We start from the raw sequence: 72089 nt of genomic DNA, 5'->3' as shown, positions 1-72089 counted from the left end.
TAGCTCTAAAATAAAAATCTATCACCACATTTTTGTCTTTTAATTACCCCAAAATGACCATCTTTTTCCTCCCCTATAGCCTCTGCACTACATATTTCATCTGACTGAATTTTCTTTCCTAGGAATTCCATGGTTCATTGTTACACGAGTAGCACACTGTTTCAATTACTGTAGCTTTGTCATGCATTTTGAAGTGAGAAAGTGTGAGTCCTCATATTTTTTTTCTCTTTGCAAAACTTGCTTTGGCTGTTTGGATTCCCTTGCAATTTCATATAAACTTGTGAACTACATTTGCCATTTCTGCAAAAAGAGGCTATTGGAATTTTGATAGGGATTGCATTCAATCTATAGATAAATTTTGGTAACTCTGATATCTTGAAGAAGAATGGCATTGCATTCGTTGTCAAGGAGAACATTTGAAGATCTATCCTGAAGTACAGTGCTGTCAGTGATAGGGTAATATCTATACGCCCACAAGGAAAACCGTTAATACTTCTTCCAAGACAGATTTGTTCGTTCTTTTGGCAGTCCATGGTATATTCAATATTCTTTGAGAACACCACAATTCAAAGGCGTCAACTCTTCTTTGGTCTTCCTTATTCATTGTCCAGCTTTTACATGCATATGATCTGATTGAAAATATTATGGCTTAGGTCAGGCGCACCTTAGTCTTCAGGGTGACATCTTTGCCCTTCAACACTTTGAAGAGGTCCTTTGCAGCAGATTTACCCAATGCAATGCGTCTTTTGATTTCTTGACTGTTGCTTCCTTGGCTGTTGATTGTGGATCTAAGTAAAACGAAATCTTGACAACTTCAATCTTTTCTCCGTTCATCATGATGTTGCTCATTGGTCCAGTTGTGAGGATTTTTGTTTTCTTTATGTTGAGGTGCAATCCATACTGAAGGCTGTGGTCTTTGATCTTCATTAGTAAGTGGTTCAAGTCCTCTTCACTTTCAGCAAGCAAGGTTGTGTCATCTGCATAACACAGGTTGTTAATGAGTCTTCCTCCAATGCTGATGCCCCGTTCTTCTTCATATAGTCCAGCTTCTCGTGTTATTTGTTCAGCATACAGATCAAATAGGTATGGTGAAAGAATACAACCCTGACGCACACCTTTCCTGACTTTCAGCCAATCAGTATCCCCTTCTTCTGTCAGAACAACTGCCTCTTGATCTATTAAAGGTTCCTCATGAGCATAATTAAGTGTTCTGGAATTCCCATTCTTTGCAAAATTATCTACAGTTTGTTATGATCCACACAGTCAAATGCCTTTCCATAGTCAATAAAACACTGGTAAACATCCTTCTGGTATTCTCTGCTTTCAGCCAGGATCCATCTGACATCAGCAATGATATCCCTGGTTCCACGTCCTCTTCTGAAACCGGCCTGAATTTCTGGCAGTTCCCTGTCGATATACTCCTGCAGCCGTTTTTGAATGATCTGCAGCAAAATTTTGCTCGAGTATGATATTAATGGTATTGTTCTATGATTTCCACATTTAGTTGGATCACCTTTCTTAGGAATAGGCATAAATATGGATCTCTTCCAGTCAGTTGGCCAGGAAGCTGTCTTCTATATTTCTGGGCGTAGATGAGTGATCACCTCCAGCGCCGCATCCATTTGTTGAAACATCTCAATTGATATTCCATCAATTCCTGGAGCCTTGTTTTTCACCAATGCCTTCAGAGCAGCTTGGACTTCTTCTTTCAGTACCATCGGTTCCTGATCATATGCCACCTCTTGAAATGGTTGAACATCGACTAATTCTTTTTGGTATAATGACTCTGTGTATTCCTTCCATCTTCTTTTGATGCTTCCTGCATCGTTTAATATTTTCCCCATAGATTCCTTCACTATTGCAACTCGAGGCTTGAATTTTTTCTTCAGTTCTTTCAGCTTGAGAAACACTGAGCGTGTTCTTCCCTTTTAGTTTTCCATCTCCAGCTCTTTGCACATGTCATTATAATACTTTACTTAGTCTTCTCAAGACACCCTTTGAAATCTTCTGTTCATTTTTTTTACTTCATCAATTCTTCCTTTTGCTTTAGCTGCTCGACGCTCAAGAGCAAGTTTCAGAGTCTCCTCTGACATCCATCGTGGTCTTTTATTTCTTTCCTGTCTTTTCAGTGACCTCTTGATTTCTTCATATATGATGTCCTTGATGTCATTTCACAACTCATCTGGTCTTTGATCACTAGTGTTCAATGCATCAAATCAATTCTTCATAAAAAAATTCTTCACATGGTCTCTAAATTCAGGTGGGATATGCTAAAGGTCATATTTTGGCTCTCATGGACTTCCTCTGATTTTCTTCAGTTTCAGCTTGAACTTCCATAAGAGCAATTGATGGCCTGTTCCACAGTTGGCCCCTGGCCTTGTTCTGACTGATGATATTGAGCATTTCCGTCGTCCCTTTCCACAGATGTAGTCAATTTGATTTCTGTGTGTTCCATCTGGTAAGGTCCATGTGTATAGTCGCTGTTTATGTTGGTGAAAGAAGGTATTTGCAGTGAAGAAGTTGTTGGTCTTACAAAATTCTATCATTTGATCTCCGGCGTTGTTTCTGTCACCAAGGCCATATTTTCCAACTACTGATCCTTCTTCTTTGTTTCCAACTTTCACATTCCAATCACCAGTAATTATCAATGCATCTTGATTGTGTGTTCAATCAAATTCAGGCTGCAGCAGCTGATAAAAATCTTCTATTTCTTCATCTTTGGCCCTAGTGGTTGGCGCGTAAATTTGAATAATAGCTGTATTAACTGGTCTTCCTTGTAGGCATATGGATATTATCCTATCACTGACAGCGTTGTACTTCAGGATAGATCTTGAAATGTTCTTCTTGACAATGAATGCAACACCATTCCTCTTCGAGTTGTCGTTCCCAGCGTAGTAGACTATATGATTGTCCGATTCAAAATGGCCAATACCAGTCCATTTCAGCTCACTAATGCCTAGGATATCAATGTTTATGCGTTCCATTTCATTTTTGATGATTTCCAATTTTCCTAGATTCATACTTTGTACATTCCAGGTTCCGATTATTAATGGATGTTTGCAGCTGTTTCTTCACATTTTGAGTTGTGCCATATCAGCAAACGAAGGTCCCAAAAGCTTTATTCCATTCACGTCACTAAGGTCAACTCTACTTTGAGGAGGCAGCTCTTCCCCAGTCATCTTTTGAGTGCCTTCCAACCTGGGGGGCTCATATTTCAGCACTATATCAGACAGTGTTCTGCTGCTATTCGTAAGGTTTTCACTGGCTAATGCTTTTCAGGTGTAGACTGCCGGGTCCTTCTTCCTAGCTTGTCTTAGTCTGGAAGCTTAGCCAAAACCTGTCCTCCATGGGTGACCCTGCTGGTATCTGAATACCGGTGGCATAGCTTCCAGCATCACAGCAACATGCAAGCCCCCACAGTACAACAAACAGCAGCAACAACAACAAAATGCTATGTGCAAGGACATGGATAAAATATGACGGATATTATGTTGACTAGATAAAGTCAGACACAGTATAGTTCATACAGTATTATTCCAGATATATGATGTCCAAGAATGGGCAAACCTTATCTCTGGCAATAACAGAACACTGGTTTTTCCTAGGGCAACTGTCAGCTGGGAAAAAGGTGGGAGAGAATCTTCTTGTGTACAGGAAGTTTTCCCTAAATTGATCTCAGAGGAGGTTATATGAGTGTATATCCAGATGTAAAAATTCAGCAGATTGTACAGTTAAGAGTAGGACACATTTTGGAGGCAGGGCCAAGATGGCTGAATAGCCAAAAGTTCCTGGGAACCGTCTTACGACAAAGACCTGAAAAAACAAGTGAAAGGATTGTATTTATGACAAGCTAGGAGCCCTGAACAGCAAAGGCAAAGTTGGAAGCAGACTGAGTGGCAGGGGGAGGAAGAGACGGTTCAGAAGCGGGGAGGAGTTACCGGACCTGAATCGTTGGGAGCCTCAGGCACCATTCCCAGGAGCGGCTGCGGTGGCCTGGTACTAGCATTTGGCTGCAGTTTCCTCAGGGAGAAGCAGCCAGCCACACAGCCTATTCACGCCTCCGGAACCAGAAAAGAATGAGTCAGCAAAAGCTAAGTACTTGAGGATACTTTACTGCACCCCTTGCCCCCAAGTTGGCTTCAGTGCTGTTGATTTCCCTGGGCTTAACATAGGCCCTGTTCAGTGCCAAGAGCCATCCTTCTGGCCTTGGGGGAGGAATAAATTTGCAGTTGGTGGAAAAGATAATTTGTCAGCTCCACTAACCTGGGGAGCTCAGGACAGAAGCAGCTCCTGTCCAGACATAAATAGTCCATGGACTTTCAGTACCTTTCCCCGCTTCATGGACCTGTGTGGGCCTATTTGAGGAGAATAGGCCCTTGTTGGCAGACTACAACTCTTTCAGCTGTGCGGTGGAGAGGTGGGTGTTTGACGTTTGACACTGCTTTGCCTATTAAACAGGGTCCTCACCTACCCTCACCAGGGGCCTAAGGACTGGTGGCTCCACTCAGGTCACCCAGTCACCTGTGACAGGGGTCCAAGGATAACTGGTACCTCCCAGTTCGTACAACCAAAAACTTTTGGTGCCCATGGTCTGTCTGCAGAAACCACCCATCTGTGCACTCTAGGGAAGAGGGATGTGCTTCCCTCAGAGACACTTGGGGGATGATTCTCAGCCCCCTGCCTTGTTCAGAGTGTGACCCCCTGATGCAACCAGATACCAGTGCCTACACTAATCACCCCTGCCCTTCTAAGACTGTAAGACAGAGCCTGTACCACACACTTGTTGAGCAGCTACCTGGACACCTGGGCAGAATTCATACAAGAAAAGTGAATGGACCCCTGCATTGATATACCTGATAACAGCTCCAGCCATCTGGGGGCTGGACGTCAGAGCTCCAAAGATGAAAATAATGAAGATAGCTCACTCAAGCAACCCATTTGGGTGTATCAAAACAAAACAAAGAAAGAAGCTAGGATACAGTAAGCAAACATAAATTAATACAAAATCTTATAGATGGCCTGGAGACAACAGTCAATATCAAATCACATAAAGAAGCAGACCATGATCACCTCAACAAGCTCTCAAAAAAAGAACCCAGGGATCTTCTAGAAGAAAGTGCCTTCCTGGAATTAACAGATACAGAACACAAAAGATTAATATACAGAACCCTTCAAGACATCAGGAAGAAAATCGGGCAATACGTAGAACAAGCCAAGGAACACACAGATAAAGCAGCTGAAGAAATTAAAAAGGTTATTCAGGAACATAATGAAAAATTTAATAAGCTGGAAAAATCCGTAGTCAACAAGTAGAAATTCAGAATCTTAACAATAAAATTACAGAACTAAACAACTCAATAGAAAGTCAGAAGAGCAGAATTGAGCAAGTGAAAGGCAGAATTTCTGAACTTGAAGATAAGGCATGTGGCACCAATATATTTAAGAAAAATCAGATAAAAGAATTTTTAAAAATGAAAAAACCTTAAGAATCATGTGGGACTCTATCAAGAGAAATAACCTATGAGTTATTGGAGTACCAGAACAGGAAGGGATAACAGAAAATACAGAGAGAATTCTTGAAGATTTCTTGGCAGAAAACTTTGCTGATATTGTGAAAATTGTGAAGCTATCTATGCAACATGCTCATCGAACTACACATAAGGTAGATTTTAAAAGAAAGTCGATGAGACATATTATAACCAAACTTGACAAAACCAAAGATAAAGAGAGAATTTTAAGAACAGCTAGGGATAAACGAAAAGTCACCTACAAAGGAAAGTCAATAAGAATAAACTCAGACTACTCAGAAGAAACCATGCAGGCAAGAAGGCAATGGAATGACTTACATTAAGAATTAAAGGTAGAAAACCTTAAGGAATCCTCCAGAAAACTACTGAAACTAATAGAAGAGTTCAGCAGAGTCTCAGGTTACAAGATAAACATACAAAAATCACTTGGATTCCTCTACATCAACAAAAAGAACATCGAAGAGGAAATCACCAAATCAATACCATTCACAGTAGCCCCCAAGAAGATAAAATGCTTAGGAATAAATCTTACCAAAAATGTAAAAGACCTATACAAAGAAAACTACAAAGTGCTAGTGTAAGAAACTAAAAGGGACCCACATAAGTGGAAAAACATATCTTGCTCATGAATAGGAAGACTTAACATAGTAAAAATGTCTCTTCTACCAAAAGCCATCTATACATACGATGCCCTTCCGATCCAAATTCCAATGTCATTTTTTAATGTGATGGAGAAACAAATCACCAACTTCATATGGAAGGGAAAGAAGCCCCGGATAAGTAAAGCATTCTTGAAAAAGAAGAAGAAAGTGGGAGGCCTCATTCCACCTGATTTTAGAACATATTATACAGCCACAGTAGTCAAAACAGCCTGGTACTGGCACAACAACAGGCACATAGACCAATGGAACAGAATTGAGAACCCAGATATAAATCCATCCACATATAAGCAGCTGATATTTGACAAAGGCCCAATGTCAGTTAATTGGGGAAAAGATAGTCTTTTTAACAAATGGTGCTGGCATAACTGGATATCCATTTGCAAAAAAATGAAACAGGACCCATACCTCACACCATGGACAAAAACTAACTCCAAGTGGATCAAAAACCTAAACATAAAGACTAAAACGATAAAGATCATGGAAGAAAAAATAGGGACAACATTAGGAGCCCTAATACAAGGCATAAACAGAACACAAAACATTACTAAAAATGACAAAGAGAAACCAGATAACTGGGAGCTCCTAAAAATCAAACACCTATGCTCATCTAAAGACTTCACCAAAAGAGTAAAAAGACCACCTACAGATTGGGAAAAAATTTCCAGCTATGACATCTCCGACCAGCGCCTGATCTCTAAAATCTATATGATGCTGTTAAAACTCAACCACAAGAAAACAAACAACCCAATCAAGAAGTGGGCAAAGGATATGAACACGCACTTCACTAAAGAAGATATTCAGGCAGCTAACAGATACATGAGAAAATGCTCTCGATCATTAGCCATTAGAGAACTGCAAATTAAAACTACGATGAGATTCCATCTCACTCCAACAAGGCAGGCATTAATCCAAAAAACACAAAATAATAAATGTTGGAGAGGCTGTGGAGAGATTGGAACACTTCTACACTGCTGGTGGGAATGTAAAATGGTACAACCACTTTGGAAATCTATCTGGCGTTTTCTTAAAAAGTTAGAAATAGAACTACCATACAACCCAGAAATCCCACTCCTCGGAATATACCCTTGAGAAATAAGATCCTTTACACAAACAGATATATGCACACCCATGTTTATTGCAGCACTGTTTACAATAGCAAAAAGCTGGAAACAACCAAGGTGTCCATCAACAGATGAATGGTTAAATAAATTCTGGTATATTCACACAATGGAATACTATGCATCGATAAAGAACAGTGACGAATCTCTGAAACATTTCATAACATGGAGGAACCTGGAAGGCATTATGCTGAGCAAAATTAGTCAGATGCAAAAGGACAAATACTGCATAAGACCACTATTATAAGATCTTGAGAAATAGTATAAACTGAGAGGAACACATTTTTTTGTGGTTATGAGAGGGGGGAGGGAGGGAGGGTGGGGAGGGTTATTTACTGGTTAGATAGTAGATAAGAACTACTTTAGGTGAAGGGAAGGACAATACTCAGTACAGGGAAGATCAGCTCATCTGGACTGGACCAAAACCAAAGAAGTTTCAGGGATAAACTGAATGCTTCGAAGGTCAGTGGAGCAAGGGTGGGGGTTTGGGGACTATGGCTTAAAGGGACTTCTAAGTCAATTGGCAAAATAAATTCTATTAAGAAAACATTCTGCATCCCAATTTGAAGTGTGGCGTTTGGGGTCTTAAATGCTAAAAGCAGCCATCTAAGATGCATCAATTGCTCTCAATCCACGCGAATCAAAGGAGAATGAAGAACACCAAGGTCACACGATAACTATGAGCCCAAGAGACAGAAAGGGCCACATGAACTAGAGACTTTCATCATCCTGGGACCAGAAGAACTAGATGGTGCCCGGCCACAACTGATGACTGCCCTGACAGGGAGCACAATAGAGACCCCCTGAGGGAGCAGGAGAACAGTGAGATGCAGACCCCAAATTCTCATAAAAAGACCAGACTTAATGGTCTGTCTGAGACTAGAACAATCCCAGCAGTCATGGTCCCCAAACCTTCTGTTGGCCCAGGACAGGAACCATTCCCAAAGACAACTCATCAGACATGGATTGGACTGGACAATGGGTTGGAGAGAGATGCTGATGAAGAGTGAGCTACTTGTATCAGGTGGACACTTGAGACTGTGTTGGCATCTCCTGTCTGGAGGGGAGATGGGAGGGTAGAGAGGGTTAGAAACTGGCAAAACGGTCACGAAAGGAGAGACTGGAAGGAGGGAGCGGGCTGACTCATTAGGGGGAGAGTAAATGGGAATATGTAGTAAGGTGTATATAAGTTTATATGTGACAGACTGACTTGATTTGTAAACTTTCACTTAAAGCACAATAAAAATTATTAAAAAAAAAAAAGAATTGACGGAAAAAAATTGCCAGCCAAGAGTCATATATCCAGCAAAATTGTCTCTCAGATGTGAAGGTGAAATTAGGACATTTGCAGATAAACAGAAGTTCAGGGAATTTGTAAAAATGCAAACCAAAACTACAAGAAATACTAAAGGGAGTTCTTTGTTTACAAAATCAATAATATCAGATATCAACCCAAGACTAGAACAATGGACAGAGCAATCAGATATCAACCCAGACAGGGAAATCACAAAGATAAATCAAGATAAAAAAAAATGCTCAAAACAGGGAAACAGCGATATTGTGTAAAAAAAGGTAACATTAAAACAATAAAGAAGGACCAAGAAATGTAGTCATAGATCTTTTATATGGAGAGGAAGACAAGGCGATAAAAAGAAACAAAAGTTAGGTTTAAATTTAAAGGAAAAATAGGGGTAAATATTAAGGTAACCACAAAGGAGACAAACTATCCTACACATCAGAATAAAATACAACAACAACCACAACAACAAAAATAGAGACTCAGCAGAAACAAAATTAACAACGAATAAGAGGAAAAGACAATATATAAAGATGAAACACTCAGCACGAAAAAATTAAGTGGGAAAAAGAAACTGTCAACAACAGAAAAAAAGACATCAAATGACAGCATTAAATTTATACCTATCCATAATTACGGTGAATGTAAATGGACTAAATGCAACAATAAAGAGACTGAGTGGCAGAACGGATAAAAAAACATGATCCGTCTATATGCTGCCTACAAGAGACAAACCTTAGACTTCTTAGAGACACAAACAAACTAAAACTCAAATGATGGAAGAAATATATCAAGCAAATGACAATCAAAAAAGAGCAAGAGTGGCAATACTAATTTCTGACAATATACACTTTAAAGTTAAATCCACCTCAAAGAATAAGGAAGGAAGCTGTATAATGATTAAAGGGACAATATACTATGAAGATATATGCATATTAAATATGCACCCAATTAAAGGGCTGGAAGATATATAAAACAAACTCTAACACCATTGAAAAGTGAGATAGACAGCTCCACAATAATAGTAGGAGACTTCAACACACCACTTTTGGTGAAGGACAGGACATCCAGAAAGAAGCTGCATAAAGACACGGAAGATCTAACTGCCACAGTCAACCAACTTGACCTTATAGACATATACAGAACACTCCACCCAACAGCAGTCAAGCATACTTTCTTTTCTAGTGCACATGGTGCATTCTCTAGACCACATATTAGGCCATAACGGAAGCCTTAGCAGAATCCAAAACATCGAAATATTACAAAGCATCTTCTCTGGCCATAAGGCCATAAAAGTAGAAATCAGTAACAGAAAAAGCAGGCAAAAGAAATCAAACACTTGAAAACTGAACAATACCCTGCTCAAAAAAGAATGGGTTATAAAAAACATTAAGGATAGAATAAAGAAATTCATAGAATCCAATGAGAATGAAAACACTTCCTATCAGAACCTCTGGGGCACAGCGAAAACAGTGCTCAGAGGTCAGTTTATATCAGTAAATGCATGCATACAAAAAGGAGGGCCAAAATCAAAGAATTACTCCTATAACTTGAACAAATAGAGAGCAACAACAGAAACCCTCAGACACCGGAAGAAAGCAAATAATAAAAATTAGAAACAGAATTAAATGAAATAGAAAACAGAAAAACAATTGCAACAACTAACAAGACCAAAAGCTTATTCTTTGAAAAAATTTTAAAAATTGATAAACCATTGATCAAATTGACAAGAGAAAAACTGGAGAGGAAGCAAATAGCCCAAATAAGAAATGAGATGGGTGATATTACAACAGACCCAGCTGAAATTAAAAGAATCATATCAGATTTCTATGAAAAATTATACTCTAACAAATTTGAAATCTTAGAAGAAATGGATGAGTTCCTGGAAACACACTACGTACCTAAGCTGACGCAGAGGTAGAACAACTAAACAGACCCATAACAAAAAAAGAGATTGAAAAGGTAATCAAAAAACTCCCAACAAAAAAAAGCCCTGGCCCGGTCAGCTTCACTGCAGAGTTCTACCAAACTTTCAGAGAATTATTAACACCACTACTCCAAAAGGTGTTTCAGAGCATAGAAAAGGACAGAAAAGTTCCAAGCTCATTGTATGAAGCCAGCATTTCACTGATACTAAAACCAGGTAAAGATACCACAAATAAGAAAATCACAGACCTATATCCCTCATGAACTTAGATGCTAAAATCCTCAACAAAATTCTAGCCAATAGAATTCAACAACATATCAAAAAATAATTCACCATGACCAAGTGGGATTCATCCCAGGTATGCAGGGATGGTTCAACATTAGAAAAATAATTAATGTAATCTATCATATAAAAAAGAAAAGACAAGAATGATTTTATCAATTGTCAAATTTCAACACCCATACATGGTAAAAACTCTCAATAAAATAGACAGCTCCACAATTACAGTAGGAGAATTCTACACGGCACTTTCAGTGAAGGACAGGACACCCAGAAAGAAGCTCTATAAAGGCAGGGAAGATCTAAATGCCATGAAGAACCAACTTTACCTCGTAGATGTATACAGAACACTCCACCCAACAACAGTCAAGTAAGGAAAATTCCTCAGCATAATAAAGGGCACTTATACAAAGCCAATAGTCAACATCATCCTAAATGGATAGAGTCTGAAAGCAATCCTCTTGAGATCAGGAACCAGACAAGGATGCCCTTTATCACCACTCTTATTCAACATTGTTGTGGAGGTCTAGCCAGAGCAAGGATAAAGGCTAGATAAAGAAACAAAGGTCATCCAGATTGGCAAGGAAGAAGTAAAAGTGCCTCTGTTTGCAGATGACATGATCTTATGCCCAGAAAACCCTAAGGAATCCTCAAGAAAACTACTGAAACTAATAGAAGAGTTCAGCAGAGTATTAGGATACAAGATAAACATAGAGTAATCAGTTGGATTCCTCTAAACCCAAAAACCACCAACAAAAAGAACAATGAAGAGGAAATCACCAAATCAATACTATTTACATTAGCCCCCAAGAAGATAAAATACTTAGGAATAAATCTTACCAGAGATGTAAAAGTCTTATACAAAGAAAACTACAAAACACTACTGCAAGAAACCAAAATAGACCTACATAAGTAGAAAAAACATACCTTGCTCATGGACACGAAGACTTAACATTTTAAAAATGTCTACTCTACCAAAAGTGAACTATAGATACAATGCAATTCTGATCCAAATTCCAATGGCATTTTTTAATGAGATGGAGGAACAAATCACCAACTTCATACGGAAGGGAAAGAGGCCCCAGAAAAGCAAAGCATTACTGAAAAAGAAAAAAGTGGGAGGCCTCACTCTACCTGATTTTAGAACTTATTTTACCGCCACAGTAGTCAAAACAGCCTGGTACTGGTACAACAACAGATACGTGGACCAATGGAACAGAATTGAGAATCCAGACATAAATCCATCCACATATGAGCAGTTGATATTTGACAAAGGCCCCAAAACACCTGAATGGGGAAAAGACAGTCTTTTTAACAAATGGTGCTGGCATAACTGGATATCTATCTGCAGGAAAATTAAACAAGAGCCATACCTCACACCATGCACAGAAACCAACTCAAAATGTATCAAAGACCTAAACATAAAATCTAAAACAATAAAGATCATGGAAGAAAAATTAGGGACAATGTTAGGAGCCCTAAGACATGGCATAAACAGTATACAAAACATTAGTAACAATGTAGAGAAAAAACTAGATAACTGGGAGCTCCTAAAAATCAAACACCTATGCTCGTCCAAAGACATCACCAAAAGAGCAAAAAGATTATCTACAGATTGGGAAAAATTTTAGCTCTGACATTTCCGATCAGTGTCTTATCTCTAAAATCTACATAATAATGCAAAAACTCAACTACAAAAAGAAAAATAACCCAATTAAACAATGGGCAAGAGATTTGAACAGTCACTTCACTAAAGAATACATTCAGGTAGCTAACAGATACATGAGGAAATGCTCACGATCATTACCCATTAGAGAAATGCAAACCAAAACTACAATGAGATTCCATCTCACTCTAATAAGTCTGGCATTAATCCAAAAAACACAAAATCATAAATGTTGGAGAGGTTGTGGAGAGACTGGAACACTTCTACACTGCTAGTGGGAATGTAAAATGGTACAATCACTTTGGAAATCGATTTGGCACTTCCTTAAAAAGCTACAACTAGAGCTACCGTATGATCCAGCAATCCCACTCCTTGGAATATACCCTAGCGAAATAAGAGCCTCTATACGAACAGATGTATGCACACCCATGTTCATTGAAGCACTGTTTACAATAGGAAAAACATGGAAGCAACCAAGGTGCCCATCAGCAGATGATTGGATAAATAAATATGGTATATTCACATAATGGAAACTACACATAGATAAAGAACAGTGATGAATCTGTGAAACATTTCATCACATGGAGGAATTTGGAAGGCATTATGCTGAGTGAAATTAGTCAGTTGCAAAAGGACAAATATTGTATCAGACCACTATTATAAGAAGTCGGGAAATAGTTTAAACTGAGAAAATATTCTTTTTTTTTAATAATTTTTATTGTGTTATAAGTGATAGTTGACAAATCAAGTCACTCACACACGAACCCATAACACCTTGCTACACACTCGCAATTACTCTCCCCCTAATGAGACAGCCAACTCTCTCCCTCCTCTCTCTCTTTTTGTGTCCATTTCACCAGCTTCTAACCCCCTCCACCCTCTCATCTCCCCTCCAGGCAGGAGATGCCAACATAGTCTCAAGTGTCCACCTGATCCAAGAAGCTAACTCCTCACCAGCATCCCTCTCCAACCCATTGTCCAGTCCAATCCCTGTCTGAAGAGTTGGCTTCTGGAATGGTTCCTGTCCTGGGACAACAGAATGTCTTGGGGCCATGTCCACCAGGGTCCTTCTAGTCTCAGTCAGACCATTAAGTCTGGTCTTATGAGAATTTGGGGTCTGCATCCCACTGCTCTCCTGCTCCCTCAGGAGTTCTCTGTTGTGTTCCCTGTCAGGGCAGTCATTAGTTGTAGCCGGGCACCATCTAGTTCTTCTGGTCTCAGGCTAATGTCTCTGGTTCATGTGACACTTTCTGTCTTTGGGGCTCGTAATTGCCTTGTGTTCTTGGTGTTCGAGAAGAAAATATTCTTGATGGGGATGAGAGGGGGCAGGGAGGGAGGGAGAGGGGTATTCACTAATTAGATGTAGATAAGCACTATTTTAGGTGGAGGGAAAGACAACACACAATACAGGAGAGGTCAGCACAACTGGACTAAACCAAAAGCAGTTTCCTGAATAAACTGAACGCTTTGAAGGCCAGCATAGCAGGGGCAGGGGTTTGGGGACCATGGTTTCAGGGGACATCTAAGTCAACTGGCATAATAAAATCTATTAAGAAAACATTCTGCATCCCACTTTGGAGAGTGGTGTCTGGGGTCTTAAATGCTAGCAAGCAGCCATCTAAGATGCATCAATTGGTCTCAACCCAACTGGATCAAAGGAGAATGAAGAACACCAAAGACACAAGGCAATTATGAGCCCAAGAGGCAGAAAAGGTCACATAAACCAGAAAGTACATCATCCTGAGACAAGAAGATCTAGATGGTGCCCGTCTACAACCAATGACTACCCTGACAGGGGAACACAACAGAGAATCCCCGAGGCAACAGGAGAGCGGTGGTATGCAGACCCCAAATTCTCATAAAAAGACCAGACTTAATGGTCTGACTGAGACTGGAAGCACTCCGGTGGCCATGGTTCCCAGACCTTCTGTTAGCCCAAGACAGGAACCATTCCCAAAGCCAACTCTTCAGACAGGGTTTGGACCAGACAGTGGGATAGAAAATGATACCGGTGAAGAATGAGCTTCTTGGGTCAAGTAGACACATGAGAGTAGGTTGGCATCTCCTGTCTGGAGGGGAGATGTGACGGCAGAGGGGGTCAGAAGCTGGCCGAATGGGCACAAAAATAGAAAGTGGAGGGAAGGAGTGTGCTGTCTCATTAGGGGGACAGCAATTAGGAGTATATAGCAAAGTGCATATAAATTTTTGAATGAAAGACTGACTTGATTTGTAAACTTTCACTTAATGCACAACAAAAAAAAAATACTTTATGTTACAAGGATGTGAAAGTTCCCCATACATTGTGTGAATGAGAAAACAATGTACAGTTTCTCTCATCCAAATAGATGAAGTCAACACAGTTTTACATGTCCTCAAAGAAGACTGTTTTACAAGGATGCGAAAATTCCCAATACAGTGTGTGAATGAGAAAATAGTAGTTTCCCTCACTCAAGTAGATGAAGTCAACAGTTTTACCTGTTATCAAAAACACTGTTACAAACATAAGAAACTTCCCAATACATCCTGTGAGTGAGGAAAAAAATGTACAGTTTCATTTGAGCATAGGAAGGCAACAAAGTTTTCCTTGTTTTCCAAGAAAACTTTGTGTTACAACGACAGGAAAGTTCCCCATACATTGTGTGAATGAGAAATCAGTATACACTTTCTCTCATTCCAGTGAATTTTATTGGAAATGTTTCAGGTATGGTTTTTAGGAGGTCTTGACCTACATTTCTGGCCTTTTTGTTTAGTGTGTAAGGAAGGATCCTGTAGGTCTCTTACTGGGTCAATAAAATCAGCTTTTGCCATTTAGGATTTCTCATTGGGGATTCTGACCAACAATTGTACTAGTTGATACAATTCAGGCAACCATGGGTCATATTCACCCAAAGGAATTCTAAATTCTTGCATGAATGTTTGTTGCTCCCATTGAGGTTTGTTGTTGTGTGCCACGGAGTCAGTTCTGACTCATAATAACTGTATATGAAAGAGTAGAACTGTCCTGTAGGGTTTTCTAGGCTGTAATCTTTACAGAAACAAATTCCCAATTATTTTCTCCCATGGAGCGTCTGGTGGGTTTGAACCACTGATCTTTCTGTTAGCAGCCAAGCACTTAACCATTATGCTACCAGGAATCCTTTGTTTAGGTTTAGGGAAATATTTAATTATATCTCTTAACTGAGCTTGAGTTCAAGGTGTAAATTCTACAATTGCCTGCACACCTGGCTCATAAGAGGGATGGATCTTTAGAGCCAGTTCGGCATTTTGGGGTTTTAGGAGAGTTGTTAGGAAAAGGTAGGGGTGGTCTGGACAAGTGGAAGACTAGGGTGGAGTTGATGGAGATGTAGAAGCAGAGAGATTGGAAGGATAAGGGGGAAGAGGGAGAGCTGGACATAGGGAAGCAGCTGGATGACAAGGAGGGGGAAAATTTACTAGGGAAATGAGTTTGTTGGTTATTGCTTAAACTTGTCAAATTTCTGATCAACTTTGCCAAAGAATCTTCTAGTAAAACAGTTTTCAATTCAGAATTTCATTTGGATGCCTCTGCTTACCAATCAAGAAATGCTGCCCATTGGGCCTAAGAGATCTTACTCCCTTTCTTCTCCATGGTGCCTCTGAAATGAACAAATTTGTTTGAGTCAGCTGTTTCCCAGAGTGGCCATTGAAGGCCCAAATCATCCCTGATGCAGTTATGCCATTTAGAAAGATAAGCAAAAGAATTAGGATTGTAATGAGAGTACAAATAAGAAGCTGAGTAGGAGAGGGTGTAGACTTAGAGGAGAGTTAGCAATAGTTGGTAGAAATTTAATATTTGTACAACTCAAGTCTCAGGGCCAACAACCAGATGGTTGGCTGCTTCTAAACACAGACCTGATAATCTGCGCTCCCCCAGCAGGTGGGAAACCAGAAAGAATGTTTGTTGGACAGAGCCAATCTCTCAGAACAAAAAAATTAAGATGGAAGAACCTCATCTGATTTTATAGGTAACCCACAGCAAAGCTTGTTCAAGTAGACGCCAATCCAGTCCAGTAATAACTGCAATCTCACAGGTCTTTGAGGCCAGCTTGAACAAACAGGTTTATAGGGTCTATGCCTCTCTTCTACCCTATGATTCTCCTTCTTATCACAAATAACACTTTTAGACAACACAAACAGTAACACAAAAGACAGCAAACAAGTATGAAAAGGAATGGCTTGATTCCACTGAAGATGCCAAACAAATGGGAACCAACAACAAAACCTCGGTACCCAAATGAGAATAAACAGCTAAGGAACCCAGCACAAAGCAGAGTTCAGACCCAGTGCTGACTTACCACATTGACATGAATTCAACAAATCACAAGCAGCAAGCCACAAAGGGCCTCTCTGGGTACTGCACTGGGTCAAAGGCTTAGGTCTGCAGCAACAGGCAGTGCAAACGTGGCTTGATGAGGCCTCCAAAATGATTATGAAGATAATTGACAAAAAACACCCAAATAAGAGCAAACAAATGCCATTTATTCACCAATTGTTATACCAAGGGAAGCAGCCACCACTGCTTGCCTTTGGCAGAGACTTAGTGGCAGACAGGAGAATGGGAAGGCTTTATAGTGGAAAGAAGAGAAGCCTTCAAGTATGCCCAGATCAGAGGCTGTAGGCATGGGGAAGCTGGAGGTGAGCTAAATGTAAGCAGAGCATCTTACGTGATTGGTTAGGGAATATTTTTTACTTCCTCCGGTTGGTCTTAAGTTATAAGCAGGTACAAAAATTAAGGAAGCTATAAGTTGTTCATCAAGTCCTGGCTATTTGGGGCTCATTGTTACAGGAATTGTTTGGCTTCCTGGACACTGGGTTTTTTTTTTTTGGACTGGTTGCAGCAACCAGATAGTAGGTCAGAGTTACACACATGTGGAGTTTCTTTTATATATATATATATGAGTTTCATATATATGTATGTACATATACATAATATATATGTAGGAGTTTCATATATACATACACATATATACATATATATATACATTATATATACACACACACAAACACACACGGCCTGGCAATTGTCCATTTGTTCATTCAATCTCTCAGTCTCTTACTCATTCTCTTGCTTGTAACAGGTAGACCAATTTAGGGAATACTGGAGATTCAGATTCCAGAACACTTAATTGTGCTCATAAGGAACCTGTACATAGATAAAGAGGCAGTTGTTTGGACAGAACAAGGGGATACTGCATGGTTCGAAGTCAGGAAAGGTGTGCATCAGGGTTGTATCCTTTCATCATACCTATTCAATCCGTATGCTGACCAAATAATCTGAGAAGCTGGACTATATGAAGAAGAATAGGGTATCAGGATTGGAGGAAGACTCATTAACAACCTGCGTTATGCAGATGTTACAACCTTGCTTACTGAAAGTGATGAGGACCTGAAGCACTTACTAATGAAGATCAAAGACCACAGCCTTCAGCATGGATTACACCTCAAAATAAAGAAAAAAATCCTCACAACTGGACCAATAAGCAACGTCATGATAAATGGAGAAAAGATTGAAGTTGTGAAGAATTTCATTTTACTTGGATCCATAATCAACACCCATGGAAGCAGTAGTCAAGAAATCAAAAGTTGCGTTGCATTTGGCAAATCTGCTGCAAAAGACCTCTTTAAAGTGTTGAAAAGCAAAGATGTCACCTTGAAGACTAAGATGCACTTGACCCAAGCCATGGTATTTTCAGTCAATCATATGCATGCGAAAGCTGGACAATGAATTAGGAAGACTGAAGAAGAATTGATGGCTTTGAATTGTGGTGTTGGCAAAGAATATTGAATATATCATGGGCTGCCAAAAGAACGAACAAATCTGTCTTGGAGGAAGTACAACCAGAATGCTCCTTAGAAGGAAGGATGGCAAGACTGCATCTTACATATTTTGGACGTGTTGTCAGGAAGGATCAGTCCCTGAAGAAGGACATCATGCTTGGTAAAGTAGAGGGTCAGCAGAAAAGAGGAAGACCCTCAACAAGATGGACTGACACAGTGGCTGCAACAATGGGCTCAAGCATAACGATGATTGTGAGGATGGCGAAGGACCGGGCAGTGATTCGTTCTGTGGTATATAGGGTCACTATGAGTCAGAACCAACTCGACGGCACCTAACAACAACAACAACAGAGATCCCAATCTTCACCACTTGGAGATTGTTTAGTCATCTTGATAGCATTACAAGAACTTCTTGACGTTTTTGTTCTTCTATCATCTTGGCAGCCATCTGATGGGAGAGAGGCTGCACAAAAGTATTTAAGACTCTGGATATAACTCAGTGAGTGGACTAGCATCATGGCCACTATGACAAAAACAAGAAAAAATAATGTCCCTGTAAAATGCTTTGCAACCAGAAACCCCAATTGCCCAACCCAGGCCAAGAGAACAGATCCCACAGTCCATGAGGATCAACCTTGTTGTTGTTGTTAGGTGCTGTCGAGTCGGCTCTGACTCATAGGGACCGTGTGCACAACAGAACAAAATACTGTGCTTTCGGGACCTTCATTTGCTGATGTGGCATGACTCAAAATGAGAAGAAACAGCTGCAAACATCCATTAATCATCGGAACCTGGAATGTACGAAGTATGAATCTAGGAAAATTAGAAATCGTCAAAAATGAAATGGAACCCATAAACATCGATATCCTAGGATCAACCTTAGAGAGCCAGATAGCTTTTCCTTAAGGCAATGTATATTCTGTTCTACCTTGCCTGTTTTATTGATGATTCCCACCATTGGAAATACTGCTCTGACACTTAAACAATGAGTCAGTAATTCCCTCAGGTTGTATGCCTGAATAATCAAGAGTGGCTTTATTTTGAAACTCACGTTTGGATTGGTGATTTATAGAATTAGAGTCTTTGTGTACAAACAAGATACCATTCTTAAAATGCATGAGATCTTCTGAGGCAAAAAGGAAGAGACATCCTTACCACAAAGGAAGTAATATCCAGTAGCGGCACATGAAATTCCAGGAAAGAATGAATTGTTCACAATATGAGGTTAGAACCAATGCATTTGTTTGGTATTCTAGCATCAGAACTCATCTAAATTCCTGGGGGATAAGAATTAGGATCAGCACCAAGCTGATTCTTATGAGATGGAGGTCAGACATACCTCCACTCCCAGCTTCTTCACCACTTTTGATGCCAGCTCTTCCCCCCACAGCACTCTCTACTTTTCTGCTGGGCGTGATAATTCATCTCCATGACCACAGAGAACTCACAGACCATACTCACAGTTATGTGGTTTATTAGGGAAGTAACAGGCTACTACTTGCAATCAGGAACAACTTGGAAGTAACAGGGACCGCTCAGGATCAGGAAGCACGTAGCCGAGGTCTGGAAGGCTCACACCTCTCTACTTCAGTGCTTCAACCAGGACTTCAACCAGGACAGTGCTCTCTGCTGCTCTGTGCCGTGGTAGCAGCAGTCTTGCCTTTGGCTACCACCATGCTGCCTCAGGGGCCTGAATGGCTTTGGAGGCTTCTGCTCTGTGGCTGGGCTTTAGTGGGCCTTGGTGCCATCTCATGCCTTAGTCGGTATTACAGATCTCGACCTGTATTATAGCTCTTTTAGGTGGTTCCCTCCACCTTTCTCTCTCTTCTTGCTTCTAAAAACCTTTGTGGGGTTGGCTGATTATATAAGCAAACGCCGTGTCGATCAAGATACGGCCATCCTAGCAGGACCACAAACTGACCAATCACTACAAGTCACTCAATCCTATTGGGTGGATTTTCAAGCCACTATTTGTATAGCAAATCGACCAATCCCTGCATTAAGGTGCATAAAACAGATCAATCACAGGACAGGGCAGACTTCGCCCAACCAACCATTTTTTGGCAAAACTACAATCCCAGGGCCAGAGAGGCCATACATAAGAGAACTCCGTTGCACTGTGGCCTTACTTTATCTGGGTTACATATTTGGATCTGTACTATTCTAGGTCATAAGTATCTGGCCCATTGCTCTATGAAGGTTGTTAAATTCAAATTTAGAATTACCTAGTGTATAATCAATAATCAATAGATTGTAATAATTGGTTCTTTTTCTGGGAAAGAGGGACACTAGCAAGGTAACAGGTTGATTTGTTTAAGGTGAATTATCTATGGAAATGCCAATGGCTATATTTCCTTAAGGTCACATTGGATAAGACGGGGATTGCCCAGAGGTTTTTATTATTTGGATTCTGGTGATAGATGGCATTTCCAGCAGTCAATAAGACTTAGTGGCTGTTGTTTGAGATAATCTAAGAATAGCATCAGAATGAGTATGTTTAAATGAGTGTATTCTGACCTAACAATCATAATAAGGAGGAAAGTAATGAGAAACGGGACCATTAAAGGTGCATGACAATAAGGGGTCTATAGTAAGTGATCAGAAGAATGATTATAAGCAAACAGATAAAAAACGAAGAGGAATTAAATAGGGGTCTTGGTCCTGCCTCTTGAGCAGATCAGTGGTTGGAAGAAGTGAGGGAAGGAGGAGAGGTTGACTACTGTCTTAGTTATCTAGTGCTGCTATAACAGAAATACCACAAGGAGACCGCTTTAACCAAGAGAAGTTTATTCTCTCTCAATCCAGTAAAGTAGAAGTCCGAATTCAGTCGATTCTGACTAATGGCATCCCTATAGGACAGAATAGAACTGCCTTTTGGTTAGCAGCTGTAGCTCTTAACCACTTCACCACCAGGGCTCCACACATATACTACAGTTCAACAAATACATCGGAAAATTGTTGATAATGGCAGCCAGGCTTCTCACCCTTAGAAAAAGAGATTAGCAAGAGAAGAAAATTAGACTAAAGATTACCAGAAATAATGAGGAACATTACATAATGATAAAAGGATGAATTCAACAAAAAGACATAACCCAAAATGTGTATACTCTTAACAACAGAGCTTCAATATATACGAAAGAAAAATGGATAGACCGGAAAGATGAAATACAAAAAAAAAATCACAAGAATGTGGAACTCAACAAACATATAGAAGACCTGAACAATACCATCAGCCAGTTTGACTTAATTGACTTTCACTGAACACTCCACCCAACAGCAGATGACACATTATTTCCAAGTGTTCCTTAAACATTCAGCTATCTACCTATCATATATATATATAATTGTACATATTCATAATGGTTTACAATACCAAAAACCAAAACCTGTTGCTGTAGAGTCAATTCCAACTCATAGCAACCCTATAAGACAGAGTAGAACTGCCCCCAAGGGTTTCCAGGGAGCAGCTGGTGGATTTGAACTGCCAAGCTTTTGGTTAGCAGCCAAGCCCTTAACCACAGTGCCACCAGGGCTCCATAGTTTACAAGCTTTAAAAACAGATAGTTTTTTAAATATAGTGTGTATTCGTACAATCCAATACTACAAAGCAGCAAACGAAGAACAAGTTAATGTTATATGTAACAACATAGATAAAATCTCACAGATATTTTATTGAGTAGATGAAGTCGGACGCCACAGATTTCATGCAATATGACTCCAATTATTAGAAGACCAAGAATATGCATAACCTGTCTCTGAGAATAACAGAACAGTGGTTACTTGCAACGACAGTATCACTTAGGGGTTCTCAGGGGTGATTTTAGGAGTGTATGTATTGTTGTTCGGTGCTGTCGAATCGGTTCCAACTCAGTGACCCTATGCACAACAGAACGAAACACTGCCCAGTCCTGCACCATCTTCACAATTATTTCTAAGCTTGAGCCCATTGTTGCAGTCATTGTGTTGGTCCATCTCATTGAGGGTCTTCCTCTTTTTCACTGACCCTCTACTTTACCAAGCATGATGTCCTTCTGATAACACGTTCAAAGTGTATGAAACGTAGTCTCGCCATCCTTGCTTCTAAAGAGCGTTCTAGTTGTACTACTTCTAGGACAGATTTGTTCATTCTTTTGGCAGTCCATCATACGTCCAATATTCTTTTCACCAACATCACAATTTAAAGACATCAATTCTTCTTCGGTCTTTCTTATATGTTGTCCAGTCTTCCCTTACACTTGAGGCGATTGAAAACGCCATGACTTGGATCGGGTGCACCTTAGTCCTCAAGGTGACATCTTTGCTTTTCAACACTTTAAAGAGGTCTTTTGCAGCAGATTTGCCAAATGCAATATATCTTTTGATTTCTTGACTGCTGGTTCCATGGGTGTTGATTGTGGATCCAAGTGAAATGAAATCCTTAACAACCTCAATCTTTTCTCTGTTTTTCATGATGTCGCTTACTGGCCCAGTTGTGCGGATATTTGTTTTCTTTATGTTCAGGTGTAATCCATACAAAAGGCTGTGGTCTTTGAGCTTCATCAGTAAGTGCTTCAAGTCTTCTTCACTTTCAGCAACCAAGGTTGTGTCATCCATATATTGCAGGTTGTTAATGAGTCTTCCTCCAATCCTGATGTCCATTCTTTTTCATATAGTCCAGCTTCTCGGATTATTTGCTCAGCATACAGACTGAATAGGTATGGTGAAAGGATACAACCCTGACACACACTTTTCCTGACTTTAAACCGTGCAGTATCCCCTTGTTCTGTTTGAATGACTGCCTCTTGATCCAGGTATAGATTCCTCATGAGCACAGTTAAGTGTTGGAATTCCCATGGTCCACAATATTATCCATAATTTGTTAGGCTCCACAAAGTCGAATGCCTTAGCATAGTCAATAAAACACAGGTAAACATCTTTCTGGTATTCTCTGCTTTCAGCCAAGATCCGTCTGACCTCAGCAACGATATCCGTGGTTCCACGTCCTCTTCTGAATCCGGCTTGAATTTTGGGCCGTTCTCTGTCGATACACTGTTGCAGCTGCTTTTGAATGATCTTCAGCAAAATTTTCCTTGCATGTGATATGAATGATATTATTCAATAATTTCCACATTTGGTTGGATCACCTTCCTTGGAAATAGGCATAATTATGGATCTTTTCCAGTGGGTTGGCCAGGTAGCTGTCTTCCAAATTTCTTGGCATAGATGCGTGAGCACTTCCAGTGCTGTATTCAATTTGTTGAAACATGTTAACGGGTATTCTGTCAGCTTCCCAAGCCTTGTTTTTTGCCAGTGCCTTTTCAGTGCAGCTTGGACTTCTTCATTCAGTACCGTTGGTTCCTGATCATATGTTGCCTCCTGAAATGGTTGAGTATCAACCAATTCGTTTTGGTATAGTGACTCTGTGTATTCCTTCCATCTTCTTTTGATGCTTCCTGCATTGTTTAATATTTTTTCCATAGAATTCTTCAATATGGCAACTCGAGGTTTGAATTTTTTTCTTCAGTTCTTTCAGCTTGAGAAATGCAGAGGGTGTTCTTCCCTTTTGGGTTTCTATTTCCAGGTCTTTGAACATGTCATCACAATACTTTCCTTTGTATATACATATGTAAAAATTCATCACATTGTACACTTGAGATTAACTCGCTTTATGCAATTTACTATCTGTGTTATGGCTGATTAAAAGAAAAAAAGTAAAAGGAGTTTAGAATTGTCATTTTTAAAAGTACTTCACCGTTTACATACTGTTGCTTACAAGGACTGGTATCTGCCTGCCTTTTGCCCTGAAACACTTCTCTGTCCAAGTTCCTCAGCTCTTGGAGAGATTAGACGAGGTTTGCACAGTCGGTGCCCTGCTCCTGGTTAAAGATCTGTGATATGCTAGAGAAGGCAAACTATCAACACTTCAGACTTCCAGGATTCTAAAGATGGGCAAATATGTATGCGAAGCAAACAAGTTACTTCTGTAAAGAACGCGGGTCGCTATGAGCCGCAACCGACCCTACAGCAATGAGTTCGGGTTTTTTGTTTTTTTTTTTTTGGTTTAAAGAACACGGTAAAATTTTTTCAATGGCTAAATATGCAAATACCAATTTTCTCTGCTCCCCAAGTGTATCAGAAATCTTTATCCACTGAAATTGGCCTTTAAGCTTACAAACGCATTTCAGAAAACCTAAGCTTTTGCCTACAGAGGAAATGAAGACAGCAGTGAAGAGATCCCAAAGCCAAGGGGAAGCCACTCAACCCCGCGGTCACTAGGCGGGGCCTTCTGGGTGGTGCACGGAACCCCCCATTTTTGGCACCTAGCATCCCAGAACCCGGAAGCGGAAGTGCACGTCATCTGTCGACAGCGACGTTTCGAAGCGCTACCGCTCTCGTGTGGGGTGCGTGTTGTGTCTGTCGGCGTCCTCGTCCAGTACTGCTGTTACGCGGTCTAAGGGCGCTGCTTGCGGTCTCCTGCGCAGTACTGGCCCCTCCGCCCTGCCTGGGCTCCTTCAGAGCCGCGCGACTTCCTGTGGCCGCGCTGTGTCCGGGGCCCGCCGCTGCTTTCCTGCCGCCGCCGCCGGGTCGGGGCACCGGGCCCGCCCTGCCCGCGCTCTCCTGGACCCCAGCTGATTTCTGCAGGGCCTGGGCCGTACCTTGTGTCTCGGTGCATTAACAGGTAAAGTCGTGTAAGTCCTCCTTAAGTTGAACTGTGGTTCCCAGACCAGCAGTGTCAGCTTCACTGGGCGTTTGTGAGAAATACGGAGTCACGGGCCTCCTAGGGGCCCAGGGTGGTTGGTTTGAGTCTACACGCCCAGCTCCCCTCTTCAGCCGGCCACTCACCATGCTCTCGTTTGTTCTCTGTGCTTCATTAAAGCAGGACTTTTGTTAAGTATTGCTGGTCAGACAAAAAGTGAGTTTATGAAGAGGAATATCTCCACACTCCCCCCCCCTTTTTTTTTTTAACGGTTTGTAGGTGTTTAAGGTAGATGAAAAACTAAGAACCATGAGTTGGAACTAGTATGTGCATTTAGGAGCATATTTACCTCAGTTTAAGGAAGAAAATATTTAGTAAGAGGCATATCAAAGAGCATAATTTCTTTGGCTGTAAAGCAGAAATTTTTGCAGTGAGTGTGTGAGAAAAAATATGACCAAACCTAGTTGGTCTGCTGTAAAATGTGATGTGGCTGAACAAGCTTAATACATGTGGTGACCAAGATCACACACCCGCTGTTTGTCCAAGACCTTAAGGCTTGACTGAGGCAGGATCTGTGCAGGATTGAATGCTGGTGAGTCGGCCACAATTTTTGCTACTACTAAAGAGCCACACTTCTTAATAGGTTGAAAACTTCTTGGAATGAAAGCTGTGCATATTCTAAATGTTAGGAATGGGGGTGTGCGGTAGCCAATGCGTTCTGTTGCTCTTGGATGAATACGTTTGAAATTGTAGAACAAGATGTCCATGAAATTAGACAGCAGGCTGTGTGTGTGTACTCTTCCTCCTTCACAAACCCCAGATTTATTTGAATGGCTACCCCAAGGAATAGGATCTTGGGTTTGCTTGCTCCTGCAAGGCATTTTGATGATAATAATATTACTTGGCTCAATCTATATTTTGTTCAGATGTGCAGTCGCTGGAATTAATAGACGCCAGCACCCTAGAACAGGTGCAAGTCCTAAAGCATTAATCTATATTGACTCTGCCCAGTTCTGCAATATGATTTACGGAGCTATAATCCTCACCTAATGACCCTGGAGAACAACCAGATGTGAATTTAAAGTGCCTGCCATGGCCACCATCTAGGAGCCCAGCAAAGTCCAGGCATCATTTTGTGATCATCGATGTACTTACAGTAATCACCAATCAGAAGCAAAGACTTATAAAGGATTAACCTAACCACAGGAGGCCAGAACCACAAAAGGCCAACTTGTTTGTCAGAAGCTGAAAAGCTTAGAACAATAGGAAAAAGCTACATCAAAAAAGTAGAATAGAGGGCTCTAACCGGTTCAGTGGATGTGCGTACCAAAAACTAAGCAGTTTTTCCCAGGAAGTCAGTTAAAAATCTACCCAATATCATACGTAGCCCCCGTAACAAATAATAAACAACTGTCACATGACAGACCCAAGTCCGCTGAGCCAAAAGACCAAATTGTCAGGAAAGAAAACCAAGAAAAGGTCACCCAATCATGATCTTAGTTCTTTGTCTTTTCCTTAACCAATCATAGTCTGTAAGTCCTTTACTCATAATGAATTAGCATTTGTCAAAATTGCATTAAAAAAAACTTACAGATTGTACTTTTTTGGATCTTGGTCTGTTTATAGCTTGAGTGCTTACAGCCAGTTTCCCATTTTGTTTTCTGGTGTGTCACAGTAAAAATTTCTTTGCTGCCTAAGGCTTTGTTGAAAGTTTTTTCTCTACAACAAGGGTAAAATGGGAGGCCTGTGTAATGCAACTAATTGGAATCCTTAAACAGATCCTGCAGGGTCAGCCACACTGCAGTGTTGCCAGAAGTACTTCATCCTTTGTAACAATTATTTTACAAAGTATTCTTGTTTAAATAAATGTGAAAAGTACTATTAGAAAGTCACGATTTATAGTAATTTTGAAAATGAAGCAGTGAAGCTGAAGTTGATGAGTAGATAATGTACGTGGCATCTGTAATAGGACTAAAGAATGTTTCTTTTTAAACCAAATGGAATAATGTGGAATGAAGATAGTATGTGTATATCAAACCTGTTGCATGTTAGAGCAACAAAAGGATATCATTTTACAGAGAACAAAGGAGGAAAAAATATATAGACACTGAAGAGTCAAGCAGCAGCTGCATATATCATTTCAAAACTTTAAAGTGTCTAAGTGTCCTGTTTGAAAAATCATTGCTGACTCCAATGTCATTAATAAATCTCTTTATTTTTACTATTTAGAATTATAATTCACTGGAATTTTTGTCATGCAAGTAGTCCAATTTTTTTTTTTTTTCCATATTAATGACAGAGTGATCCAGACCCAGTTACTTTAAACAGTCTGTTCTTTTCACACTGCAGTTGCTCAAATGTGATTTTCTTTCTCTAGGTTATCATGGCCTCAGGTTCACTGTGAGTCAGAATCGGTTCCATGGCACACAACAGTGACAGCAACAGGTTGGCATTAAATTTCAGAAATACCCACTTATTTCGTTATATCCCAATAATATCTACATTTCTGTCCTTTTACCTACACACTCAGACCAAGAAACTTTCTTTTTTTTTTTTATGAGGTCATTTCATGTGATCTGTTTTATGTGTGCAGTAAAATATATACAGCAAAACATTTGCTATTTCAACCGCTTTTAAAAGTAAGATTCAGTAACATTAATTCCTTTCACCGTGTGTGCAACCATCACTACTATCAGTTTCCAGGTTTTTCTATCACCCTAAGCTGAAACTCAGTGCCTCTTAACCATTAACTATACCACTTCCCTCCCAGCCACCCCTGGTAACCAACCACTTGGTCCCTATAGTTTACCTGTTCTAGATATTTAAATGAGATCATACTGTATTTGTCCTTTTGTATCTGATTTATTTTACTTAGCATAGTGTTTTCAGGTTTCATCTATGTCATAGCGTTTATAAGAACATCATTTCTTTATTACTGAAAAATATTCCATTGTGTGGATATACCACATTTTGTTTATCCATGCATCTGTCCATGGCCATTTGGGTTGTTTCTACTTTTTGGCTGTTATCAATAGTGCTGAAGTGAACATTGGTGTGGAAGTACCTGTTTAAACCCTGCTTTCACGCCTTTTGGGTATATACTTAGGAATAAAAAATTTGTGGGTCATATGGTAATTTTACGTTCAACCTTTGAGGAACCGCTGAACTCTTTTCCAGGGGTTGCACCATTTTAAAATCCCACCAACAGTTTCTCCACTCTCCCCAGCTGTTGTTGTTTTCTGTTTTTCTGTAGTAGCTCTCCTAGTAGGGATGAGGTGGTCTTTCATTGTGGTTTTGATTTCCATTTTTCTAATGACTGATGGCATTAGGAAATCCTGGTGGCTTAATGGTTAAGAGTTACGGCTGCTAACCAAAAGGTTGGTAGTTTGAATCCACCAGGCGCTCCTTGGAAACCCTATGAGGCAGTTCTACTCTGTCCTATATGGTCAATATGAGTCAGAATTGACTGGACAGCAGCAGGTTAATGACTAATGCCATAGAGCATCTTTCCATGTGTTCATTGGCCATTTGTATGTCTTCTTTGGTGAAATGTCTATTTAAGTTTTTTGCCCATTTTTAAAATAGTTTATCTTTTTGTTGTTGGGTGGTAGAAGTTCTATATATATAAAAAAAAATTATTAAACCCTTATCAGATATACGGTACCCAAATGATCTCCCATCCTGTAGGTTGTCTCTTCACTTTGTTGATAAAATCTTTCATGCCCAATTTTTTATTTTGATGAAGTCTAATTTATCTGTTTTGTCTTTTCTTGTTTGTGCTTTTGGCATCGTATCTAAGGATCCATTGTGGAAAACTTGTGTGTGTGGAAAATACATGTTCATAGATTTTAAAATTGTGAAAACATTGCATGTTTCAAAAATTTAAAAAATGCGTAGAGGAAAAATGATCATTAATCACCACTTGAAATGCCAACATCTGTAGAAAAATGTGTTTTTTTTTTCTCTTTCCATGCTTAGAGATTGATATTCTAGAAGTACTTCCTATTTGGACTGCAGTTTCCCTTGGAGACGTGATTGGTAGTGTGGTCACTTCATGTCAAATTCAAACCTTCATTCAAAATTACTGTATTTTCCTAGTTCAGGATCAAAGAGTTGCCTCCAAGGTAACACCACAATATCGACTTCTGTTTCCTAAAGGCCTAATACATGTCAGAACTGTGCTCTTCCTTTGCCTCAGCTTGAAGCTTCAGAAGTGGGAATGGAGCTTGTTTCAGAGGTCACATGTTGATTCTTTGTTTCAAGGAGGAGGCAACCTACAGGTTGAGATATGAGCTTTTGGGTGCCAGTGAACTCAGACACCAAACCCTTCCCACAGTCCACCAGGGGCTCTAAGGGCTGAATGGCTCTGAAATCTAATATGTCCAAAACAGAGCTCCCCAATCTCACCCAGCAAACCTGCTTCTCACCAATCTTTCCCATATCAGTAAATGGCATTAGCACCCATTCACTATATCGAGAGATATGTTCAGTCCATCTCCATCTTTTTCTCTCATCTTTACCTTCAGGAAAGCACCAAATTCTGTTGGTTTAGAACCAAAGTACAACTGCCATCCTTAAGGCTGCAACCCTAGTACAAGCTACTCTGAGAGATGTCCCTTAAGAAAACAGCCTCTGAACTTTCTCCTACTTTCTTGTCACAAGAAGGCATAGTCTTCACCCAGCAGCAAGAGACATATTTAAAAAATGTAAACCAAGTAAGATGTCAATCACATATGGAATAAAAGCCATATATTTTACATTGCCCAATAAGAACCTGCATGTTCAGGCTTATGTATAGCTCTCTAACTTAAATTTATAACACTCATCCTCATGTTAAGTAAGCTCTTGACACACTTAAAAATTTTTTTTACAAAGATACCAAGATTCGTCATGCCTTTCATCCTCTGCACCAGATGTTTCCTCTGATTAGAGGAAAACTTTTTACCATAGGAATCCCACTATTCTCCTAATTCAGGTCTAACTGCAAATGTCACCTCCTCAGAGAGTTCCCCCTTTGGCCCTCAGGTATTCCCACTCATTTCTGTGGTTTAATATCACTGCAGTTTTCAGAATGTGGTAAATCCAATTTAGGTTGACAGTAACCTTAATCACGTAAGTACAACCAAATTGTATTGAATGTTACCTTTGCTTTTATCTAGTCTGTTTCCCTGTGTGACAGGCCTCCAGCAAACAAAAAGCTGTGACGCTCTGCATTATTGTGACAGCAGCTTTCTCACCCTCTCTGCTGTGTGAGTGCACTAGAGCTGTGATGTTCACTAGCCAGATGAGGCTATTCACAGTTAAAATTAATTAAAACTGAAAGAAAAAATTAGGTTCCTTCATTGTAGTAATCTCGTGTTAAGCGGTAAATATCCACATGTGGCTAGTGGCTTCCATATTGGTCTATGCAGAAACAAAACATGCCTGTCTTTAAAGAAGGTTCCACTGGATAGTGCTGCACAAGAGTATAGACAATGGGTGATAATCCATGTGTGTGATTATTCTGTGTGTGACCCCAATTATCAATGTCATAGGCCAGAAGGAACAAGGAGACAAAATACAGAATGTCTGCCCATAATTTGTAGTCTAGCACGTTGTTATTGTTGTTGTTAGGTGCCTTCAAGTTGGCCCCAACCCGTAGCGACCCTATGTACAACAGAACAAAACACTCCCTGGTTCTGCACCATCCCAGTCGTTGCTATGCTTGAGCTCATTGTTGCAGCCACTGTGTCAGTCTGTCTCTTTGAGGCGCTTCCTCTTTTTCAGTGACTCTACTTTACCAAGCGTGATTTCCTTCTCCAGGGATTGATCCCTCCTGATAACATGTTCAAAGTATGTGAGGTGCAGTCTCACCATCCTTGCTTCCAAGGAGCATTCTGGTTGTACATCTTCCAAGACAGATTTGTTCATTCTTTTGGCAGTCCCTGGTATATTCAATAGTCTTTGCCAACACTACAATTCAAAAGTATCCGTCCTTCTTTGGTCTTCCTTATTCATTGTCCCGCTTTCACGTGCATATGAGACGATCAAAAACACTATGACATATATCAGGTGCACCCTCATCCTCAAGGTGACATCTTTGCTTTTTAACACTTTAAAGAGGTCTTTCGCAGCGGTTTTGCCCAATGCAATGTGTCCTTTAATTTCTGGACTGCTCCTTGCATGGTTGTTGATTGTGGATTCAAGTAAAATGAAATCCTTGACAACCTTAGTCTTTTCTCTGTTTATCGTGATGTTGCTTATTGGTTCAGTTGTGAGGATTTTTGTTTTCTTTATGTTGAGGCGTAATCCATACAAAAGGCTGTGGTCTTTCATCTTTATCAGTAAGTGCTTCAAGTCTTCTTTACTTTCAGCAAGCCAGGTCGTGTCATCTGCATAACGCAGGTTGTTAATGGAGTTTTCCTCCAATCCTGATGCCCCGTTCTTCTTCGTATTGTCCAGCTGCTCAGATTATTTGCTTAGTATACAGACTGAATAGGAATGGAAAAAGGATACAACCCTGACACACACCTTTCCTGACTTTAAACCACACAGTATCATCCTTGTTCTGTAGGAACGACTGCCTCTTGATCCATGTATAGATTCCTCATGAACACATTTAAGTGTTCTGGAATTCCCATTCTCCGCAATGTTATCCATAATTTGTTATGATCCACACAGTCAAATGCCTTTTCATAGTCAGTAGAACACAGGTAAACATCTTCCTGGTATTCTCTGCTTTCAGCCAGGGTCCATCTGACATCAGCAATGATCTCCCTGGTTCCACGTCCTCTTCTAAATTCTGCTTAAATTTCTGGCAGTTCTCGGTCAATATACTGCTGCAGCCGCCTTTGAATGATCTTCAGCAAAATTTTGCTTGCATGTGATATGAATGATATTGTTCAATAATTTCAGCATTTAATTGGATCACTTTCTTGTTATTAGGCATAAATATGGATCTCTTCCAGTTGTTTGGCCAGGTAGCTGTCTTCCAAATTTCTTGGCATAGACAAGTGAGCGCTTCTAATGCTGCATCCATTTGTTGAAACATGTCAGTTCATATTCTGTCAATGCCCAGAGCCTTGTTTTTTCCCAATGCCTTCAGTGCAACTTGGACTTCTTCCTTCAATACCATTGGTTCCTGATCATATGTTACCTCCTGAAATGGTTGAATGTCGACCAGTTCTTTTTGGTATAGTAAATCTGTGTATTCCATCTGTCTTCTTTTGATGCTTCCTGAGTCGTTTAATATTTTCCCGGTAGAATTCTTCAGTATTGCAACTCAAGTCTTGAATGTTTTCTTCAGTTCTTTCAGCTTGAGAGATGCTGAGCGTGTTCTTCCCTTTTGGTTTTCTACCTCCAGGTCTTTGCACATGTCATCATAATACTTAACTTTGTCTTCTCGAGCTGCCCTTTGAAATCTTGTGTTCAGTTCTTTTACTTCATCGTTTCTTCCTTTTGCTTCAGCTACTCGACGTTCAAGAGCAAGTTTCGGAGTCATCTGACATTCATTTAAGTCTTTTCTTTCTCTTCTGTCATTTTAATGATGTCGTTCCCCAATTTACCTGGTCTTTGGTCATTCTAGCATGGGAGACAGTTTTACATAAATAATAAAAAAGCAGGGAACATATGATACCTGTAATAAAAGGACCTAACCCGAGAGTTAGGTTAGACTTCTTATAAGGGAAAATCATGTAAGTGAAGATTCATAAAATTAGTAGGATTTAGCTGCATACATGGTTCGCTCTATCCGTGAGCAGGATTGATAGCATGTGTGATGAGTGCGCGTGAAAAGAGTATTGGGAAAAGTGAGTGTGTAAATCCTGGCTGAAAGCAGAGAATATCAGAAAGATCTTTAACTGTGTTTCATTGACGGTGCAAAGGCATTCGACTGTATGGATCATAACAAATTATGCATAACATTGCAGACATTTAATTCCAGAACACTTAATTGTGCTCATGAGGAACCTGTATATAGACCAAGAGGTAGTCGTTTGAACAGAACAAGGGGATACAACATGGTTTAGAGTCAGGAAAGGTGTGCGTCAAGGTCATATCCTTTCACCACAATTATTCAGTCTGTGTGCTGAGCAAATAATCTGAGAAACTGGAAGAGCAGGGCATCAGGATTGACGGAAGACTCATTAACAACCTGCATTATGCAGATGACACAGTCTTTCTTGCTGAAAGTGAAGAGGACTTGAAGCACTTACTGAGGAAGATCAAAAACTACAGCCTTCAGTATGGATTACACCGCAACATAAAGGAAACAAAAATCCTCACAACCAGACCAATAAGCAACATTGTGATGAACAGAGGAAAGATGGAAGTTTTCAAGGATTTCATTTTACTTGGATCCACAATCAATGGCCACGAAAGCAGCAGTCAGAAAATGAAAGGATGCATTGCATTGGGAAAATCTGCTACAAAAGACCTCTTTAAAGAGTTAAAAGGCAAAGATATCACTTTAAGGACTAAGGTGTGCCTGACTCAAGCCATGGTGTTTTCAGTCGCCTCATATGCATGCAAAAGCTGGAAAATGAATAAGGAAGACCAAAGAAGAAACTGACGCCTTTGAATTAATGGTGTTGGCGAAGTATGTTGAATATACCATGGGCTGCCAAAAGAATGAACAGATCTGTCTTGGAGGAAGTACAGGCAGAGTGCTCCTTAGAGGCAAAGATGGCGAGACTTCTTACATGCTTTGGACATGTTGTCAGGAGGGCTCGGTCCCTGGAGGAGGACATTACAGTTGGTAAAGCAGAGGGTCAGCACAAGAGAGAAAGACCCTCCACGAGATGGATTGACACAGTGGTTGCAACCCGGGGGTCAAGCATAACAACAATTGTGAGGATGGCGCAGCACTGGACAGTGTTTCATTTTTTTGTACATAGGGTTGCTATAAATGGGAGCCGACTTGTAGGCACCTAACAATAACAAGTCCCAGAGGCAGCAAAGAATGCATTATTTTTCATTCCTCAAGAAAAAGCAGAGAAAACTAAGCATGGGCTGGAGGTTGTGGGTGTTGTGTGAGTCAGAGTGGAGGAAGTAATTGGAACACGTCCTTTAAAACCAGACTGACTACTCAGGGCTTTTTGAAGGTCACTGGAGAGCTGCTGACTGGCATTAACCAGTGATGGTTGTGAGTCTATTTGGAATTTAAAGCAGAATGCTACAGATCCTATACTACAAAAAGATTTTGTAATGAAAACAGTGAATGAATGATGTCAGGCAGGAGCTTGTTATGAACAAGTTAAGGAAGACTGTGAGATGGCCTAGACGTGGAGATTGGTTGTGGATCAAGAAGAAGATAGTGGATGATATAATGTAGATGTTGATGGTTCAGAGGGCATCTCAGTTGATAGAATGGTCATTCCTGGAATTACAGGCTGTAGAGCTGTGAATGCATCTCAAAGTTGAATGTGGATGTGGATAACCCAGGGGGCCTTAAAATGCAGATTTTTATTTAGCAGGTCTGGGGTATAGCTTTAGAATCTGCATGTCTAACAAGCCCCCAGTTTATGCTGAAAATAAGTATAGACGTAAAGCTGTGGATTGAAATTAGTGCTACTAGAGAATATAATAAAAAGAAAAATAATTCTTAAAGGGGAGACACTAGTATAATAGTCATACAAGAAAGAGAACATATACATTGAGATCAAGAAATAAGCGTGGGGGTCAGCTGGATGGGGAGCTGGGTGCAGTGGGGTGGGAGGGATTGGAATAGAGGCAGGAGATGGCTCCTTAGAGAAAACTTAGTTATTTTCTAATTTATTTGTTGATTGATGCATTATAATTTTGAAAGAGAAAGTGTTCAGGAATCCTCACAGATTTCTTGAAAGCTTGGGGACTGGTGGTATCATGGTCTGAAAGTTAAAAAAAAAAATTCAAGGAGAATAAAGAAATATTAATTGCAAAATGAACAGGAAAAATACTGATCACATATTACAATGGTATATATGAAATGAAAGTTAAACAGCAAAAAAGAAAACAATAGAGAGATTTAACAGCACATAACTAAAAATTGATAGAGCATGATGAGTGCATTGAACAAACTTGAAAAATATATTCTCCCTGAAAAGGCACTCATGTTGATATCAACAGTGTGTGTGTTGATCTACAAGGAGCAAAGTTGTGTAGGTGAACACACAAACATCCTTCAACCCCTGAGTCGCTGGAAGAAATCAGGTTCAAGTTTTCCAGCCTTGCCTTTGTTGCTTCTCCTGCTCTGGAGTGAGTGAATTCCTCCCATGTGAGTGTAACCTTGTTGCGAAAAGGAAGAGGCTCCTGTAGGTGTGTGAAGAAGGCAAGTGAGTGCTCTGGAAGGCTGAAGCCTGTTCCACCTTAAATGCTAGGATAAGCTTTGCCAAGAGCCCGGAAGGAATTCCAGCCCAGAGAAAGTGTTGAAGGTCAAGAATCTGTCACTCCCTCCATACTCAACACTGTCTCCTCCCTGTCTTCTTCCATTTCAGGTTCCAGGTGTGGCACAGAGAGAACTAGTCCAGTGAGGCAGCTGGGTACCTAGGGCAACCATCTTGCATATCCTTGCTGTCACAAGTAAGGTTTCAACTGCTCTGACAGGCTGTGTGGACCAGACAGTATTCATCTGCTTCCACTCCCATCCCTCTTAAGTGGCTTCTTGGGCTCCTAGAAGACATTCACTCAACTTCCAGAAGCTGGAGCCAGAAAATGGTGAGTACCACAGAGAACTGGGTAATTCTTAGTAGAAGGGGATGAGGCTAAATGTGATTTGGTGGGGGACCAGCTATGCGCTCTGTGCTGTCTGTTCTATGAGGTAAAAAGTGACAGAAGAGGCCAAGGGACTCAAGCCTAAGCGGCATCCTAAGGCCCTGCTCCTCCTTCACTGGGCCCTTCCTCTGTTCATGTGGTTTTTCAAGCCTTGGATACCTCGGGTCACCTTCCACATGTGACTGTCAGAGCTGGCACCATGGGCCCTTAACATCCCCACCCTGGGCCTTTGTTGAATGGCAAAATCTCCTGAGCAGAGCCTGAAGACGGAGCAGCTCTGGCTGAGGAGGCTGAGCCCCAGGCCCTCCAGAGCCATCCTGTCCCATCACTGCAAACAGTGTTTTTGGCTTCCCCCAGGCACAGAGCCTTTTCTGAGCAGCTCTGACACTATAGCTCTACCTTTCACACAGTGTGATAGGGTAAAGAATGGGAGCAAGAATTACCTGGGGAAGAACCCTGACTCTTTATGGTTCCTGCGTGGGGCTTGGCACTCTCATGACTTCAGGAAAGGAATGAGTCAGGAGAATGAGTCCAGCTGGATCGTGCCTGGAGTCTCCAAAACCATCATTTTTTTCCAGTGGGAAATGGTTTCGCTTGAGTCTTTCAGGTGTGCAAGAAGCATGATACCCAATCAAGGTCTCTATCCTCCCAGACTCTTTCTACCTAGAGCTGGTATTACATTTCTAAAAATTTTGACTGCTCCCCACAGTCTTGGATTAAAAGCTAAAATTAAAGTGTTCTCTTTTGCTAAAGTAGCTCAGGATATGAGATGGTGATATCATGCTGCCTGGCCAGCAGCTGGGGCAGCACCACAGGTGTAATCGGGATTCGGGGGGGTAAAGCAGCCTCTAAATGCTATTGGAAAGGCTTGGTTCGTATTCTGAAAAAAATAAGTGGCAAAACCCAGGTTGATTGGACTGAAGGCTTTTAATTAGGGTAAACTTATATATGGAAGGGCAGTGCAGATTCCCCTGGGCAAAACCTCAAAGCAGTAATCATTGACTTAGGGCATGATACTGGGCCTCACCTGGGTTCTTCGTTCTAACACTTATACACTCAAAGAGTGGGCGAATCATAGTGGGGGAAGGAATGTGTGATACCAGCGCTGCAGGAGGAGGGCCACAAGAGGAAGGGAGGCGGGGAGGAAAGCCTGAAAACCTGGTGGGGGGAGGGGACGAGGAGGGCAAGCCCTAAGGAGGGGAGTCTGGTTAATGTCCTTCTCTAACTACTGGCAGGGTTACTGTCCGGTCAACTACTGTTGCTCAATCCCAGAATCCTAGAGTCCTTCAGGATCCACACTGAATGTATCTAACACCCCACACTCCACTCATTTCCTGCCCGGCTGTTACAGTCTCAAGCGCCTACCTCTTCTGTGGGCTTTCCTGAGCCTGGAGGGAAGGGGGGAAATGAGTGTAGAGCTCCCTTCCCTACTTTATTAAATCATTGCAAACATATACCTCAGCAATATAAGCAAGTTCAAAAAATGATTCCACTTATTATAATGCAGAGAAGTCCAAACAGTAATTTTTCCACCATGTTCCCCACCCAGAGAACCACCCCTCCATCTCCATCTGCCAGGTGTCATCTCCCATAGGTTCTGTGCAATGTAATTGAGTGGTTTACTGGGGCTGCATTGTCAGAAATATGTACACAGCATTCCTTTTTTTTTTTTTAAATAACTTCTATTGTGCTTTAAGTGAAAGTTTACAAATCAAGTCAGTCTGTCACATATAAGCTTATATACACCTTACTCCATGCTCCCATTTACTCTCCCCCTAATGAGTCAGCCCGCTCCCTCCTTCCAGTCTCTCCTTTCATGACCGTTTTGCCAGTTTCTAACCCTCTCTACCCTCCCATCTCCCCTCCAGACAGGAGATGCCCATACAGTCTCAAGTGTCTACCTGATACAAGTAGCTCACTCTTCATCAGCATCTCTCTCCAACCCATTGTCCAGTCCCTTCCATGTCTGATGAGTTGTCTTCGGGGATGGTTCCTATCCTGGGCTAACAGAAGGTTTGGGGACTATGACTGCCGGGATTCTTCTAGTCTCAGACAGACCATTAAGTCTGGTCTTTTTATGAGAATTTGGGGTCTGCATCCCACTGTTCTCCTGCTCCCTCAGGGGTTCTCTGTTGTGCTCCCTGTCAGGGCAGTCATCAGTTGTGACCGGGCACCATCCAGTTCTTCTGGTCTCAGGATGATGAAAGTCTCTAGTTCACGTGGCCCTTTCTGTCTCGGGCTCATAGTTATTGTGTGACCTTGGTGTTCTTCATTCTCCTTTGATCCAGGTGGATTGAGACCAATTGATGCATCTTAGATGGCCGCTTGTTAGCATTTTAAGACCCCAGACGCCACACTTCAAAGTGGGATGCTTTCATAATAGAAGCATTCCATTTTTAATAAAGCACAGATGCCTACTTGGGCCGCCATTGTCATATCTAAAGTCATTCTGTTCTGGAGCACCGCCTTTCTCAAGACAGCGGTTTCTTCATTGACAGCAGCAAGCCCAAGTTCAGTGTCAGTGTCAGTGGTGACAAACTTTTGTAGCATTTCAGTTTGGGTTGTAATATTAACATTGCTGACACTTGGAGTAAAAAACAGCAGGTAAATAATCTCACCAAGAAAATTCAGACCTTTATGCCACCGCCCCCTCCAGATGGGTTCATTGTAAGGAGCAGGTGTTATGGATTGAATTATGTCCCCCCAAAAATGTGTGTATCAATTTGACTGGGCCATGATTCCCAGTAGTGTGTGGTTATCCTCCATTTTGTGATTGTAATTCTATGTTGAAGAGGATTAGGGTGGGATTGTAACACCCTTATCAAGGTCACATCCCTGATCCAATGTAAAGGGAGTTTCCGTGGGATGTGGCCTGCACCACCTTTTATCTCACACGAGATGGAAGCGAGCAGAGAGTTGGGGACCTCATTCCACCAAGAAAGCAGTGCTGAGAGGAGATCATGTCCTTTGGACCCTGGTCCCTGTGCTGAGAAGCTCCTAGTCCAGGGGAAGATTGATGAGAAGGCTGATAGAGAAAGCCTTCCCCTGGAGCTGACACCCTGAATTTGGACTTCAGCCTACTACACTGTGAGAAGATAAATTGCTCTTTGCTAAAGCCATGCACTTGTGGTATTTTTGTTATAGCAGCACTAGGTGACTAAGACAGCAGGTATAACCTTTGAAATGCGACAGTGGATCCAAGGAAAGCGTAGAGAGCGTGTTCCCAGCCATTGGGGGATGGGAGTCAGCCACAGCCAAAGATTAGTGTCATATAGCTACTGCGTTCCTTCCGTTAGGGGCTACCCAGTATCTTGCTGGAGGGAGAAAGAGAGGGTCAGTGTCCCTGGCTAACTATGGACTGTGTTACTCCTGGACTCTGGTCAGTCACTCTTGTTCAATCCCAGAGTCCTTTGTGGGCAGGATCCATACTGGTTACGTCTGCAGTCCCACAGATGGATGGATTTAAGTTCTCCGGGAACTTACCTTTGAGTTTTCCACTGGAAGCAAATTTTGAGATTAGTTTGTTATATTTCTATTGATAACCAGCTTTATTGTTAACTTTCTTAAGCATCTTGCCAGCATTTCTTTCTATAAATGCAAGCAAATAGAATTAGAAATTTTATTTCCCTTACTTTGTTGTACGAAAGATAGCTTACAGTTTATATACTTGCTTTTTCAGTTAACAAATTATCATGGAGATCTGTTCATAACAATTAATCTAAAGTTGTATGAAATGCTATAATACTGCATATGGTGGATCTTAGTTTTTTCTCTGGGTTTTTTTTTTTTTTTTTTAACCTCATCACCATAAATGGGCACTTGGACAGTTTCCAACCTTTTCCTTTTACAAAGCTCGCTCTAGTGAATATGAATGTAATTTTCATAGATCCAGGTATAAAAAGTTAAGGTATAAAAGCCCTCCTGACCTAAGACAAGTTAAGTCAAAATGAAGGGGCTGTCAGATTTGTTGGTAAAATTAATACATGAAAATTATATTTCTTCCAGTTTTAAATAATGTTTTAAACTTTCTGTTGTATATTATGAACAAAGAATGCATGAAACTTTTCATGTAAAGTTTAATAACACCAATCTAAATACCTGCCTATAGATAGGAGTTGGGGAGTTCTTCGAGCCTCCTAGTATGTCCTGCCCCAATCTCATTAATCTGGAGGTGACTACTATCTGTATATTAGAAATTTATTATTATTGCTATTAATGTTGCTATTATCACCATCCAAGTCTTAATTCTTAAACTATACATTGTTGAGGTTTGCATCTTTGGAGCTTTCTATAAATGCAGTTACTCTGTATGGGTTCTTTAGTTACTTGTTTTCCTCATGATATTTTTGAGTTTCATACACGTTGGTATCTGTAGCTCTTGTCTGGCTATGTTGCTATGGATGTATGTGTTCCATGTTATGAGCGGGCCACAGTTTAGCTATTCATTGTACAGCTTACAAAATTTGCATTGTTTCTAGTTTACTTTTTACTCTTATGAGCAGTGCTGCTCTGTTCATTTTCTTTCCAGGATCCAAGTACTCTTGGCCATATTTTAATTCTCTAGTGAGGGGAAACCCACTGAGTTGCAGATCATAGCCAAATTTCAATTTACTAGGAAATGCCGGTGTAATTTACCGGCTTTCCCTCCCACATAGTATATATGTGTATTTTATTTGTTTCATTTGCTTGGCAACATGGGGATTATCAAATTAATTTATTTTTGCCTTGTAGAGGGGTATTGGAAACCCTGGTGTCGTAGTGGTTAAGTGCTATGGCTGCTAACCAAAGGGTTAGCAGTTCAAATCTGCCAGGCGCTCCTTGGAAACTCTATGGGGCAGTTCCACTCTGTCCTATAGCGTTGCTAGGAGTCAGAATCGACTCGATGGCACTGGGTTTTGGGTTTGGTTAGAGGGGTATGAATGGTATCTTACTTTAGTTTTATTCTTTACTTATTTTAAACTACTCCAGTACTAACAAGGCTGTGCATATTTTTCCGCTGTTGCTTCATCTTCTCTGACATTTTAGGGCTTCTTTATAGCTTTTGGAAACACATTTTTCATTTATATATGTTGAAATTTTTTTTTTCCTACTATGTAGCTTATGCACTTACTCGCTTTTTGCGGTCCTTTGGTGAATAGTTTTGAATTTTAATATACTTGAGTTTGCCAATCTATTTCCTTATGTCTTTTCTATTTTTTCTCTATTCTGATGTCATAAAATCATTTGTTTATGACTTCTGAAAGTGTTATAATTTTACATTTTCACCTGGAAAACTAACCTATTTTTAATAGATTTTTGTTTATGGAGTAGGTAGGAATGCAAAAACTATTCCAATTAGATAACTCGTTGATTCCATCCCACTGATTAAAGTGCGTGTAGTTTCTGGCAGTGCCCTGCAGAGCTGCCCCTGTCACGACTCAACTTTCCATATTGATAGGTGGGTTTGTTTCTGGACTATTTAAGTTTTTTCCATTGATCTATACACACACACAAAGTTATTTCTATATGTATATATATGTGTTTGTGTATATTCATATGTAAACATACATGCATTGTTGATGTTAGGTGTCATCACGTCGGTTCTGACACATAGAGACACTGTGTACATCAGAATGTAACACTACTCAATCCTGAGCCATCCACACAGTAGTTGCTATGTTTGAGCCCATTGTTGCAACCATTGTGCCAGTCCATCTTGTTGAGGGTTTTTGTATTTTTTGCTGACCCTCAACATTACCAAGCATGATGTCCTTCTCCAGAGAATGGTCCCTCCTGATAACGTGTGCAAAGTATGTGAGACCAAGTCTCGCCATCCTCACTTCTAAGGCGCATTCTGGCTGTACTTCTTCCAAGACAAATTTGTTCATTATTCTGGCAGTCTGTGGTATGTTCAGAATTCTTTGCCAATATCATAATTCAGAGGCATCGGTTCTTTGGTCTTCCTTATTCATTGTCCAGCTTTCACATGCATATAAGGCGATTGAAAACACCATGGCTTGGGTCAGGCACATCTTAGTCTTCAAAGTGACATCTTTGCTTTTTAACACTTTATAAAGAGGTCTTTTGCAGTAGATTTGCTCGATGCAGTACATCCGTTGCTTTCTCCACTGTAGCTTCCATGGGTGTTGATTGTGGATCCAAGTAAAATGAAATCCTTGACAACTTTCAATCTTTTCTCCATTTATCATGATGTTGCTTATTGGTCTAGTTGTGTAGATTTTTGTTTCTTTATGTTGAGATGTAATCCATACTGGAGGCTGTGGTCTTTGATCTTCATTAGTAAGTGCTTCAAGTCCTCTTGCTACCAGGAAGCAAGGATGTGTCATCTGCATATCATAGGCTGTTAATGAGTCTTCCTCCAGTCTTGGTGCTGCGTTTTTCATATAGTCCAGCTTCTTGGATATTTGTTCAGTAAGGTAGAGTGTCAGCAATAAAGAGGAAGACTCTCAGTGAGATGGACTGATGCAGTGGCTACAACAATGAGCTCAAACATAGCAACAATTGTGAGAATGGTGCAGGACCGAGCAGTGTTTCATTCTGCTGTCCATAGCACCGCTATGATTCTGAACCACCTTGAGGGCACCTAACAACAACAAGTGGGCATGAATTAATACCTCATTGTGGTTTTGACCTCTATTTCCCTGCTATCTAATGAAGTTGAACATCCTTTCTCATGCTTTTGTATATCTTCTCTGGGAAGATGTCTACTTATTTGCCCATTTTTAAAATGGGTTGTTTGTCGTTTTATTGTTGTAGGAAACTTTGTATCTGTGGCTAGTAAACTGTCTTCAGATAATAAATTTGCAGGTATTTTCTCGCATTCAGGAAATTGTCTTTTCACTTTCTTGATAATGCCCCTTGATGCGCAAAATTTTTCATTTTGGTTCAAGTGTGATTTATCCATTTTTTATTTGGCTGCTTGTTCTTTTGGTGTCATATCTAAGGATCCACTGCCAAATTCAGTGTTGTGAAGATTTACCCATATGTTTCCTTCTATGAACTTTACGGTATTAATTCTTATATTTAGATCAATGATCTATTATGAGATAATTTTTTTATATGATGGAGCCCTTGGGTGGTACAACCTATTAACTGCTCAGCTACTCATCAAAAGATTGGTGCTTCAGATCCACCCAGGAGCACCTCAGAAGAAAGACCTGTCAATCTGCTTCTGAAAGATCACAGCCACTGAAAACCCTATGAAGCACAATTCTACTCTTACACACATGACGTCACCATGAGTTGAAAACAGCTTGAGTGCAACTGGTGGTTTTGGGGTCTTTTTTTTCCCCCCTTTCGTTTGGTGTTATGAAGGGTCCAGCTTCATTCTTTTGTATATGGAAATCCAGTTGTCTCAGCACCTTTGTTGAGGAGAGTATTCTTTCCCCATTGAATGATGTTAGTGCCCTTATTGAAAATTAATTGACTGTAGATTGGGTTTATTTATGGACTGTCACTTCTGTTGCATTAGTTTGTATGTGTATCCTTATACCAGTGTGACACTGTTTTGATTAGTGTAGCTTTCTAAGTTTTAAAATCAGGAAATATGAGTCCCCTTACTTGGTTGGTCTTTTTCAGGATGGTTTTGTCTATTTGGGACCCTTTTTCAATTTGATATGAATTTGAGGATTTTCTAGGCCATTTTTTGCAAAAAAAGACTTGGCATTTTGATGGGGATGTGTATACTGCTTTGGTATATACTGACAATATTAAGTCTTCCAATCCATGAAGACAGAACGTCTTTGAATTTATTTAGGTCTTCGTTTTAGGCTGGGTTCTCTAGAGAAGCAAAACCAGTGAAGTATGTATTATATGTAGAGAGAGAGAGAGAAATTGAGGTTTATCCTCAAGGAAGTGGCTCACACAGTTGTAGAGGCTGGCAAGTCCCAAGTCCATGGCATCAGGCTGGAAGTTTCTCCTTACTCAGGTAGCTTCAGGGGCTGACAAACCCAAGATCAGTGGGTCAGATGGCGGGCTGCTGGCTCACAGGCTGCGGAGGCCGACGAATCCTAAGATCAGCAGGCAATACAAGAGGCTGCTAGCACAGGTCCCAAGAACTGGAGGTTAGACGATGACTACCTGGATGCAGGATACAGAGTGAGAGTGAGTCTTGCAGGAACATCCATTTCGATGGTGGAGGCAGGGCAAACACCCAAGGAAACTCCCCTACATCAAATCAGATCTGTGACTTAAGATGCTTTCTACACTAATCCTTTCTCATTAACATAAAAATATAACCTAATCTGTATTAAAATAACCTAATCCTGCCTCATTAACATATAGAGGTTAGGATTTACAACACATCACAAAATGGAGGGTAGGTGTTAGTATATCAGATCACAAAATGGAGGAAACCACACAATACTGGAAATCATGGCCTAGCCAAGTTGATACACGTAACATTAACTGTCATACTCTTCATTAAGTTTTTTTTTAACAATATTTTCTAGTTTCCCATGTACAACTGTTTCATCTCCTTGATTAAATTTAGTCCTAGGTATTTTATTCTTTTAGATGTTATTATAAATGGAATGTTTTCTTCATTTTCTTTTCAGCTTGTTGATTAATGGTGTACAGAAACACAACTGATTTTTACATGTTAACATTGTGCCCTGCAAATTTGTTGAAATCCTTTTTAGATCCAGTAGCATTCTTGTGGGTTTTTTTTTTTTTTGGATTTTCTATCTATATGATTATGTCATCTGTAATTAGAGGTATTTTTATTTCCTGTAAAAATTGGATGTCTTTTATTTTACCTACCTCATTTCTCTGGCTGTAATGTCCAGTACAGTGTTGAAAGTTTTTGTTTGGTGTTGTCGAATCAGTTCTGACTCACAACGAGCCCATGTATGACAGAATGAAACACTGCCCAGTCCTGCACACTCCTCACAGTTGTTGCTATGCTTGACCCCATTGTTGCACCCACTGTGTCAGTCCATCTTGTTCAGGGTCTTCCTCTCTTTCATTGTCCCTCTACTTTACCAAGCATGATGGCCTTCTCTATGGATTGATCCCTCCTGACAATATGTCCAAAGTAAGCAAGACAAAGTCTGGCCATCCTCACTTTTAAGGAGCATTTTGGCTCCTTTGAACAATGTTGAATAGTACTGGTGAAACCAGTCATCATTATCTTGTTCTTGATCTTAGCAGGGAAGCTTTTATCCTTTGACAATGGAATATGATGCTAGTCACTGCTGTCAAGTCAATTCTAACTCATAGCAACCCTCTAGGACAGTGTGGAACTGCCCCATAGGGTTTCCAAGGCAGTACATCTTTTTTTTTTTTTTTAATAGCTTTCATAAATTAGATTTTGCCCTGGTCAGGTTGTGCTAACATCCCCAGTATTGCGTACTGTCATACCCATGGGGTTTCCAAGTCTGTAAATCTTTATGTAAGTTGACTTCCCCATGTTCTCCCAAGGAGTGGCTGATGGATTAAAGCACTGCCCTTTTGATTAACAGCCAAGTGCTTAACCACTGTGTCACCAGAGCTCCTTAATATGCTAGTTTTGGGGTTTTTGTGAATGCTTATTATATGAAGGAATTCCCCTTTGATTCCTAGTATGTTGAGTGTTTTTATCATCAAAGTGTGTTGGATTTTGTGACATAAATTTCTCTTCATCAGTTGAAATCATCATGTAAGTTTTTTTTCGTGTTATTGATTTGGTGTATGCATTGGATTCTATGGGGGAAATATTAAACAATGCAGGAAGCATCAGAAGAAGATGGAAAGAATACAGAGTCACTGTGCCAAAAAGGATTGGTCAGCATTCACCCATTTCAGGACATATGATCAGGAACCCATGGTACTGAAGGAAGAAATCCAAGCTGCACTGAAGGCATTGGTGAAAAACAAGGCTTCAGGAATTGATGGAATACCAACTGAGATGTTTTATCAGACGGATGCAGTGCTGGCAGGGCTGACTCATCTGTGCCAAGAAATTTGGAAGGCAGCTACCTGGCCGTCCAACTGGAAGAGATCCATATTTATGCCTGTTTCCAAGAAAGGTGATCCAACCAGATGCAGAAATTATTGAATAATATCATTAATATCTCACGCAAGCAAAATTTTTGTGAAGATTATTCAAAAGCGGCTGCAGCAGTATATCAACAGGGAACTCCCAGAAGTTCAAGCCAGATTCAGAAGAGGGCGTGGAATGAGGGATATCATTGCTGATGTCAGATGGATCCTGGCTAAAAGCGGAGGATACCAGAAAGATGTTTACTGTGTTTTATTGTTTATTCTAAGGCATTTGACTGTGTGGATCATAATAAATTGTGGATAGCATTGCAGGGAATGGGAGTTTCAGAACACTTAATCGTGCTCATGAGGAATCTGTACATGGATCAAGAGGCAGTTATTCAAACAGAATAAGGGGATACTGCATGGTTTAAAGTTAGTAAAGGTGTTCGTCAGGGTTGTATCCTTTCACCGTACCTAATCAGTCTGTATGCTGAGCAAATAATCCAAAAACTGGACTATATAAAGAACAACAGGGCTTCAGGATTGGAGGAAAACTTCATTAACAACCTGCAATATACAGATGACACGACCTTGATTGCTGAAAGTGAAGAGGATTTGAAGCACATACTGATAAAGATCAGAAACCACAGCCTTCAGTATGGATTACATCTCAGCATAAAAATCCTCACAACTGGACCAATAAGCAACATCATGATAAACAGAGGAAATATTGAGGTTGTCAAGAATTTCATTTTACTTGGATCCACAATCAGCACCCATGGAAGCAGCATTCAAGAAATCAAAAGACGCATCGCATTGGGCAAATTGGCTGCAAGTGATCTCTTTGAAGTGTTAAAAAGAAATATGTCACCTTGAGGACTGAGGTGTACCTGACCCAAGCCATGGTGTTTTCAGTTGCCTCATATGCATGTGAGGGTGGACAATGAATAAGGAAGATCGAAGAATTGACACCTTTGAGTTGTGGTGTTGGCGAAAAGTATTGAATATACTCTGGACTGCCAAAAGAATGAACAAGCCTGTCTTGGAAGAAGTACAACCAGAATGCTCCTTAGAAGCAAGAATGGCAAGACTTCGTCTCACATACTTTGGACATGTTATCAGGACTCCTGAAGAAGGATATCATGCTTGGTAAAGTAGTAGATCAGCAAAAAAAAAAAAAAAAAGGGAGACCCTCTGGATTGACACAGTGGCTGCAACAGTGGGCTCAAGCATAGCAACAATTGTGAGGATGGGGCAGAACCAGGCAGTGTTTCATTCTGTTGTGCATAGGGTCACTATGAGTTAGAAACAACTCAACAGCACCTAACAACAACATACACTGATTTTCTAATGTTTAACTATCCTTGCTTCTGGTCTAAACCCCACTTGGTCAGTGATGCATAGTTCTCTTAATACACTTTTGCGTTTAGTTTTCTAGTATTTTGTTGAGTATTTTTGCTTCTATATTCATGGGGGAGATTGGTCTGACATTTGTTGTTGTTGTTTTCCTGGTCATGTATGTATCTGGCTTTGGTATCAGAATAATGCTCACCTCACAGAATGAGTTAGGACATGTTTCCTCTTCTATATTTAAAGGAGTTTGAGAAGAATTGATGGATATTCTTCTTTAAATGTTGCCTAGAATATAGCAGCGAAGCCATCGATTCCTAATCTTTTCATTGTTGGGATGATGTTGATTACTGATTCAGTCTCTTTACTTGTTACAGTTCTGTTGAAATTTTCTATTTCTTCTTGAATCAATTTAGGTAATTTGTGTGTTTCTAGGAATTTTGCTTTTGTCTAGATTATCTCATTTGTTGGTGTACAGTTGTTCATCGTGTTCTCTTATAATCTTTTTCATTTCTATATGATCAACACTAATATTTCCACATTCATTTCTGATTATTTGCCTCTTCTCTCTTTGTTTGGTCAATCTAGATAAAGGTTGTCCATTTTATTGATCTTCTCAGAAATCCAAGTTCTTGTTTTGTTTATTCTGTCAATTGCTTCTCTATTCTGTATTTCATTTATCTGCATTATAGTCTTAATTATTTCTGTCTGTCTGGTATCTTTGGGCCTATTTTACGCTTTTTCTGTTTCTTCGAGTTGTGATGTTAGGTTAGGATTTGAGAGGTCTTTTGTAATACAGGCATTTAGTGCTATAAACTTCCGTCTGAACACTGTCTTCGCTCCATCCCCTGTGTTTTGGAAAGTTTTGCTTTTTTTGAATTCATCTCTCAGTGTTTTCTAATTTCCCTTGTGATTTATCTTATCACTTATTGGTTATTTAATACTGTGTTGTTTAATTCCCACATATTTGCAAAATTTCTTCTTTTCCTTTATTGCTTTTTAGTTTCATTGCATTATGGTCAGCTAAGATAGTTTATGATTTCAGTCTTTTTGAATGTATCAAGACTTGGTTTTTGACCTACCACATGGTCTATCTTGGAAGATGATCTGTTTGCACTAGTGTAAAATGTGTATGCTGCTGTTGTTGGTGTGAAATGTTCTGTATGTCTATGAAGTCTAGTTGCTTAATATTGTTACTCAAATCCTCTTATTTTCATATTGATCTTCTGTCTAGATATTGTGTCCATTATCGAAAGTGATACATTGAAATCTCCATCTCTGAACTGTCTATTTTCCATTCAATTCTGTCATTTTTTGTTTTGTTTCCTTTTTCATTTCCCTTTGGGTATGTTTTTTAGATGTTTTCTTTGTGATTACCATGAAAATTACATTTAACATCCTGGATTAATAACAGGTGAAATTAAATTATTACCATCTTAATTTTAATAGTATATAAAAGGTTTGGTTCTATATAGCTCCATCTCCCTGCCTTAAGTTTTGTTCTCACAAATTACATCTTCATCTGTTTTGTCTTAAATAACATATATTTACAAATATTTTGTACATTTTTTTATTTTAATCATGTATGACGTAAAAGACAAGCCCCGGTGGCCCAGTGGTTAAGTGCTTAGCTGCTAAATGAAAGGTTGGCAGTTCAAACTCACCAGCCGGTTTGTGGTAGGAAGATGTGGCAGTTGTCTTCTGTAAAGATTGACAGCCTTGGAAACCTTATGGGGCAGTTCTACTCTGTCCTGCAGTGTTGCTGTGAGTCAGAATCAACTCGACTGCTGTGTATTGTGACATAAAAAGTACAGTAATACTGGCTTTTATATTTTCACATTTAAATGCCTTTACTTGTTTATACAGCCTCCTATTACTGTCTAGTGTTTTTTCCACCCTGAAGGACTCTCTTCAGCAATTTTCTAAGACAAGTCTAGTCTAGTGGGAACCAGCTCCCTAAGTTTTTGTTTATCAGGATATGTTTTAATTTCACCCTCATTTGTAAAGAACAATTTTGGCAGATACAGAGTTTTTAGTTGACAGGCTTTTTTTTTTTCTTCTTTTAGCACTTTAAATACGTCATCACACTACCTTCGGGTCTCAATGATATCTGTTAATTTTCTTGAGAATCCTTCGTGTGTTATTTCTTTTGCATTTTTAAAGATTCTCTATTTTGGCTGGAAACCCTGGTGGCGTAGTGGTTAAGTGCTATGGCTGCTAACCAAAGGGTCGGCAGTTCAAATCTGCCATATACTCCTTGGAAACTCTATGGGGCAGTTCTGCTCTGTCCTGTAGGGTTGCTATGAGTCAGAATCGACTTGACGGCGCTGGGTTTTGTTTTGTTTGTTAGTTTTCTATTTTGGCTTTTGACAGTTGAATTACACTTTCTGTTTGGGTAGATCTCTTTGAGTTATTCCTTCATTGTGCTTTTCGGATTTGCAGATTCATGTCTTTCATAAAATTTGGGACAATTTCAGCCATTCTTTCTATAAATACCCTTTTTGCCCCTTTCTCTCTCACTTGCCTTTTGGGTACATCTGTAATGCATGTGTTGGTCTACTTGATGGTGTTCTGCAAAGCCATCTGGCTTTGTTCACCTTCATTCTTTTTTCTTTCTGTTCATCAGACAATAATTTTAGTTGTCCTATACTCAAGTTTGGGAAACCCTGGTGGAACAGTGGTTAAAAGCCACAGCTGCTAACCAAAAGGTCAGCAGTTCAAATCCACCAGGCGTTCCTTGGAAACTTTGTGGGGCAGTTCTACTCTGTCCTCTAGGGTCGCTATGAGTCAGAATCAACTTGATGGCAAGTTTGGTTTTTTTTTTTTTAATATCCAAGTTCACTGATTCTTTCTTCTACTCACTGACATGCTATTTAACTCCTCTAGTGAATTTTTCATTTTAGTTATTGTACTTTTCAATTCCAAAATTTGTTTGGTTCCTTTGTATAATTCATATCTCTTTCTTGATAATTTCATTTTCTTGTTCTCGTAAGTTGCTGATCCCATATGTGTGGTAGAACTGCTCCATAGGGTTTTCAAGGCTGTGACCCTTTGGAAACAGATTGCCGGGCCTGTCTTCTGAGGTGCTTCTGGGTGGGTTCATATGGACAAACTTTCAGCTAATAGTTAAGCATTTAACCTTTTGCACCACCCAGGGACTCCTCTCATTTTGTTAGTACATTGCTTTCCTTTAGTTCTTTTTCCATGTTTTCCTTTAGCTCTTTCTTCCTAGCCCACTCGGACTACGCGCTGCCACCACTATAAGACTGCCACCTAACCAGGGAGCAGTTGAGGCATGGACAAGAAGAAAATTCCACAAAGCTTTCCTACCGTTTTGAAGTCACCTTTTCCTTGTTGCTGTGTTTGTTTAGTTGCTGTAAATCTTTCACTGGTTCTGAAGTTCTTATAAAGCTGAACATTTTTCTTTTTTAATGTGTATGTGTGTTCCTAGTGGACAGAGTGTGGAACTACTTACGTCACCCTCCTGCTGACCTATGTCCCATTGCTCTCCATCCCTTTACTTTTAACATTTGTTTCTTTATATATAATAGGGATTTCTTGTAGACAAAATTCTATATTGTTTTATTTAGATAAAGTGATTGTTGGTATAGTTTTATTAGTATCTACCTTATTTGTAACTCTTTTCTATTTTTTGCCCTTTCTTTCTGTTTTTGTCTTCCATTTTTTCCTCCCTTATCCTGTTTAAGTTGAGCATTTTCTGTGATTCCATTTTCTCTCCACTCTTGTTGTTAGGTGCCATCAAGTTGGTGCTGACTAATAACAACCCCATGCACAAAAGAACAAAACACCACCCAGTCCTGTGCCATCCTCACAATCATTGCTATGCATGAGCCCATTGTTGCAGCCACTGTGTCAATCCATCTCATTGAGGATCTTCCTCTTTTTTGCTAACCCTCCACTTTATCAAACATGATGTCCTTCTCCAGGGACTGATCCTTCCTGATAACATGTCCAAAGTATGTAATACTAAGTCTTGCCATCCTTGCTTCTAAGGAGTATTCTGGTTATACTTCTTCCAAGACAGATTTGTTTGCTCTTTTGGGAGTCCATGGTATATTCAGTATTCTTTGCCAACACCACAATTCAAAGACATCAGTTCTTCTTTGGTCTTTATTCACTGTCCAGCTTTCACATGCATATGAGGCGATTCAAAACACCAAGGCTTGGGTGCAGCCAATTTGCCCAATCCTGTGACACAACCTTGCTTGCTGGAAGTGAAGAGGACTTGAAGCACTTACTGATGAAACTCAAAGACCACAGCCTTCAGTGTAGATTACACCTCAACATAAAGAAAACAGAAATTCTCACAACTGGACCAAGAAGCCACCTCATGATAAATGGAGAAAAGATTGACGTTGTGAAGGATTTTATTTTACTTGGATCCACAATCAACACCCATGGAAGCAGCAGTCAAGAAATCAAAAGGCACATTGCATTGGGCAGATCTGCTGCAAAGGACCTCTTTAAAGTGTTGAAAAGCAAAGATGTCACCTTGAGGACAAATGTGCACCTGACCCAAACCATGGTATTTTCAGTCCCCTCATACACATGTGAAAGCTGGAGAGTGAATAAGGAAGATGGAAGAAGAATTGATTCCTTTGAATTGTGTTGGCAAAGAATATTCAGTATACCATGGACTGCCAAAAGAACGAACAAATCTGTCTTGGAAGAAGTACAAGCAGAGTGCTTCTTAGAAGCAAGGATGGCGAGACTGCATCTTACATACTTTGGACATGTTGTCAGGAGGGATCAGTCCGTGGAGAATGACATCATGCGTGGTAAAGGACAGGGTCAGCAGCCAAGAGGAAGACCTCATTGAAAAGGATTGACACAGTGTCTGCAACAGTGGGCTCAAGCATAACAACGATTGTAAGAATGGCACAGGACCAGCCAGTTTTGTTCTGTGGTACATGGGGTCGCTATGAGTCAGAACCGACTAGATGGCACCTAACAACTAACAAAAACGACATGCGTCTTTTGATTTCTTGACTGCTGCTTCCATGGGTGTTGATTATGGATCCAAGTAAAATGAAATCCTTGACAACCTCAGTCTTTTCTCTGTTTATCACGATGTTGCATATTGGTCCAGTTGTGAGAACCAGCTACAACCAGCAACAACAATTATAGATTTAATCTGTATGTGGAGGTGTAATCCATACTGAAGGCTGTGGTCTGATCTTCATCAATAAGTGCTTCAAGTCTTGTTCACTTTCAGCAAGGAAGGTTGTATCATCCACATATTGCAGGTTGTTAATGAGTCTTCCTCCAATCCTGATGCCCCATTCTTCTTCATATAGTCCAGCTTCTCAGATTATCTCCACTCTTAGCATATAAATAATATTTCTTGTTTTACTTTTTCAGTGATTATGCTAGAGTTTGTGGTATATACTTGTAATTAATTCAGTATACTTTAAAATTACACTGTACCTCTTTTTTGGTAGTGTAAGTATCTTAAAACAGTATTCCCAGTTCTTTCCCTCTTGTCCATTATAACATTGCTATTTTTCATTTTACTTACCACTACATTATCACTGAATCTATTATGGCTATTATTATTTAAACAAATTGTTATCTGTTAGATGAATTAAGCATAAGAAAGATAAAATATTTTATTTTACCTCCATATCTTTTTTCTCTAATGCTGTTTCATCCTTCTTACACATCCAAGTTTCTGACCTATATCATTTTCCTTCTTACCTGTTAAGACCTTTTTTTAACATTTCCTGCAAGACAGGTATACTGGTAGCAAACTCTTTCAATATTTGTTAGTCTGTGAGTGCCTTATTTTTTCTTTACTTTAAAGGATAATTTTCCTAGATGTAGAATTCTAGGTTGGTTGTTCTGTCAATCCTGTAATATTTCATTCCACTGTCTTCTTGCTTGCATGGCTTCTGAAGACAAGTTGGCTGTACTTTATCTACCTCCTCTGTAAATGTGATTTTTTTCCTCTTTGACTTCTTTTCGATTTTCTTTTTGTGTGTGGTTTTCTACAGTTTAAATATGATATACCTAGGTGTAAATTTTTTGTATGTATCGTGCTTGTTGTTCTCTGAACTTCCAGATCAGTGGTTTAGGGTCTGTAATAAATTTCATAAAATTTTTAGCCATTATTACGTCAAATATTTAATTTCTCTCCTTCTGGTATTCTCATTACACGTATGTTACAACTTGTGGTTCACAGTTTTTGGATATTCTATTCCACCACACCACCCCCTCTTTTTTTGTATTTTGGTTTTGCATATTTCTGTTGAACTATTTTAAAGCTCACTGATTTTTTCCTTGACTGTATCCAATATATTGCTCATCCCACTAGAGTCATCATTCATTTCTATTATGTTTTTGATTTCTAGGATTTCCTGTTGATTTTTCTTAAGAGTTTCCACCTCTCTGCTCACATATGATTTTGAAAATGATCTACTTTTTCAACTGCCCCATAGGGTTTCCAGGGAGTGACTTGTAGATTCAAATTGCCAACCTTTTAGGTTAGCAGCCAAGCTCTTAACCACAGTGGTGCCACCAGGGCAACATATGAATCATATTTGTATTAAATTCTCAGTTGTTAATTCTAAAATCTCTGACATATCTGAGTCTACTTCTGATACGTGCTTTTTCTTTTCAATCAATGGGAAAAGCTGCCAGTCCCTCAGTGTTTCCCAATTATTAATAGCCTATCTTGCTTTCACCCTGCATTTCGTGTTTTGTTATTTGTTCCAGTCAGCCTTGGCAAATTTGATTTTTTCCACAAAGAAATGATTATCTGAATGTGGAAATGGTCTTTCATTCACAGATGATTTCTTTCTCATCTGTTATGTTTTCTGCTTGTTCTGAACTATAAAAATAGAGAAGAATAAGACTAGATAGGTCATATACTGTGGAGAGATAAGTTCAATGTGTCTTAAATGTTGTCAAGTCTATGACATAAGATGTCAACAGCCAGGAGGTAAATGCAGTCAGTGAAGGAATGTCACCAATGGCCAGAGTCCAGAGTAGAACACAGAACCTTGTGTGACCTCCCTGATTTCTCTACTCCTCAGGACTGTCAGCCTCACCCATCCTTTTGCACACATTGGGGAAGATGGCTGATCCAGAATATGTATGATGTTTTAGGACTCAGTGGTCTTTGAGGATGTGGCTGTGGCATTTACCCAGGAAGAGTGGGCTCTGCTGGATTTTTCTCAGAGGAAACTCTATAGAGATGTGATGATGGAAACCTTCAGGAACCTGGACTCAGGTAAAAATGGCTTCATTTTTCTTATTTAGTGAACAAATATATTGTACTCATCAACCTTTTTATAGGATTTGTGTTAAGGAATTGCAGCATATTGGCAAACATGTCAGGCATTTTTTCTGCCCTTATGAGGCTTAGACCCTAGTGGCTTCCCCATGAAAGTAAAAGTCTGTGTACTGAATTGCCTAATTCTCTTATTAAAAACTTTTAGTTTCTTTAAGTGTTGTAAGTGTAAGCACTGGCTTCAGGGGACATGTTGTGGAAAAGAGAGATTTGTGGTTTGGGACCTCCTTGGCATTTTAGAAAGCTTATTACACATTTGATGTGATTATTTTGCTAAAATAAACTCCTACCTGTGTATCTATAGAGACTGTGGAGACCAAAGTATTGGCTCAGTGTGAAGGAAATGTGCCTGTCTATTTTCCCTCATAATCTGTCTTTCCCCATGAACACCATGTCAGCCACACTAATTTTCTCCATGAGAAGCAAGGGAAAGGTCTTAGAAGAGTGGAGATAGGATTTATCCAGAGCTGTAGTGTCAGGGAGCACCAACAAGGCAAGAATTCTTTGAAGGACTAGCCTTGCTCGAACAGAATTACATTTGAAGAAATCAGCTTGAAATAATCTCTTTTATTTTGACGAGGTGGAAGTTATACACCTACCTGAGCTGACTTTTCTGATTTTTCTTCAATCCTCTCATACCTTCTGTGTTTGTGGAAAGAGAACTCCCCCATTTTCTCTTTTAATATTACCTTTACACATATGCATTGTTTGTGATACCTTTTTATTTTGATTTCCTAATTACATTCTGCTTATGTCACCATCACTCTCAATTGTTACGGGATTATTTCTTAGTAAATTTCTTACTCTTTTGACCATTGCCAAAAGCCTGTAACAGCCAAATGCCCCAAAGTCAGTCATTCTTCACATGTGCATAGTTCCTCATAAAACTTCCTTACTGTTGTATCTTGTGAAACTGCACTTAAAATTATTGGGTCAGTTTTTAAACAGGATAATAATGGACAAATGTCCATGAAGAATTACTTCTGGCCCTCCATGTTAGGAGAAATATGTAAATTCTGTGGCATTGAACATCAGCACAACAACAGAAGAAGGCACGTGAGGTGAGTATTAGTCACATGACAGTAAACACTGCCTTAGGAGGGTCTTCAGGTGTCATAATGTTGCATGCATGTATGTAAAACTAGCTCTAAAATGGTGTGTTCACATAGTTTTCACAACACAGTATTTCCATTAATATGAATCATATATAGAGTATTTGAACCATATTTCACTTACGCCTAGTTATCAAAAGACTCCATTGTTTAGAAAAACTGACTATAATGGACACATCCTCTGTGAAATGATTCAACCTATATGCAACAACTCAGGGCACAAAACATACATTTACTGTGTATATTAATTGTGAAACGGTAGCAAGTGTTATTCCAATAACATGCTTCCTATTTTTACAGAACATATACGGTAGAGAGCCTCTGTGAAAGTAAAGATGGTAAAGTAAATAATGGTGAAGAAGGTAATCAATATGGAAAAACTTTGAGCTGGATTGGAAATCTTATTAGGCTCAAAAGAACTCCTGCTGGAGTAAATCCTTCTGAATGCCTTGAGTGTGGAAAAGCCTTCACGGATCATTCATCATCTGAGCATCACATCAGATCTCACACTGAATACAAACTTTATCATTGTAAGGAATGTGTAGAATACTGCAGATATCCTTCTTACCTAAAACCTAATGTGAGAGAGAGACTTTGTAAATGTAAGGATTTTGGGAAACTTAATAGTTATTCCTTACCCCTCACTAAACATGTAAGAACTCACAGTGGACAGAGGCCTCATGAATGTAAGGAGTGTGGAAAAGCCTTTAGTTATCTGTCAAGCCTTACTAGACATATAAAAACTCACAGTGGAGAGAGGCTTTTTGAATGTAAGAAATGTGGGAAAGCCTTTAATCGTTCTTCAGTCCTTGCTACACATTTACGAACTCACAGTGGAGAGAGGCCTTATGAATGTAAGGAATGTGGGAAAACCTTTAGTTGTTCCTCAAACCTCACTAGACATACAAGAACTCACAGTGGAGAGAGGGCTTATGAATGTAAGGAATGTGGAAAAGCCTTTAGTTTATCCTCACACCTCACTAGACATACAAGAACTCACAGTGGAGAGAAGCCTTATAAATGTAAGGAATGTGGGAAAGCCTTTAGTCGTTCCTCATCCCTCACTACACATATACGAACTCACAGTGGAGAGAAGCCTTATGAATGTAAGGAATGTGGGAAAGCCTTTAGTCATTCCTCAGCCCTCACTACACATATAAGATCTCACAGTGGAGAGAGGCCTTATGAATGTAAGAAATGTGGGAAAGCCTTTAGTTGTTCCTCAGCCCTCACTACACATATGCGAACTCACAGTGGAGAGAAGCCTTATGAGTGTAAGGAATGTGGGAAAGCCTTTAGTTTTTCCTCATCTCTCACTATACATATAAGATCACACAGTGGAGAGAGGCCTTATGAATGTAAGGAATGTGGTAAAGCCTTTAGTTGTTCCTCTCACCTCACTACCCATATAAGAACACACAGTGAAGGGAGGCGTTATGAATGTAAGGAATGTGGGAAAGCCTTTAGTCAGTTTTCACAACTCACTAGACATGTAAGAGTTCACACTAGAGAGAAGCCTTATGAATGTAAGGAATGTTGAAAATCCTTGAGTTAGTTTTCATACCTCACTGGCCATATAAGATCTCACAGTGGATACAGGCCTTATGAATATAAAGATTGTGGGATTGCCTTCAGTTGTTTCTCTTCCTTTAAATAAACACGTTAGAACTTATGATGGAGATAGGCCTTATGATAGTAATATGAGAAAGCCTTTAGTCAGTTCTAACATCTCACTGATGATATAAGATCTCACGGAGAGAACCTGCGGTACAGTGAATTGCTGTCATCTGGTCCTTCTAGCCATGATCTTGGAAGTCTCACAAAATGACTATGCAAATAAAGTGTATGGAAGCCTCATAGGTTATTGGTCAGTTTTACCATCCCAGTAGGTTTAAAAGAGAGCCAGTCCCCAAGAAGAGTGGGAGGACCTCATTGCCATCAAGAAGACAGGGCAGGAGCCAAGTACATCCTTTGGAACTGGGGTCCCTGCACTGAGAACCTCCTAGAACTAGGAGGCAGAGAGAGCTTAACACTGTAAGAGAAGTGGCATGAGACAGAAGCGGCAGCAAGCACAGCAAAAAAAAAAAAAAAAAAAAAGGCAGCAGTAGAACCAAGACACTGGTACAAGACAGCATGGTGGGCTTCCCAGCACACGGAATGAGGCAGTCACGATGGGCTTGCCAACCTACAGAGTGAGAGCTGAGCACCTTCAGCCAGGCAGCTCTCTGGCTGAGTAGGTTGCCTCTGGGTACTCATTGACAGAGTTAGGCTTGCTGACCCACGGAACTAGAGAACTGAGCGCCTTTGGGCAGGAGGCTTCCTTGCCAATGGCGTGCCTTTTGGCATTTACTGACACAGCTAAATAGCTGTAACCCTTGCCCAAGCAGGGCAGAGGCCAGGTCCGAGCAGGGCCTGGTAGCAACAAGAGCCTGACCAGGATTTGGTGGCAGAGACCAAGAAGAAGCTGTCCTAATAGAACTGTATCCTGAGTTGTTCCTGTTACCTCCATGTTGATCCTGAAATGTAACCTTCTACTTCCCTAATAAACACCATTGATCGAGTCTGGTCTGTGACTTCTCTGTGGCTGTTGCAACAAATTATCAAACCCAGCACAGATGTAGAGAGTGCCATCAGGGGCATGGTTTGTGTCAGATTGGTAAAAAGGTTGTAGAGTGGAGGTACGTTTGACGTCCACTTCGTAGGAATCGGCTTTGGTCTTTGGGCTGATGATGGAGGTGATTCTCTCTGCTCCTCCTGAAGTTAGAAGATGGCTTCTGATGCCATACCATTTTTACAGAAGCCTTATGAATGGTAAGGGATGTGAGAAAGCCTTTATTCAGCATTCCTCGGTAGACATCTAAGAACTCACAGGGGAGAGAGGCCTTATTTATGTAAGGAATGAGGGAAACTCTTCAGTTCTGTCTTAGCCTTTTGAAGACGTGAGAATGTTCACGGGACAGGAAAAAGTATGTGTAAGTAATGTTGAAATGCTTTTGGTAATAGCTCATCTTTTAAAAATCTGAAAGAAAACACATGGGAGGGACACCATGTAGTGTGAGAAATGGGAAAGTTTTTGCTTTTCCTCCTGTACTTTCCAAGATCTGAAGTTTTATGTATATGGGAAAGCCCTCACCAATCACCTGTTAAATATGTGAGAAGTCGTACTTCTGAAAAATCATGGGTATGTAAGGAACATGGAAACATCTACAAATCTTTTGGGATTCTTAGAAAATATGTGAAATAATATACTGTGGATTGATCCTATGAATGTAAAATATGAGGAACTCCTTCAGTGTCCCTTCTCACTTAGAAGCCCTGTGAGGCCTCACATGCTGAGACTGTGTGACTGTAAGTCAAGTTACCTTTCAGTCGTAGCAGATGACTTTAGATGAGTATCAAAATGTCATTTTGGTTCTTTTATGTACAGATTGTCTTTATTACAAAATCCCATCAACCCATATGTAGTATCATGAAGTGTGTTTTCTTTTTACCGACTATATCTTGAGTTTTTATCCTTTTTCACATTATAATGCAGTTTGTTTTCAGTATAGAAAATTTGATTTTTACAGGAAATTATAAGGAAAAGGAAAAAGTCAACTCAATATCCCATCACTCTTGTTGCTTGGGTATTCCCTTTAGCCTTGTTTGTATTAGAAAGCAGTGTTTGCTTACCATATCTCATTTATATTGTATGTGTAGTGCTGTACTGAACATTTTTTCTGTTGCTTCTCTCATCTTTCACAATTATTATCCTTGGTTTACTGATGATTAAACTGCACACCATCTCACAAAAATGCACCTTGCAAGTGATACTGTGTGAAGCAGGGTTTATGTGGAAGGAGAGTTCCTCTTAGGGGTTCATATGGACCCACAACATGACCTAACAGCAATGAAGCTTCTGCCCAGCACAGGCCCAGAGCCTGTTTTTTTTAGGGTCCAGCATTTGGTAATCCCATGGTTCCTGGAGACTGTGCCAGTCCAGGAACTGAGGCTGCAGTTACTGGGGTGGACTGGACAGGCAACTGCTTCTCCACCTGAGGTGCATACCTGCCGTGGGGCCTGGTGGTTTATCCAGAGCCACTGCCCCATGCTGAACTGGGAGCTTCCTCCATGGTGCTTCATGTAAGGGGCCTGAGAAATGGTGACCATAGGTAACAGAAGCATTCATATTAAGCCTTCTGTTGGCCTAGCAATTCCCCTTTCAGAATCATCCTGTGAAAAATCCCTGGGCACCATGTTGTTGTCGTTGTTAGGTGCCATCAAGTCAGTTCCAACCGATAGCAACCTTATGTACAATAGAATGAAACACTGCCCAGTCCTGTGCCCTCCTCACAATCATTATGCCTGAGCCCATTGTTTCAGCCAGTATGTCAGTCCATCTCATTGACGGTCTTCCTTTTTTTGCCCACTCTCTACTAAGCATGGTGTCCTCTAGGGACTGATCCCTCCTAATAACATGTCCAAAGTATGTGAGACCTAGTCCCGCCATCCTGGCTTTTAAAGAGCAGTTTGGTTGTACTTCTTTCAGGACGGATTTGTTTGTTCTTCTGGCAGTCCAGTGTTCTGGTGCTATTCATAAGGTTTTTTCAGGCTAATTCTCTTCAGAGGTAGACCACCGGGTCCCTTTTCCTAGCCTGTCTTAGTCTGGAAGCTCAGCTGAAACCTGTTCGCCATGGGTGACCCTGCTTGTATTTGAATATACGAAAGCCCCCACAGTACGACAAACTGACAGACATATGGGGGCTGGGCACCATAATGGTGTCCGTTGAACCTGCCCGTTGACATCTAGTTGATTCTGACTCATAGCAACCCTATAGGACAGGGTAGAACTACCCCCATAGAGTTGCCAAGGCTGTAATCTTTATGGAAGCAGACTGTGACATCTTATGGAGCGGCTGGTGAGTTCTGAACTGCTGACCTTTTGGTTAGCAACTGAGTGCCTATCCACTGTGTCACCAGGGGTCCTTCCATTGATCCTAGTGATAGTGGAAATACCGAAAGTCTGGAACCATTGTCACTGTACAACAGGAACGGAGTTTTCAGTAAATGCCTGGCTGCATGTCACAGTATTATACTGTCAGTAAATTAATTTCGTGAGAAAAAGTTTAGTCCCCAGTAGGAGAGGCAATCATGCTGTTGTTTGAAAGCCACAGTATAAGATAGTGGATAGATGATGATGACAGTTTTATAAAACACTTGCATATGCAGACAAACCAGCCTGTAGAGAAGCCTAGAACATTGACAGGGACTCTCTCACAAAGGTGAGGCTGATTTCTGTAGTTTCTTTGATTCTCCCTAACCTGCAGGGTTTTCTTCAGTCATTGTTCATTCTTTGTATAACCATTTTCTTAAATTTAAAAATAGTAATTTAATTTGCAATGTACAGTAGTAAGAGTTTTGACAAATACAATTACATCATATAACGAGTACCGCAATGACTGTACAAAAGAGTTTTCTTCCTGCCAAAAACTTTCCTAATGCTGCCCATTTTAAGTCAGGCCTTCCCCTCACCCTGAATGCCTGGTAGCTGTTCCTGTACATGTCATTCACTATGTAGCTTTTAGGTTCTGGCTCCTGTTATTTAGCATAGTGAATTTTAGATTGCTCTATGTTGATAAATGTACCAAGTTTGTTTCTGTTTATTGCTTTTTTGTAGTATTGCATTGTATGCTGCCAGTGGAAGGACATTTGAGCTTTGTCCTATTTTTGTGACTAAAGCAGCTGTAAACATTCAAGCGTAGATATTTGTGTGTGTGAACATAAGGTTTCATTTTTCTTGTGTATATCCTTATGAGTGGGATGCTGTGTCAAATGGTAGGTGTATGTTGACCTTTGTTAGAAACTGCTGATCTTTTTTTTCCCCCTGCATTCTCTTTTATAGTAATTTTATTTTGGTGAAAATATACACAGCAAAACATTCTCCCATTTAACAATTTCTACATGTATAGTTCAGTGACACTGGTTACTTTCTTTTTGTTGTGTCACCATTCTGTCTACACCCAAATTTTTTCACCACCATTAACATTGGCTTGCTGCCCCCTGTTTTAGAGCTGGGCCAGAATGAGCTGATTCAAAGCCCTGGAGGAAAGAAAGACAGCAGTGTTCAGATCCCATATCCCACAGGAAGCCACTGAAGTCCAGGGTCACTAGGTGGAGCCCTCTGGTTCGGCACACAGAACCCCTCCTCTTTGGCACCTAGTGTCCCAGAAACCTGACACAGAAGTGCATGTCCTTGGCCGGCTGCCATATTTGGTCACACTGCTGCTCCTGTGTGTGGAGGATGTCGTGTCTGTCAGCATCCTTCCTGGTCCAGTACTTCCGTCCCATGATCTGAGGGCACTGCTCCCGCTGTCCTGAGCAGTCCTGGTCTCTCCGGCTTTAAACCAACACGTTGCCTGGTCCTGTGCCATCCTCATATTGAAAGCCTTTCTTTCACTGACCCCCTACCACACATGAAGTCTTTTTCCAGGGATTGGTCCTTCCTGATAACATGTGCGGAATAAGCAAGACAAAGTCTTCACCATCCTCGTTTCTAAGGAGCATTCTGGCTGTTCATTCTCACAAGTCCATGGTATATTCAATATTCTTCTCCAACACCACAATTCAAATACGTCAGTTCTTCCATCTTCCTTGTTCATCTACCTTTCACGTGCATATGAGGCAATTGATCCCGTATAGATTCTAAAAGAGTTCAGTGTTCAAGACATTTTTTACTAGTTAAGCTAAACTATTGTTTGATTTTGAGAAGATGTCAGGGGATATTTTTGGTTTAAGATTTAAAGATTTTCTCAGGGCAATAGTTTCATGGGTTTATCCAGCCTCCGTGGCTCCAAAAAATCTGGATTTCGTGAGAATTTAAAATTCTGTTCTGTGTTGCTTCCCTTTTGATCAAAGATTCATCCATAGAATCTGTTTTAGTTATCTAGTGCTTCCATAACAGGAATACCACCAGTAGGTGGCTTTAACAAACTATTTTCTCACAGTTTAGTAGGCTAAAAGTCCAAATTCAGTTCTCCAGCTCTAATGGTAGGCTTTCTTTTTCTGTTGGCTCTGGGGGAATGTCCTTGCCTCTTTTTGTCATCTCTTCCTTGTCTTCTTGGTGATCTCATGTGGCATGGTATCTACTCCCATTTCTACTTTCTTAATCTGTTTCTTTTATATATCAAAAGAGATTGGCTCAAGAAACACCCTACACTAATGTTGCCTCATTAACATAACAAAGAAAACCCATTCCCAAATTGAATTATATGCACAAGTATAGGGGTTAGGATTTACAACATATTTTGGGGGAATGCAATTCAATCCATAACAGAATCTTTGATCAAAATGTTCAGTAATGATAGCCAGGCAGCATCCACTTCTGGTCTCATGACAAAGGGGGCAGATGATCATGGAGGCAATTAGCCTCACGTTCCATTTCCTCCTCCTATTTCCTGACTGTTCCTATTCTTCTGTTGCTCCAGTTGAATAGAGACCAATTGTATCTTAAATGGTTGCTTGCAAGCTTTGAAGACCACAGGCATTACACAATGAACTAAAAGGTAGAACAGAAGCACTAAATGTGATATTAGGCCAGTTAACTGGGAAGTCTCATGAAACCATGAGTCTAAACTTCTAAACCAAGGCATCAAATCCCATGAGGTGTTTGGTTATACATAAGCAGCCACAGCAGCTCTGCGTTTTTTTTTTTTGGGGGGGGGGGGGTCTTTGTAAATATATTTATCACACAATATTTGCCAATTCAACTTTTTACAGGTATACAATTTATTGACAGCAATTTCATTAATGGGCAGTGCAATGCCCAAAAAAAAAAAAAAACCAAACCCAGAAATACATTAAAATTACCTTTTCTGTTCCTCAACAAAAGACAGTAAAAGGACAAGTGGCAGAATGAAAGAACATACTTAAAATAGATTTAACTAAAAAGGAATCATATAGATAGTTTCTACAAATCAATAGGACAGGTGGAAAAACTCGTTTAAAAAAAGACATGACTTGTGAACAAGACCTTTACATAATAAGATCTCAGGCAACTCAGATATGAGATAGTGCTCTGATTCATTAGTCACAAAGAAAATGAAAATAAAAATCACAGCTCAAAATACATACCAAAAATAGCTAAAATTGACCAAACTCACTATATCAAGTATTGGTGAGACTGGAGAAAGTGGATTTTTCATGAGTTGCTGGTTGGAGTATAAACTGGTACAGCCACTTTGGAAAATTGCCTGGTATTATCTACTAAGATGGACATTTGTATACTGTATAACTCAGCAATACAGCATCAGATTTGCACCAGACATACAAAGATGGATGCTCATAGCAGCCGCATTTGTAATAGCCGAAACTCATAAACGATCCAGACATCCATCACCAGTAAAATGGGTAAACCGTGATGTGTGAATATAATTTAATTCAATCCAGCAACTGAAATATAACTACCTGCAATAACATGAATGAATCTCACAAACATAATATTGGGTAAAAGGAATCAGGCAGAACTAATCTATGAGGTTAGAGACGTGGGAGGGAGTGGTGACTGGAAGGGACCAGGAAGGTGTTTTCAGAGAGCCTGGTTATGTTCTATTTCTTGGCCTAGGTGGTATTACACAAGTGTTCACTTTTTGGTAACTTATCAGTCTGTTCACTTATGATTTGAGCCCTTCGCAGATTATATGTTATACTTTAATAAACATGTTTTTTTAAAAAAGAAAAACATGAAAGTGCAACAGTGAATGAAAAACACAACTCTTGCCCCGTAGAAAAGTGCTCAGAATTCTAACCAGAAAGTTTGAAGGAAAAAAAAAATTTTGAAACACAGAGTTATTTAGAGTCAATGACATCTGGAAATTTACCTTATTAAGGTGAAGTTGTAAAGATACACGTGTGTGTGCCTGTATACATAAAACATGCACATATACATAACATGGAAACCCTGGTGGTGTAGTGGTTAAGTGCTACAGCTGCTAACCAAAGGGTCGGCAGTTTGAATCCGCCAGGTGTTCCTTGGAAACTCTATCAGGCAGTTCTACTCTGTCCTATAGGGTCGCTGTGAGTCAGAATCGACTCGATGGCACTGGGTTTGGTTTTTGGTTTGGTACATAATATACATAAAATTGAATGTGTGTATAACAAACCCAACCAGGTGTTGTCGAGTTGATTCCAAAACATGGGGACCCCATGTATTTCAGAATAAAACTGCGCTTCATAGGTTTTCAGTGACTGATCTTTTGGAATTAGTTTGCCAGGCCTTTTTTCTCAGGTGCCTTTTGGTCGATTTGAACCCCTAGCCCTTCTGTTAGTAGCCTAGCACCAAACCATTTGTGCCACCTAGGGAATATATAGAGAGGGAGGGGGAGAGGGAAAGACACTATCAGTTGCACTGCCTCACACTCTTTCTGGCCCTTGGTATAAAGGCAATGTTCATACTTTTTCTGATGCTAAATCCTATTTTTTTATAAACATCCACTGAACATAGTCTTATGTAAAGTGGGAAGGAATCAGACATTCCAATAAAACATAACCAGTTCAATTATAGAGGAATATACAGGATGCTGAGGAAGCAGGTAAACAATTATTCCAACACAGAGGGCTCCTCAGTGAGAAGACCCAGACTATGGACATACGGATTGACCTTATGGACAGGTGAGTGTCATCTGGGGTAAAGAAAGGAACAATGCCTCAAACAGAAGAAAAAAACATACATTAATGCATACTGTGGGGAATGCATGAGAGCAATTTGAGAACTGCATTTAGATTTGGGAATGTTAAAAATTAGAGTAGATGTAGGCAAGACCAAGGCCTTTTGTACTTTATCTGGTAGAACAGCAGAAGTAATGTGAGGTTTTTCTATTTAGGGAGAAACATTAATACGTTTACATGTAGAAACATCAGTAATAATGCTGCACAGAAGAGAGGGATTCAGAACTGAAGGCAGGGAGCCAGCGAAGGAAATTATTGTGATAACAGAAGGAATTAGGATGTTAACAAAAGCAGTGGAAGTGAAAATGAAGATGAAATAAATGTGAGATGACTTTAGAGGGCAGAAGTAGTATGACTTTGAAAGGAGTCCTAGTGGCACAATGGTTAAGTGCTCAGCAGCTAACCAAAAGGTCGGTTTTGACTCACTAGCAGCTCTACGGGGAAAAAAAGATCAGGCAATCTCTTGTAAAGATTACAGCCTAGAAAACCCTATGGGCCAGTTCTATTCTGTCCTGTAGGGTTGCTGTGAATCAGAATTGACTCCATGGCACACAACAATAACAACAAGGTGGGGTAAATGTTTGGATATGATTAGCATACAAAGGGGACATATTTCATTTTCTCTCTCTGAGCTCCTGGAAATTGCTGAGTTTTGTCCAAAGTCAGGTCCAGCATAATATTTAGTAAAGATTTCTGTATGGTGTATTAGAAAGAATACTAGACTTTGCATCCAGAGATCAAATGACAACTTTGGACTTTGTCTTTCTGACTTAGCAAATGTTGCTAAATTTTAGTTTTGTCATATGTACTGTGCTGGAATGCTGTGAAGATCAAATAAGGAAATGTATGTCATGATCACTTAACACTTTTTACTTGATTTTTTAATCTGAATCAGTATTGTAGAGGCCGGAAATCTATGTGGAGACTAAAACAAAATGTGGAAATTGAGGATAACATTTCTGCCAAGACCAAAAAACATGATGAAACCTGGTCTCACAAGGCAAATGTTGAAGATTTTAAATAGCCTAAACTTTAGAGATAAAAACTAGGTTGTCTATTTATTTGTAACTAAAGCCCTGCATTCCAGACAAGCTGGCATCTAGCTATTTGAAACCTGGTCAACAGACATTGACCCCTCAGACCTGTGTTGTTTTGCCTTCTTAGCCAAAAAATTCTCAGGAAGAAAGGATTTCAAGAGACACTTTGATGTATATCCAAAAGTTTCATCGAAACTACTTGGACTTCCCTGACTTCCTTTGTTCTTTGAACTATAAAAACCCTATACTGCCTCATCTCAGGTGCAACACCCAGTCTCATACTGTGTGTTGTCCAGTTCATGAAATTTATGATCTCTAATAGATTATTCAAAAGAGATTGCAGCAGTACACCAACAGGGAGCTGCCAGAAATTCAAGCCAGATTTAAAAGAAGTCGTGGAACGAGGGGTATTATTGCTGATGTCAGGTGGATACTGGCTGAAAGCAGAGACTACCAGAAAGGTGTTTACCTGTGTTTTATTGATTATGCTAAGGCGCTGGACTGTGTGGATCATAACAAATTATGGATAACATTGCAAGGAATAGGAATTCCAGAACACTTAATTGTGCTCATGAGGCAGACGTTCGAACAGAACAAGGGGATTCTGTGTGGTTTAAAGTCAGGAAAGGTGTGTATCAGAGTTGTATCCTTTCACCATACTTAATCTGTATGCTAAGCAGATAATCCAAAACCTGGACTATATGAAGAAGAATGGGGCATCAGGATTGGAGGAAGATTCATTCACAGCCTGCAATGTGCACATGACACACCTTGCTTGCTCAAAATGAAGAGGACTTGAAGCACTTACTGATGAAGATCAAAGAACTACAGACTTCAGTATAGATTGTACATCAACATAAAACAAAAATACAACTGGACCGATAAGCAACATCATGATAAACAGAGAAAAGATTGAAGTTGTCAAGGATTTCATTTTACTTGGATCTGCAGTCCACACCCATGGAAGCAGCAGTCAAGAAATCAAAAGACGCATTGCATTGGGCAAATCTGCTGGAAAAGACATCTTTAAAGTGTTAAAAAGCAAAGATGTCACTTTAAGGACTAAGGTGCACCTGACCCAAGCCATGGTGTTTTCAGTCACCTCATATACATGCTAAAGCTGGACAATGAATAAAAAAGACTGAGGGAGAATTGACGCCAATGAATTAGGGTGTTGGCAAAGAATATTGAATATACCATGGACTGCGAAAAGAATGAACAAATCTGTCTTGGAAGAAGTACAGCCAGAATGTTGCTTAGAAACAAGAATGGTGAGACTACATCTCATATACTTTGGACATGTTATTAGGAGGGATCAGTCCCTGGAGAAGGACATCATGCTTAGTAAAGTAGAGGGTCAGCAAAAAAGACCTTCAACGAGATGGATTGACACAGTGGCTGCAACAATGGGCTCAAGCATTTTGACTGAGCAGCATTTTGTTCTGTTGTACATAGGGTCTCTAGAAGCCGGAACCAACTTGACAGCACCTAACAACAACAGTAAATCTCTAGCATTGTTTTAACTTTTAGAAATTATTCAACAGTGCTAGTGTCAGAAGGAGTGGGATCCTTGCAGTGCTGAAGCCTCTGCAACACCATGGATTTCGTCATACAACAGCTTGGTAGCAGCTGAGCTGATCGGGCTGTTTGTCTCCACACATTCTTGTGGGTCATTTAGTTAAAACCCCTTTTTGATTTTGAGTTCTGTGCTTTACGTAGCGGCTGTCTAAGGCTTATTTTTTTATTTGTCTTTTGTTGTCAACTTTGAAACTTTGAAAATGCGGCCCTGATGAGTAGTGCAAACTCTAAGGGAGCTTTGGATGTGCCCCTGGGCACACCAGCACACCAAATTGTCAAGATCTTTGGGCCTGGATCATGTTTGTATTTGTGGCACACCATAACCAAAGACAGTTTAGAGAATCAATGGACGTCATAGAGGGTTTTCTCCTTGGACAAGCTTTTTTCTGTGCAGTAAATTAGAATCTCAGTGGTCTAAAATTGAACAAAGTCAATGGGATGCATGTTTTAGTGGGTATTAGACGCTTGTAAGAGACAACAAGAGTCTAAATTGTCCTTTTTAAAAGCTGTGGTCTCTAAATTAACAATAGCTAATAAGGACTCAAGAGGGTTAGTGAAAAAGAGGAAGACCGTCAATGAGATGGATTGACACAGTGGCTGCAATAGTGGGCTCAAGCATAACAAGGACTGTAAGGATGGCACAGAACCAGGCAGTGTTTCATTCTGTGGTACATAGGGTCACTATGAGTCAGAACCGACTTGACGGCACCTAACAACAACAACAATAAGGAGTTAAAGGATGCACACAAAGCCTTAGAGTGCTCTCTAACTGAGCAAGTGGCTTCTTTTCAGCTTCTCCCACTATTGTTTCCCCTGCTCTTTTTTTCCTATGGCGCCTCCTCACCTACCTCCATCATTGTCTCTTTTCTGCCAGCAATATTGGACCTCTTAATCCTTCCACTCTAGTTTCTAACTCAGCAGAAATGACTTCAGTTGAAAAACCACCAGAGGAAGCTAACAAACCTCTGCAGTTTATTTATTTTTTTTTTGTTGGGGCAAGAGAAGCTCAATTATGGATGAAAGAGGCTGATTGGAAAGATCCAGGAAAATCTTCAACTGTAAAAGTCACTGCATCTGCTTCTGAATTGTTAGAAAATGATGGAGCTTCGGGAGAATCTGAAGGGCTATTACCAGCTATTTCCCTTTATCAGCAGATTGAAACAACTTTCTTAATTATTGGGGAACCCTTTAAATTTTTGCTAGAGCTGAAGCAACTATTTCAGGTATAAACCACAACTTATTACCTAAGCCTCGGCCTTGGAGTAAACAAACTATGAAAATTGTTGGGGTAAAGTCGGGAACGACTCGATAGTACTTTTTTTTTTTTTTTTTAACTAATCAAGTTCAAACTTCAGTGAAAACTGAACCTGTTCAAATTAATTGCAGCCCTATCAAAGATCTCCATTCTTTATTACTCTGCCCTGATGCTCCCATTAGTCTCTTAGGGGACTTTCTAATGAAATGGAATTGTTCCATTACCTTTGATGAAAAGGGGGAAACTATTTTAAACTTCCCTGATGTTCCCTCCAAGGACACATCTGAGGAACCTTTTATGGTTATACTTATTTCAAGCCTTAAAGCATGCTGATTCAAAGTCCAGAGAGATCACGGAGGCATTTTCTGGTTTATTAGCCAAAGTGTTCCGCTCCCTAAGGGCAATCAATTCAACAGACATAGGGTTAACTCTGCTGAGCCCATTCGAGAACAAATCTGTCTAGATCAAGAATTGTTTAAAATTCATAAATACCTCATAAAACCAAGAAGCAGTTGAGAAGATTTTTAGGGTTGTGTAACTATTGTTGCACATGGATTCCGAACTTTTCATTAATGGTCAACTCATAAAAACCCACCCACTGTCATCAATTCCAAATCACAGTGACCCTATAGGAGAGAGTAGAACTCCCCCATAGGGCTTCCAAGGCTGTAACATTTACGGAAGCAGACTGCCACATCTTTCTCCCGTTGAGCGGCTGGTGGGTTCAAACCACTGAACTTTTGATTAGCAGCCCAGCACTTTAACTACTGCACCACCAGGGCTCCTTTCAATGTTGATACAAATTATTAAAGGGGAAAGCATCTATTCCCTGATTCTGGCTTCAGATGAGAATAAAGCTATTGATAATATAACATGTGTTCTGTGAACTGGACTAAACCAAAGGCTGAGAAGTTTCCTGAATACAACCAAACACTTCAGGGGTCAGGGTAACCGGGGCGGGGGTCTGGGGGCCATGGTTTCAGGAGACATCCAGGTCAATTGGCATAACAAAGTTTATTAAGAAAATGTTTTACATCCCACTTTTGTGACTGGCATCTGGGGTCTTAAAAGCTAACGAGCAGCCATCTAAGATGCAGCAATTGGTCCCAACCCACCTGGAACAGAGGAAAATGAAGAACACCAAAAACAAAACAAAAATATTGACCCAAGAGACAGAAAGGGCCACATAAACCAGGGACTCCATCAGCCTGAGACCAAAAGAATTAGATGGTGCCCAGCTACTACCAATGACCACCCTGACAGGGAATACAACAGAGTCCCTGATGGAGCAGGAGAAAAGTGGGGTGCAGAATTCAAACTCTAGTAAAAAGACCAGACTTAATGGTCTGACTGAGACTGGAGGGACCCCAGAAGACACGGCCCCCGGACTCTCTGCTAGCCTGAAACAAACCATTCTTGAAGCCAGCTCTTCAAAGATTAGACTAGACTACAAAACATAAAATGATACTTGTGAAGACTGTGCTTCTTAGCTCAAGTAGATAAAAACATGAGACTAAATGACCAGCTCCTGTCTGGAGGCAAGATGAGAAGGCAGAAAGGGACAGGAGCTGGTGGAATGGACACTGGAAATCCTGGATGGAAAGGAGGAGTGTGCTGTTACATTATTGGGAGAGCAACTAAGATCACATAGCAATGCATGTATAAATTTTGTATGAGGAAGTAACTTGAACTGTAAACTTTCATTTAAAGCATAATAAAAATAAAATGTGCTCTGCACTCTGCTGCAATGTTAGGGTATCCCAATTATAACTTAGCTTTCTCTCTTTTTATTCATAAGAAAGAAGGGACTGCCTTTGGAGTGCTAACTAAAAATATAATGGGCACCAAAGACCTGTAGGTTATTATAGTTTGCAACTAGAACTGGTGGCTAGTCCCTATCCCCCTTTCTTGCAAGCTACTGTGTCTTGGCATCTATCTTACCGCATCTCTCTTCATGCATCTCTGTTTTCTTACTTGTTCTAATTCGATCTTTTTATATTTTGTAAGAGATTGACTCAAAACACACCATATAATCCTACCTCATTAACATGACATGGACAACCCATTCCCAAATGGGGTTATAACCACAGGTTAGGATTTACAGCATATTTTATGGGGAGGAGACAATTCAGTGCATAACATTCAACCCTTTGGCCCCCAAATATTCGTGTCCTTGCCATATGCAAAACACATTCACCCCATCACGTTATCCCAGAATTTTAAATCAACTGCAAAACTATCATCTGAATCATCTAAATAAAATATAGGTGTGTCATGAATTATGTCCCCCAAAATTATCTGTCAACTTGGCGAGGTCATTGTCTACCATTTTGACTTCTGACATTTTTTCCCTATGTGTTGTAAATTCTATCACTATGATGTAATAAGAGATAGATTAGTGACAGTTATATTGATGAGATTTTCAAGATTAGATAGTGTCTGAAGCCAATCTCTTTTGAGAGATAAACGAGAGAAGTGAGCAAAGAGACATGGGGACCTCATACCACCAAGAAAGCAGTGCCAGGAGCAGAGTGTGTCCTTTGGACCCAGGGTCCCTGCAAGGAGAAGCTCCTACTCTGGGGAAAGATTGATGAGAAGGCAGACAGAGAGAGAAAGCCTTCCCCTGGAGCTGACACCCTGAATTTGGACTTTTAGCCTACTTTACTGTGAGGAAACAAACTTTTCTTTGTTAAAGCCATCCACTTGTGGTATTTGTGTTATAGCAGCACTAGATAACCAAGACAGGTTGAGACTTTAGGCATATTCCATCCTGGGGCAAAATTCCTCTTCGTCTGTGAACCTGTGAAACCTAGCTTTTAAGTAATCTGTTTCCGAAGTACAATGGTGAAACACACTCAGGGTAGACATTTCCATTATAAATGGGAGAAATTGGAGAGAAAGAAGGGATAAAGGGTACCAAGCAAGTCCAATAGCCAGCAGAACAATTTGCATTACCTCTGAAGTCTTGGAAATAATCCTCTGTTCTTTGGGACCATCTGGGCAATGGCCTCATCCTCCAAACTCTGGGTGTTGGTCATGCCTTCTGGATTCTGAGTGGAAGCTCCTCAGCCCTGGGCTTCAGCTCCACCTTCCTGGCCCTTGG

At 40.2% G+C, this 72089-nt stretch overlaps 1 protein-coding gene across 1 annotated transcript; it reads left to right on the top strand.

Annotated features, from left to right (window-relative positions):
* The first annotated feature begins 24607 nt into the window (after window positions 1–24607).
* On the top strand, window positions 24608–63237 carry LOC104846170 (zinc finger protein OZF-like). The gene is made up of 6 exons (XM_023552393.2): window positions 24608–24931; window positions 27327–27394; window positions 35401–35620; window positions 54119–54242; window positions 55240–55363; window positions 55715–63237. The coding sequence occupies exons 3-6, from the start codon at window positions 35618–35620 to the stop codon at window positions 56952–56954; spliced, it is 1491 nt and encodes a 496-aa protein (XP_023408161.1). The 5' UTR covers window positions 24608–24931; window positions 27327–27394; window positions 35401–35617; the 3' UTR covers window positions 56955–63237.
* The last annotated feature ends 8852 nt before the right edge of the window (window positions 63238–72089 follow it).

This window comes from Loxodonta africana, chromosome 3 (genome assembly GCF_030014295.1).
Source record: "Loxodonta africana isolate mLoxAfr1 chromosome 3, mLoxAfr1.hap2, whole genome shotgun sequence".
In the NCBI taxonomy this organism is placed as follows: Eukaryota; Metazoa; Chordata; class Mammalia; order Proboscidea; family Elephantidae; genus Loxodonta; species Loxodonta africana.
This window is presented reverse-complemented; position numbering and strand designations above follow the sequence as displayed.

Bases quoted from the DNA above. Each gene is read 5' to 3' on its own strand.
- LOC104846170 (XM_023552393.2), top strand. The intron at 54,243-55,239 runs GTAAAAATGGCT...TTATTGGGTCAG, and splicing joins CTTCAGGAACCTGGACTCAG to TTTTTAAACAGGATAATAAT. The intron at 55,364-55,714 runs GTGAGTATTAGT...CTATTTTTACAG, and splicing joins AACAGAAGAAGGCACGTGAG to AACATATACGGTAGAGAGCC.